At 50.0% G+C, this 63055-nt stretch overlaps 2 protein-coding genes across 4 annotated transcripts; both read right to left on the bottom strand.

The window, feature by feature from the left end:
* Positions 1-8448: 8448 nt before the first annotated feature.
* Positions 8449-11147, bottom strand: FAM170B (family with sequence similarity 170 member B). 2 transcript variants are annotated; one of them, XM_058671909.1, is made up of 2 exons: positions 10861-11147; positions 8449-9649 (listed from the first exon to the last, which is right to left on the bottom strand). In XM_058671909.1, exons 1-2 carry the CDS (start codon positions 11006-11008, stop codon positions 8883-8885), a joined length of 915 nt encoding a protein of 304 aa, XP_058527892.1. In that variant the 5' UTR covers positions 11009-11147; the 3' UTR covers positions 8449-8882. The 2 variants fall into 2 exon arrangements, with proteins under 2 accessions (XP_058527892.1, XP_004583593.2); XM_004583536.2 differs by having other exon boundaries at positions 10897-11146.
* A 16724-nt stretch (positions 11148-27871) lies between these two features.
* On the bottom strand, positions 27872-54152 carry TMEM273 (transmembrane protein 273). Of its 2 annotated transcripts, XM_058671910.1 has the most exons (6): positions 53901-54152; positions 34771-34824; positions 33763-33903; positions 33221-33254; positions 28629-28725; positions 27906-27992 (listed from the first exon to the last, which is right to left on the bottom strand). In XM_058671910.1, the coding sequence occupies exons 1-5, from the start codon at positions 53944-53946 to the stop codon at positions 28671-28673; spliced, it is 330 nt and encodes a 109-aa protein (XP_058527893.1). In that variant the 5' UTR covers positions 53947-54152; the 3' UTR covers positions 27906-27992; positions 28629-28670. The 2 variants fall into 2 exon arrangements, with proteins under 2 accessions (XP_058527894.1, XP_058527893.1); XM_058671911.1 differs by lacking the exon at positions 28629-28725 and having other exon boundaries at positions 27872-27992; positions 53901-54147.
* Between the last annotated feature and the right edge of the window lie 8903 nt (positions 54153-63055).

Here is a 63055-nt window from a genome sequence, read left to right as displayed (position 1 = left end):
CTCTGACCTGAGTTTAATTCGCTGCAGGTCGACTTCCTGTACACACTCTTCAGGCAAGAAAGAATGGGGGGCAGGTATGGGGGCATCGGGGAGACCACCCTGTTTCCTCAGCCCTAAACTTGGGGTGGCCATCCCCACATGAAAGTTCAAAACTTGTGCAGACCAGGAGTATAAGGACCTCACTTGGTCTCCCGCTGCAGGCAGGGCTGAGTGCAAACCAGTCACCCAGTCCTTCCCCTGTGCCATTCATTTTCACCTGCCTCGGCTTCCCTCATTTCTGCAAATGGGGAGATGGACCTATCCCTCCAAGGGTGTTTTAGGGTACCCAGGCAGATACGGAGCATCCCACACCAGACCATCAACCACCCTGCTGCCATGGTTGCAAGAAACTAGGGTCCCATAGCAGGGAAAAGCAGAGTGCCTGGGTTCAACTCCAAGCTCCCCTCCTGCCATTGGTTTCCTGCTACTAACAGAATAAGAATATTCTTGGGGGTTACCTAGAAGACTGGGCTTTTTCCTCCTTCCCTGTACATGAGTTATCGGAATCTGGGTAAGAGGTGGAAGATCAGGATGTGGTATTGTGGACAGCAAATACAGTCCTAACCAGGGAGCACCCGGGATAAGAAAACAGCGCCCATCGAAGGGGGTGGCTGATTTCCAAACATCTATCTCTCAGCCTGTGCGTGCACACAAACATGACCGATTTTGAACATTTCCTCCCTCATGTTGCTCAGGGGCGCTTTCCAACCCGAGAGGTTCCTTATGAGCCGGCATGAATTGCCACCAGCAAAAGGGAGTGACTGGAGCAGTCATTGGCTCAGAGAGACTGTCGGTGGGGAAGAGAGAAGGAAGTAAGGGATGATGTTTGAAGATGATGCGGCCAGCCAATCAGAAGGAAACATCTCGAGCTGCCCCCAAGGCGGAATTGGCAGAAAACCTAAAACAGTGAGAGGTCCGGAGGTTCCCCCTCCCCAAATGCCTGGGGAAAGAGATGCAGGGTGCACTGCTTCTCCCCCAAAAGGTGTGGAAAGAGAAAATTAAGACTGACAGCTCCTCTATCAAGCAGCAGTCTCCCTGGAGCAATACTGTGGCAAGCAGGTTAAGCCACCATCTGCGATGCCAGGATCCTGCTTCAGTTCAAGTCACCGCTGCTCCAGTTCCAATCCTACTCCCTGCTAATGCACCTGGGAGAGCAGGGAAAGATGATCCCAGCGCCTGGGCCTCTGCACCGACACGGGAGGCCCAGGCAGAATCCCAGGCTCAACCTGGCTCAGCCTCAGCGGTCGTGGCCATTCGGGAAATAAACCAGGGGTCGGAAGATCTCTTTCCTTCCCTACTCTCTACCATTACTCTGCCTTTCAAAAACATTTTTTTAATATAGAAATAAGCCATCATTTGTAACAAGTTAAGCAATAACAGCAAAGCTGCAGCCAAGGAGCCTACAAGCTACCTGAATATGATAACTTACGTCCCAGGAAACCAAACATGACTCCTGATTCCTAGACGGCTCCAGATACAAGGGGGTTGGAATAAAAGGGAAAGCTAAAACCTGGACAGGTTATTCATATAACTGACCACAAAGAGAACGTGCCCTGAACCTGATCATGGCACCCAAAACTAGGAATCTCAGGCCATGCCTCTGCTCTCACCAAAGATGTTAGACTCAGGAACCGTACAAGTTAGGTAAAAGACGTATCAAACAAGCGTAATTGTGACCCTGGATCAGACGTGGACTCACTGGCCACACCTGAACATGGATAGACTCTATCGAACACTCAGTGTTCAGCTTCCTGGGCATGGTTATGGAGGGACTTTCCTGGGTACTTATTCTTAGAAGATTCATAAGGCATACGGATGGTAACAGCCAGAAAGGCTGTACATTACTGTTCATTGGCTCAGGAGAAAAAAACAAGAGAGAGAGAGAGACAGAGAGAGAGAGAGAGAAGAGCAAGTATATGTGTGTAAAAAGAAAGGGAGTGGGAACCAAAACGAGAAGAACTGATGAAGCTGGGTCTAGAACAAATAGAGTGTATGTTAGTATTCTAGCAACTTCTGCTAAGTTTTGGTGTTTAAAAATGTAGAGACAGTGTTTAGGAATATTATTTGAAGGCAGTATTGAGTGTGGTACACACGGGTCCTAGCATCGTGTGAGTACGGATAGAAAATTCCCATTTGTCATCTCTTCCAAGGTACCATTGGTTATGACATGCTGCCTTCCCATCTCAGGGATGGTCCAGGGAACTCGAGTTGTGCTCTTCCATAGATCTGAGCAGGAGACTTGGGACAGGGAAGCTCCTCCCGTGGATCCTGATAATCTGGAAAGTCTGGATCAGAAGACATTGAAGTGTTGAAGACGCACAGGTTCTGGGGATTGGAGCAGATGCACGATGAGTCTGTCAAAAACAACGGGTCCTGGGGGTGAGGACCCCAACTCTGCAACCTTCCTCCTGCCGGACCTGTGCTCATGAGTTCCCAACACACCCAGAAAGAGCTTAAGTCCCTTCAAGACCCCAACTCAGTGAGACGGGCTCTCAGCTGTCACGTAAAATGAACATGTTGAGTTTGGTTACCATTGTCATTCAGTGTTTAATTGATACATGCATTCTGTTTTATGGTGGTGAAACAAGTATATGCTTGGATGTTTGGTTCTACACTGTTTAAATTGTTTACAACAACCAAAGTCAACACCGGTTCTGGAGACACCTTGGGCCAGGGTGGCCCTCATGTGTGGCAAACCCTGCCAGGGGGGATTTGGTAATTTGTACCCTCTTCTTCCATGATGGACAGCCCCTTGGTCTCACAATCTCTAGCAGGTGCAGCAGCCCAGCAGCAGAACATCAACCAGCCCTTGCAGTGTGTGCCATCATTGGCTAGCCTGCTGCCCATGGGGTTCTTGTGCTCTGTCCTAAACCAGGTGTCAGCAGGGACCAGCACAGAGGAGTAAGGACCCCATGTGTGCTCACACACACTCGTTCACTTACCCCACTTGTGTACACATGGGATCTGGCTCCTGCTACTCTGACTGTGAGTTGCACGTGTGGCATTGTCCTGAACCTCTCAGTCTTTGCCAGGGCTCAGCACATCCTGGCACACCCCATTCATTTCCCAGCAGGACATTGCAATGAGTCTCACAGTGGGGTCTACCACGCACTCACTCAAAATCCTGTAGCACTCACACCCACAAATCTGAGGGGACAAGACCTTAAGCGTGCCTACCCTCCTGACGCCTCCCTGGGCAGGCCTTCCTGCTCCTTGGAATCTAAGCTGCAAGCTCAGCCTGCCAGAACAAAGTGCCACCAACCCCATAGCTTTCGTAATAAAGATGCACTGTTTAGTAAGGTCAAGGTGCCAATCGTCCCACTTAATAGACAGAATTTGGCTTGTCCTGGGCCTCTCACCTTAGCTTGGAGATGGCTCTGTGTGTGTGTGTGTGTGTGTGTGTGTGTGTGTGTGTGTGTGTGTGTGTTCTTTAACATCAGTCACACCACAATAAGTCCATCTGTGTCTCCTCGCTTTCTCTTAACAATGTTCTTGAAGACACCATCTCCACCTTTGGTCACAGTCTGGAATACACAGTTTTGGAAAGCTCACAGTTCAGCCTGTACCAGCAGCTGCTTCTGAGCAGCGCCGAGACTGGGGACTGCCCTGGGGCAGGGGTCAGGATGCTACCATCTGTGACGGGGGAGGGACTCCACAGCTTTGGGACCCACCGCCACAACTTCTCTGCTTCACCCCCTCTCCCTCCCTCTTCCAGTGTGCCTACCCTTCTCTCCCTCCCCACCCTCCCCCATGCCATCTTGTTCTCTTTTCCACGTTCATCATTCTTCCTCCTCTCAGCCGGGAGTTCCCAGCCTGATTTTCTCTCCCTCCCCACCCTCTTTCAAAGTCCGCAAGAGCCATCACTGTGTTGTTCTGTCATTTAACTGCCTTGCATCAGCTGGATTCTCAACTGATCAAAAAGTGCCTTTAAAATGAAAGCACATTTCATTCTTGAGGAGTAGGAGCTAGCGAACCAGGGATGCTGTTGAGGCGGCCATTAGTGCACAAGCGAGGATGAGGAAGGCCTCCACTGTGACTTCAGACTGAGCTAGTGCTGGGTTGGATGTCTTACTGCCTTTCCAACCTAGAAACTGTGCGAACCACTGGGAAAAAAAATCAACAAGCATCAATTTGAAATAGTTACTTGGACGTTTCATTGTATTTGCCATGTTTCCTCGAATATTTTTTAAACATGGCTTTATTTTTATTGGAAAGGCAGATTTACAGAGAGAAAGATCTTCCATCCACTGGTTCACTTTGCCAATCCAAAGTCAGGAGCCTTCTCCAGGTCTCCCACACAGGTGCAGGGTCCCAAGGCCTTGGGCCATCCTCAACTGCTTTCCCCGGCCACAAGTAGTGAGCTGGATGGGAAGTGGAGCTGCCGGGATATGGGATCCTAGCAGTTGCAAGGTGAGGATTTAACCACTAGGTTTCTGCACCAGGCCCTTCCTGAATATTTTTAATCTAGTAAATGGAATAGTTTCCATGTTATTTCCTAACTAGTTTTATCTGACACACAAGGAAGTTTTTATGTCCTTTATCTCAATATTTCCATTTGTTTTTAATCACTTCAGTCAACTCATTTGAACTTTCAAAATTATATTGTCCTCTTCTGAAATGTGTAATTTTCTGTCCATTATGGATAACATCTGGTTGATGTCTCATGTATAGGCTGTTAACTTCCAAAATAATGTCAAATGAAAATTGTATGACAAGATTACCTAATTTAAACAGGAGCAGCTGTGAATAGTTTATTGTTCAGATTGAGATAGTCTATAGCACTTATTTTTCATTCCTAAGGAATGTATAAATTCGGTTGTGACAATAACATTAGTAAGTATTCCTTTTTTCTTAAAATTGGAAATTCAGATATACATAGAGGAAGAGAGACAGAGAGGAAGATCTTCTATCTATGATTCACTCCCCAAGTGGCTGTAACAGCCAGAGCTGTGCCAATGTGAAGCCAGGAGCCAGGAGCCTCTTCCAGGCTCCCACGTGGGTGCAGGGTCCCAAGGCTTTAGGCCATCTTCTACTGCTTTCCCAGGCCACACGCAGGAAGCTAGATGGGAAACAGGGCCGCCGGGATTAGAACTAGCACCCATATAGGATTTCGGCATGTGTAAGGCAAAAACTTCAGCCACTAGGCTACTGTGCCAAGTCCTAAGTATTCGTTAAATTGAGGTATAATTTGCATACCCTAAAATCTAACTTTTAGCATTTGTAGTTTTGGTGGTTTGTAATATATTCACTAAGTGATGTAACCATCACCACCCTTTACTTCTGGAATGTTTGTCCACCCCATCCACTAACACTTACTTCCCTTCTTAACCTACCACTCTATGTTTTGTCTTTATAAAATAAAGCTTCATGGACATTTCACACCCACGAAAATATACATAATATGGCCTTGAAGGTTCAGCTTCTTTGACTTCCAGTAATATTTTCAAGGTTCATTCTTGTATAACTGAATCAATACTTCAGTCCTTTTATGGTTAAATAATATCCCATTGTAGCAACAGACCATATTTGTTTATGTCCATCACTTGGTGGACATAAAGTTTGTGTAGACATCTTTGTGTCATTTTTTCAAATACTCATTTGCAAGCTTTTAGACGGACATGTGTCAGTAACAGAATCTGAGCTTGTGTTTCCTTCAACAACTGTGTATGTTTGGCCCTTAGATTTAGATCCTTCCCATTTAAAGTTCTATATGTGGTGTGAGGTAGTGATCCAAGGAGTCTCTTTCCAATCCAGCTGCCCCAGCACCCACCCCTTGCCAGAAAGATTTTTCTTTCCCCCCATTGAATGATCATGATGCTCTTGTGAGAAATCAACTACCATAAACTTAGGAGTTTATTTCTGATGTCACATTTTTTAATATCAAATGAGATCATCATGTTTCCTTCAACATGAAGTGCTGCAAAATTTAATCAAAGGTGTGTTTGCTTTTACTTGAAAGGCAGGAGAGAGAGTTTCCATCTGGTGGTTCACGCCCCACATGGCCACAGCAGCCAGAGCTGTGCTGGTCTGATGCTAGGAACAGGGAGCTTCTTCCAGATCCCCTCATTGAGGGCAGAGACCCAAAGTCTTGGATATCTTGTGCTGATTTCCCAGGCGTATTACCAGAGAGCTAGATTGGAAGTGAAGCAGCCAGGACACGAATCAGTGCCCATCTAGGATGCCAGGCACTGATCCGAAGATTCCATCGTCCTGAACTATCTTTACTCATGAGATGATCCACACCCAGTCTTGGTGAGTGTATATGTTTCTAATCTGGACGAGCTGTTATTCTGGATTCATCGGTGGTATTGATTTTAAAATCACCTTTGGCAGGCTCTGTTAGCAGGTTTATGGCAGGTTCATAAAATGAGTTCCATCTTTGGCTATGTATGGGTCTAGAAAGTAGAGGGTATTTGTGGATGCACAACCTAGGTCATCTGGGGTCCCTGGACCCTATGGAGGATTCCGCTTCTCACTCAGATGCTGGTCATGTCTGTGGAGCTTCGAGGACAATGCAGAGTGATCAATTTAATCACGAATGAACACAGAACTGGCAGGTTGCAGAAACAAGTCAGCTACAAAAATTGCAACCCCTACCTCCTCCACATCCATTATTAGCTGAGCTTACCAGCAGAGAGAACGCATCTGATAGGATGGACAACACCCAGTTAGCTGCACAGATGACCTCACGTCCATCTTCATCCAGATACCCATCTTCCTAGTTTCTATTCTTTCCAACCAGCTCTGTTTTGCTGGTTTCTATCTGAAACTGCCTGGTCACAAGGGACATACTGGTGTCCCAGCCAATCTTCTCCTTCTCCAACTTTCCCTTATTTGAAAAATGGCACCAACAGGCACCAGGCACCAGGGAACAAAAGCCCTAGTGGCCCGTGGACATCTTGCTCTTTCTCACCTTTGTCTCACACCAGTCATGCAGGAGGGCTTCCCTTCAGCACCTGCTATGCCAACCTGCTTGTCCCAGCAATACTCACCCTCATCCATTTCCTGGCCTGTTGGACACAGCAATTTTTCACAAACACAGATCTTCCTTAGAGACCCTCTGAGAGGTGTCCATTTGCCACAGCTGTGAAGATGTCATGCAGGAGGCCCTGTATGGCGGGGTGTGCGCATTCGAGCCCCAGCTTTGCTCCCAATTCCAGGTGCCTGCTATTGTACACCCTGGGTGGCAGCAGGGGATGGCTCAATGACTTGGGAGACTGGGATTCAGTACCTGGCTCCTGACTTCAGCCAGGCCCTGTCCTAGCTGTCGCAGCCAGTTGAGGAGAGATCTCTCTTTTTCTCTGCCTTCCAAATAAAATTAACGTGTCAAGCACCCCTTGTGATTGTTCAGGAAGAACAAGCCCAGGCTGGGACATCTGGATTCAGGAGTTTCCACCCTGCCCCCACGTGACCCCAGTGCCCCTCCATGCACAGGGCACATGGACCTGTTTTCTCTCATCTGCTCAGCCCTCCCCTCCTGCTGGGCCTCTCAGCTGTCCCTACCGCCACCACCTTCCTTCTTGTGTTACGGGTCTCTCCCACTACAGAATCATCTCAACCGGTACAGAAATGGGCTCGCTCCCATCTCTGCCTCTTTCATTAGTGTCCTGGGCTCCACTATGATCTCTCCTGCTCTCTTTAGCCCATCTTGCCAGCCAACATGCCCCATGCTTGTCACCTGGCGTTCCCTATGGACTGGTCTAACCTTGGTTCTGCTCAGCTGTTGAGTCTGTTCCATCAGAGCCATCAGCAACCTCCATGCACCCAAGGAAATGACCCCATGTTATCTTCAGCTTCCTCCAGGTCCTCTTAGCATTTAGCGCTGCAAACCAGCCCTGAAAGCCATCAGCCCCAAATTCAGTTAGCTTTGAAGAAAAGCCCTACAAAATTTCTCCCACTCCACTTCTTATATCCCAGCCCACACTCTGGCCAACCCCGGCCAGGATCCCTGTTGGTTTCATCCATGCACTGCAGTGGTTTTAAGCATGATAGCATCCATGTGCCATTAATGGCATCGTTTTCCAATCTAGACTTGTGCCCTGAGTTCCAAACCATTAACCCCTTTCCCCTCAGCCTCTATGCGTGGACAGTGCGCTAACTAGCTCCTAGCATCTTCTCATAGCACCTAGGCCTGAGTGTCCACAAGCACACACACACATGCATAAGCACACATGATGGCCATACCTGTTCATGCACACGTGCACAGTCGTACATGCACACATTCACACGTCTGGTCTCCAGTCAGCTCCAGGTGCAGCCAGCCTTCAGGTGTTCACTTCAGAACCTGGGACTCCATCTTGAGACATCTGTCTCCCCGCCCTACCCAGAAAGCTGTCTGTCTTTCAGGTGTCTGTGCTCGGGGTACAGCGCTTTCCTCTGGGGTCTCTCAGTTACATATGAGTTTGCATATGAGTTATTCAGGTTTAATCCCAATAATACAAGACATAGAATTGGGGCATATGACGGATTCCTAATAGTGAAAAAAATAGGGCCGAAACTTTCCTGGTTCAAGTGTGGGCCTACTTGATCCATCGGCAAAAAATAGAAATCCCTGTGGTCACGTGCTCGGCTTGGGGAGAGGGTCTCAGATCTTGCACCCACCCCGGGAAACACCTGAAGCCCTCTCCTTCGCATTCAGACTTTGAGGTGGACTGTGGGCCAAGCGCTGTGACCTTGAGAAGGGTGCCTGACCTCCCATCTTGCTCCTCCAGTCTCCACTCACATTCTTCTCCCGTGTTGCCTGCTGACTGCCCACCCCGAGGCGCTGATCCTGCTGGTTGGGGAAGGAAAGAGCGGTCCCAGGTTGTGGAGGTGAGGGCAAGGCTGGGCTCTGCTGGCTGCTGCTACTGCTGCGGCTCCCGGCCCTGGGGGCGGGACGACTCACTCTTGTCAGAAGGATTCTGTTCCTCCTCCTCCTCTTCCTCCTCGTCCAGCTGCTGATCTTGGGCTTGGTCCCGGGCCCGCCTCCTCTCCAGCATTTCCTCATAGAAGATCTGGCAGCTGAAGCCCTCGCGGATGCCGAACTGAGCGTGCGCCAGCAGCTCCTCCAGCGAGGGGAAGACGCGGCAGCAGGCCACGCAGCGCAGGCCATAGTTGGTGGTGACCAGCCAGTCGGGGGGCCGCAGCTCCTGCAGGCAGCACTCCAGCGACTGCAGCTGCTCCTCGTCGTCTTCGTCGCCATCGGCCGGATCCGGGCCGCGGCTGTCCTGGCAGGCCTCCAGGTCCCAGTGCAGGTCCGTGTTGGACGCCATCTCGAAGGACGACCCTTTCCTCCTCTGCCTCTTGATGAACTCGGCCTCGTGGATGCGGGGCTTCCTGTTGACCGGCTGGAAGCCTTCCTCTGTCTCCCAGGCCACGGCCACTCCTCGCACGGTCTGCACGTGCGTGTAGAGGGCGCACACGCTCTGGGGCGGGGCGTCCTCATCTCCACACAGGCAGGAACAACAGGACTGGTACTGCGAGTAGGAGTGGTACTCCGAGGAGGACTGTGAGGACGACGGAGAGCTGCTCCAGCCCAGCAGCCTGCGGGGCCTGGCCAAGAAGCAGGTGTCCTCATTGAGGGGGATGACAGGCGCCAGCCGCGGGGAGCGTTTGTCCTTCTTCAGGATCTCTGAGAAACACAAGGACAAGTATGTTAGCAACCCCCAACGGTTCATGTCTACAGCTTCTCTTCAGAAGCTTCAGGCTCCAGGACTGCTGGCTCCCGGGAACACAGAGCAGGTGCCCTCGTAATCCCCCTGCTTCTGTTTCCCCTAAAGTGGGGATGAGGAGGAAGTCCACCTCCTAGGGTGATGCTGAGGAGGGACCAGTTCACCAAGGCTTGGATAAACCCCAACGTTGGCGGCACACCCACGGGATGCCATGCTGTCAATGAATTAACTGCTGATGTGCAGCAAGATTGATGAGTCCCCAATGCATTGTACCACATTTAGAAGGCCAAGTGGGATAAGCCAACATTTCAAAGGACTTCTAGAAAAGGTGATGCTACAGGGACAAAATGGAGCAGGTGGCCAGGAGGCAGGGACGATGGGGTGGCGGTGGGACAGGGAGGGGGCCCAAGGGAACTTTAGGGGTCATATCCTAAACCTTGCTTATGGGGGAGGTCACCTAAAGCTTCACACACAGGACTCTCCAACTGGGAGATATCTTCTAAAAAAGTCATTACTTATATGACCGTTTGAAAGCAAGAGGAACAGCAGTTAAACGAAAGCCTCTTTCAAAAATATATTTTTAGAAATATATTGATTATTTATTAGATAAGGAGAAACAGAGAGAAATCTTCCATCTGCCGGTTCACTTCCCAAATGGCTATAATGGCCAGAGTTGAGCCAATCCAAAGCTGGAAGCCAGGAGCTCCTTCTAGGTCTCCCCAATGGGTGACAGGGCACTTGAGCCATCTTCTGCAGCTTTCCCAAATTCCTTAACAGGGAGCTGACTCGGAAGTGGAGCAGCCAAGACTTGAACTGGCACCCGCCTGAACTTGAAATGAGGTTGTGGCTCTGTAGATGGAGACTCAACCCGCTATGCCACAATGACAGCTCCAACCCATCCCCCATAAATCAATTTTTATACTGCTGCCTTAATACCAGGATGGACACATGGATTCTACTGAGTTTTGGTAGACGCTGAAATAAACACAGTGATAACCATTTAGCGAGCCCATCTGCTCATCTCCTGGAGACATCTCACAGGTCCTCCCCAGTCTGGGTCACGCCCCTCCTCCCAGAAGTACCAACGGCCTCCCTCCACACCCATGCTTCAGCAGCATAGAGGAACCACCAGGTCCGCTCCTCCCCATCCCCTCCCTCCCAGCAAGCACACCTGGCTGTCCTAAACCCTCTGTTTCGTTGGCCCCACCTGACCAACACACTTCCCCACTCTCCTCCGTGGACTCAGGCGTGGGCAGGCTGAGCGTGGCTCCATCCGTCGGTGACTGATCTCCCCTGAGGTCCGAAAAGTGACGTTGCATGACTTGAGAGCAGAGCCTGGGGTCTGCTTGCTGCAGCTGTTGGCTGAGCCGTTGGCTTGAGCTGTGCTGACTCCTTCAGAGGACCTCAGCCCATGTGGCTGGCCGCTGGGCTCTTGTGGGGGCAGTCACCAGGATGCTGGCTGTGTTTTGTGACCTCATCAATGACACTGTGACCCACAGCAGGCACAAAGACCTGGCCTGGGTGGCTGGAGACACTCCCCCTTCCCTTGTATGATGTCATTTTCCCTTGCAACCTGTCTGTCTTGTGCATTCTTGGGGGACGCCACACATATACACCCAGCCCAGACACAGACTGTAAACAGATATACACACGTGACAATACAAGCACACAAACACACACAGGGAAACAGGTACATGCACGATCACTCAGATGCGAGCTCGCTGGGTCATGCATGAACATGCTTGGTAGCATAAACATATGTGCATGTTTACACACAGCCACATACATCAACACAGGAGACTCGCATTCACTTAACCATCCACACATCTGTGTGTGCGCAAACTCAACGCCAGCTCCACAGACCCACGGGTGCACTCACAGCCATCACATGCCGTCAGCCTGAGCCTGCTTCCCTTCCACCCCCACAAACATTTCCAAGTCCCCACTCCAGCCTCGTCGCACCAGCTGTTTGGTCCTGTACGTCCCATCCTCCCCTCCACATACACCTCTGCTCTGGCCTGGAGCAGTGTCGAACCCATCAATGAGCACCCAGAAAATAAATGCCAATGAAACAGGTGCGTGGTGCTCCCTGGGACTTGGGTTCAAGTCCCAGCTCCAATCCCAGTGCCAGTTCCCTGCTGATGAGCACATTGGGAGGCACCAGCTGGTGCCTTAGCTACTTAGATTCTGCCATGCACTTGGGAGACCCAGACAGAGTTCCAAGGCTCCTGGTATCAGCCTGGATCCACCCTGGCTGTTGCAGGCACATGGGGGAAGCTGTCTATTGGTCTATATCTCTCTATCAAAATGCAAATACATGGAAACAAAAATAACTGTTGAAGCAGTACAGAAACAATGAACATGCATGCATTGAGCTCACAAGGGAGTCGCCTCTCATGCCAAGCTGCCTGTCTACACCTCAGGTCTCTGCCGCTCCCAGGGGGGCTGTTTTTCTCACCAGAACGCTAAATCTCCTCTCCTCCACCTGCACAAGCCACTCACTCCCCAGCCAGTTCAGCCGGGTGCACCTGCCGCCTGCCATCTGCTTCTGCCCCAGAACGTCGCGGCTGGTGGCACACACAGCGATCATTCCACTTCCGGTCCAGCTTTCTGCTAGTGCACCTGGGAAGGCAGCAGAGGATGACCCAAAGTGTTTGGGCCTCCCATAGATGTGTGACAGACAAGCATGGGACCCCTGGCTTCTGACTTCAGCCTCCTAGCTGTTGGAGCCATTTGGAGTGTAACAGCCGATACAAGATGCTCTCTCTCTCTCTTCCTGTCTCTCTCTGCTCCCCACCTACTTCCTTTCTCTTTCCCTCCTGATTTTCTGCCTTTCATATAAATAAATAAATAAATAATTTTAAGAAGGTAACAATACAGAGAATAATCATGAACAATAGCAGGCAGTTCAGAAACAGATGACTTTGGGCCCGCTGCAATGGCCTAATGGCTAAAGTCCTCACCTCGTATGCACCGGGAACGCATGTGGGTGCCAGTTTGTGTCCTGGATGCTCCATTTCCCATACAGCTCCCCACTGTGGCCTGGGAAAACAGTCAAGGACGGCCCAAGGCCTTGGGACGATGTACCTGTGTGGGAGACCCAGAGGAGGATCCTGGCTCCTGGCTCCTGGCTTCAGATCAGCTCAGCTCAGCTCCAGCCATGTGGTTACTTGGGAAGTGAGCCGGCACACGGAAGATCTTTCTCTCCATCTCTCCTTCTCTCTGTAAGTCTGTCTTTCCAACAAAAGTAAAATGACTTTAAAAAAAAGCTTCAAAGAATGAGAAAACGTTTAAAAAAAAAAAAAAAGAAAGAAAAAGAAGTAGATGAACTTGTGTTTTAGAATTCTTAAAGGAGCCAGAACAATAGAGAGCAGGGGAGATGAGACTCGGTTAGCAGGCAACACGGAAGCATTTTATCCACTGTTATAAAAAAAAGTCAACATTGGCCCATTCATCCGAAACATCCATGAATATCTTCACAAAAGAGGTTATGTTCCAATTCAAAGGGCATCAGAAGGAAAATAGCATTGAGAGTTGTAGCGTGGCTTTCCTTGACTTCAACAAGTCTTCACAAGCATGGAGGGTCTTGATCCTTTTCTTCCCTCTGTCTTCCGAAAGAAAAGCTCACTGTATCCGATTCTGCTTCTCTGCTTCCTCGTGAAACTGAACGTGAACATGAGTAAAGGAAATGAGGAGGGAAGCTCTGGGAGAAGCCGGCTGACACACATTTTGAAAAGATGTTCTTTCAGTTGGACTGCGATCAGGGAAAACTACAACCAAAAACCCTCAGCAGAGAGCTCATGGCTGGCCACCTAGACGCTAGACAAGAGTTAAAAGGGGGCCCAGCGCGATAGTGTAATGGTTAAAGTCCTCGCCTTGAACGCGCTGGGATCCCATATGGGCGCCCCACTTCCCATCCAGCTCCCTGCTGGTGGCTTGAGAAAGCAATCAAGGACGGCCCGAAGCCTTGGGATACTGCACCCACATGGGAGACCCGGAAAGAAGTTCCTGGCTCCTGGCTTCAAACTGGAGCAGCACCAGCCATTGCGGCCACTTGGGGAGTGAATCAGTGGATGGAAGATCTTCCTCTCTGTCTCTCCTCTCTGTACATCTGCCTTTCCAATAAAAATAAATAAAATCTTTTTTAAAAAAGAGTTAAAAGGATTTAACGCCAAGTGTTGATGAAGAATAGAATAATCTGTTTTCTTTTTCATCCAAGAGACAGATAAACAAAAAAAAATTTTTTTTTAATCTATTGGTTCACTCCTCAAACAACCAGCCAGGGCTGGGTCCAGCTGAAGCCCGGAACCACAAACTCAGTCCAGGTATTGCAGGTGAATGGCAGGAAATTAACAGCTTGAGCCATCACCAGGTGAATGGCTAACACTGTCACGGTCACTCCTCTAGCCCCCTCTATAGACCTTATAGCTTCAGTCCCCCAAGGTCCACCCTGGTCCAGAAATACTAAATTGAAAATTCCAGAAATAGACAATCCATCCACTGATGTATTTATTTCATCTGCAGCTTAATTCCTCATCTATCTGTAACGGACAGGGTTGGGACAGCCACCAGGGCCTCAACCCAAGTTTCCCAACTGCCTGAGCCATCACCCACTGCCTCCCAGGCTGTGCCTGAGCAGGGAGCTGGAGTCAGGAATCTGGAACACTCCAACCCGGAGCAGTCATCCCAAACAGCATCCTACTTCCTGGGTCAAACACCCAGCCGAACACCTATGTTTCAAATGGCTCACTGTCAGGAGCGGTTTGCTGGAATCTCAGGCCAGCTGGCTTCATGACCTCATCCCTTTGTCCTTTGTGCTCTTGCTTTATACACCACGCATCCAGGAGTCACTGGGCAGCTGTCTCAGTTCCCATATTGCCTGCTCCAGTAGCACAGGTCATGTGTTCAAGTCCCCCTCATTTTCCCTAAGAGTTGCCCCCAAGGTGTAGTTGTCATGCTGGCACTTTTACTACACTACATTGTTCTAATTCTTCTATTTTAAGATTGATTGCTAATCTCTGTTTTAAGGTTTATTTGCAAGACAGAGTTGTGAGAGAGTGAGGGAGAGCGAGAGATCTTCCGCCTTCTGGTTTACTCCTTAAATGGGTGCAGCAATCCAGGCTGGGCCACACCAAAGCCAGGAGCTTCATCCAGGTCTCCCATGTGGGTGCAGGGAACCAAGGACATGAGCCATCTTCTGCTGCCTTTCTAGGCATATTAGCAGGGAGCTAGATTGGAAGTGGACCAGCTGGGACTTGTACTGGTACCCTGAGGGATGCTGGAATTGCATGAAGTGACTTCATCCACTGTGCCACAACACCAGTCTTTCTTGTTCATCTCTTACTGTGCCTCTTCGCACATTTTTTAATTACTATAGCAAAAATACCAGAGGCAAGATAGCCTGATAAAGAAAAGGCTTATTTAAGCTCATGGCTTTGAAGGCTGAAAGTCTGGGACTGCACTTCAGGTTGGCCTCTGCTGAGGGACACTTAGTGGCAGTTCTTGTTGGGACATGAAATCTGTGATGCAAAACAGGAAGTTAGGGGGGCCAGCACGGTGGAATAGCAAGCTAATCCTCAGCCTATAGCACCAGCATGCCATAAAGACACCGGTTCCTATCCCGGCTGTTTCACTTCCCATCCAGCTTCCTGCTTATGGCCTGGGAAAACAGCCGAGGATGGCTCAAGACCTTGGCCCTCTGCACCAATGCAGGAGACCCGCAAGAAGTTCCTGGCTCCTAGCTTTGTACCAGCTCCAGCCACTGTGGCCACTTGGGGAGTGAACCAGCAGACAGAAGACGCCTCTCTCTGACCCCCGCCCCCCCCCCCCCCCCCCCCGTCTCTGTGAAATCGGCCATACAGATAAGAATAAATAAATCCTAAAAGACCTGGACGTCAGAGAGGTGAGTGGGATCTCACAAGCCCCACCCCCCTTGAGTGAGCCCCACCCCTTAAAGGCACAAGCACTCACATGTAAGCCGCAGCAGTGCCCTGGTTACAGATAAAACCTCACTGGGGGGTGTGTAAGCACCCAGAAAAAAAAAAACCACTGGATGGAGGGATAAACACTCCCTGTGACTTTGGGAATCCACGGAGCGTTGACTCCAGTCTTTCTCCGGTGTGTGTGTGGGGGGGGGTTCCAACTGCCAACACAGGGGGCTGAGAGCGCACCCTTCTCCCAGGACTCCTGGGGAGGCTGGCTCCCCGCCCTACCCTCCACCACCAGCATCCATGTCCCCATTTCTTCTATCAGGATATCCAGCGACAGCAACCCCGGAACCCTGCCTCCTGTGGAGAGATCGCTTCAGCATCTAGATCGGGCTTAGCCTCATAGCCTCTGAGTAGACCACTCCCCCAAGTCCCTTGCCCTTAGGGAGGTTCAGAATTTCATGGGGGGGGCTTCTTTCTCAAGTAGGGGGACGGGGCTGCTTTGCAGGGAGGCCCAGACTCAGGTCCTAGACCCTGCCAATGCAGAGTGATTGGGCTCCAGGCTGATCTTCAGTGCAGACCACCCATGCAGGACTCCAGCCCAGCCTCCCTGCAGTTTTCCAGCTGGTTCCTCCAGCTTTGCCAGGAAGCTCCAAGTTTCCCGACTGGACCACAGCCAGCAGGGTGGCTGTGCGGAAACCCCAAAAGAGCTAGCACAGCACTTTCTCGCAGCTCTGAGTGCTGGCCAACCCACTGCACTGTACATGAGCTCTAAACCACCCCCTCCCTCTCATGTACTCCCTCCCCTGCCCCAGAGGGCTTGGCGGCTTTTCCTTCTGGAAACCTCTCTTCCCAGTGGCCTCTGTTTTGCTCAGCTGGGAAGGCTAGGGGGGAAACAGAGCAGCCACGGCCAGGAAGCTAAGTGGCCCGCTGTCTCAATGGATTCCCTTGGCTTCCTGTGCCACCGCTGGGGCCATGACCATCCACAGCCCAGGGTTGTGGGCACCCACCTGCCTAGCCCAGGAACCTGCTCCTACTCAGGTGCATCGGCTACTCTCGTGACATTAGTGTGGCTGAACCACTGCATAAAGGTTTTCAAAAGGGTTTTGCTCCTCCCTAGACACTGAATGTGGGTTTCCTTGAGCGACCCTACCGTTCCTCTAAGGAGGGCAACTCTAGCACCCAGTGTTGGAGTGCGGGCTGCTCCACTTCCGATCCAGCCCGCTGCCCATGGCCTGGAATAGCAGCGGAAGACAGCCCAAAGCCCTGGGCCCCAGCATCCACATGAGAGGTACAGAGGAGGAGTGGGAGAGAAACCAGTGGGGGCTCTTCCCACCGCAGATCAAGCCCCTGGAATCAAGGAAGATCCCCACCCTTGCGCTCAGCCTGCGGAGGAGGTGCCAGGAGTCATTAGGACTAAGAGGGCATTATCTTTTAAATAGAAGCTGCTGCTTCTATTTAAGAAGGGGTGATTCAGAAGATGCCATAAGGGGAGACGCAGCCGCAGAGGAACGAGTGGGAGGAGCCGCACCCTGCCCGGCCCACCGCAGGGAAGGGAGTAGGGCTTTGTTTGCCTTCAGCCCTATAATCACAGGCTTCAGTTTCCGCACGGTCTGCTTGGCGCTGTCTGGGGCTTTTGACCTCCGCCTCGAGGCGACCACACAAATAGCCCAGGCCTCCCAGCCCCTCAGGGAGCTGGGAGGGATGGGCCCTTGGGCATGTCAAGCCCCTGTCCGGACCTGCCTCTCTCCTGCTCTGCTCAGCTCTGGCTGGCTGCTTCCAACACAGCTTCCCCGGAAGGGTGATGTCAGGAGGAGGGGCAGCCAGCTGGACACCAAGCATGTGAGCCGGCTGTTCCCAGATCCCGGCTATTGGGCCCCTCCGTGTTCGTGTTCACTGTGGCTTGTGCAACTGGCCCCTTCCTTGGCAGCCTAGCCATGGGCTCCGACTTGGAGGACGATATCCTGGGACAGCCGGAGGCCACTTCTATTACCAAGTGAGCTGTGTTCGGGTCGCCCACAGCCTAAGCTTAGACATCCGGAGGGTGGGGGACGAGGGGAGGTGCTTGCGATTGAAAAATAGCACAGGCATCCACAAGTGACCCCTGTGCAGAACTGGGACCTTCTGTTCTTATCCCGACCATTGGATTGGCTATTGCAACAACTGGAGCAAGAGCTGGCTTCCGCCCAGCCCATCCTTCGGAGGGAGTGAAGATGCAGCTGCCTGACCTAGGGTCATGGGGTCCCCCAGGGAGCCAGCCTACAGTCCCTGCCTGAGCACATCCCAAGGACCTTGAGCAGATCCCACGCTCCCTAGCAAGGATGTAGCAGGGGCAGGGCTCAGTGTGTGAAATGGTTCATTCAGTCACCCCTATGGCTGCCAGCTGTGTTCCTTGCAGTGTAGCAGGACTGGCCAGACACAAGCCCTTAGCGCCCCATCTGTCCCCAAGTGCTAGACCCACCTGAAAGACCTGGCTTTCCCTTCATCCCTCCTGGAGGGATTTATGGGGGAGAAGGACTTCAGCAGGGTGGGGGGGGCAGAATTGGGCTCTCGACACCCACCAGTGCAACAGAGGATGGGCAAAGGTGGCCACAGCCGTGTGCCCACCCCCCCCACACACACCTGCACCCCACAGCACTGGACACCCTATGTGCTCCTCTAGCAAAAAGACCACCGGCCGGATCCTTGATAAACAAGGGAAGCCGAGTGAGCTTTTAATTCGGCTGGCTGCATGGTCCTAGCTGCATGGTTCTGGCTGCACAGTGGTGGTGTGAATTTTTCTTTCTGCCGACTTTGTAGAAACATTACAGCTCAGGCGGGTGCAGTAGTCTAGCAGCTGAAATCCTCGTCTTGCATGCACTGGAATCTCATAAGGGTGCCAGTTCGTATCCCGGCTGCTCCACTTCCCATCCAGTTCCCTGTTTGTGGCCTGGGAAAGCAGTGGAGGACGGCCCGAAGCCTTGGGACCCTGCACCTGCGTGGGAGACCCGGAAGAGGTTCCTGGTTCCCGGCTTCGGATCCAGCGCAGCACCAGCCGTTGCGGTCACCCGGGGAGTGAATCATCAGACGGAAGATCCTCCTCTCTGTATATCTGACTTTCTAGTAAAATAAGTAAATCTTAAAAAAAAAAAAAAAAAGAAAGAGTGAGCATGGGTGCAGGGCCCAATCTGTCAGCGGGGGGTGGGGTTCAGAGGGGAGGGTTATAATTTGGAGTCTTGGGGAAGGAAGAATGCCAAGAAAGTGGGGAAGTGGGTAGAGACCAGGTCAAACTGTCCTTGGGCATTCCAACTTAATAGGTCTTGCTTCTTGCGGACAAGTGATGTAGGGGTGGAGATGGGGATGAGGGAATATAGGCTGGACACGTCTTTTGAAGTTCAGTGCAAGCGTCCCTGGTAGAAGGTTCTGTACCTACTATCCCTAAGGCATAAGGCTAAACACAAACCCTAGCACCTTCTGTGTCAGGAGCTGTGGAAACCCCACTCCATCTGTCAGAAATTCTGCAAAGTCAGGGAGATGGAGTAGGACCAGACTGGAAGTATTGCCTATTAAGACAAGACCATGCACATTCGGCTATTACGTAAACTCCAAGCTACCATTTAACAAGGAGTCTCCGTAAACTTGAAGGTGATGCTGAAATGGACTATTATAACACTACATAGATCAGGTGATTTAGATGGCTCAAATTCATAGTTCAGGATGTAGTACAGGCAAATCCCACTGAACAGGCCAAAGACATACCTTTAAAAATATATATTATTAATTTGCCTTGGTGAACAGCAGGCACGAACAGCCCATATTTGAGCCACAGTGGAGACACCAAACTGAAATTTCATTCTGGACCAATTACAGGACACAAACATCATTGTTACAACCAGAAGTCCTATTGCTGGCTTCACCCCTCACCCTCCACAGCTGGTTACACTGATGGCCAGAAAGCACAGCGAAGATCCTTCGCAGGCAAGAGCAAGCAGCAGTGGGGCGGGGGGTCTCAGGACCCCCCAGAGACGAGGTTCTGGGCACAGGAACAGCAGGAGCTGGCTGCGTGGCCTGTAGGTGCCTCCATGGGCCTGACCACACAAGCCCAATACTGCACCTGCACAGCCCAACACTGGATGGGCTCTGAAGTGTAATGGGCAAACTTTCTGGATAAAATAGCTCTGAGTACCAAGGTATCCTCAACAGTTGCACAAAGTGGACATTCATGGAACTATTGCCCTGTGACCATGGACAATCATTTGTATTTCTAGTGGGTTCACAGCCAGCAGGTGCATCCTGCTGGCCTTAGCTTGGCCTGGCTGATGAGAACCACTTGTTAAATCTTTCAAGAACTTTGCAAAGCCAGTTGGTTAAGCATAGTTGTTATCGGAGTCAAAATCCTATAAACTTACAATTAAGGAAATTACATTAAACGCAAAAATAGTAGATACTCGAAAATTCTCCTCTCTCTAATGGTTATACTACATTTTACCCTCCACCCCAAGTGGCAACTTGAAAGAGGGATTAGCAGGGGTTTTTACATCACAGGACTCAGCAAAAGGCTGAAATCAGCTCCTTCCTCACCTAGCATGATGATAAATACTTCTTTGGAAGCAAGTGGGGAAACATTTGTCATGCCAATGGTTCTAGAAGGTTCCACACCAGCTCTGGGGGCAGGTCCCAGTAATCTGGAGCCCCAGACTCCAGTCAGGGAGCAGGATTGTGGTCACTGTCTGCACACAGCCGGGATGAGCAGCTGAAACTGCCCCCTGCGCACACAGGGTTAAACCTCACAGGCCAGGAGGAGGCTGCGTGGGAAAGATATGACATTTGTTTGCAAGAGAACATAAACAAGGACAAATGAAGACAGTGAGATGTGGCGGGCTCAGAGAGCGCCTGATCAAAGCCAGCTGGGGAATCGCGGGCTGCAGGGGCTGGCTTGGCCAGCGGGCTGGGGGATGGGGATGGCCCGCAGAAGGAAGTGTGGCAAGGATAGGAAGTTGGCCTGCGGGAGCTGGGGGCTTCACTGGAGACCTGAGTTAGGTTAGCTGCCCCAGCTGCGGGGAGGAGGGCTTGCCCTATGTGTCTTCTCCACTCCATAATTGTAGCACAGGAAAGAACTGGTGTTTATTTGCCAGTGAACACATGCCAAATGCTGAGCAGAGAGTTTTATTCCATCGTGGAATTCTCGTGATAGTCCTGGAGTAGGTCGGCGTGGGAAGGGGGCAGGAAGGGTTCTCCTGCTCTCCGCCAGCTCTACGTGATCCACAGTGTGCACGTCTGGAGCAACGGCTCAATTGGCTAATGCCTTGTAAGCATGATGGGCATTCTGTATGAGCCCTGGGTTATATCCAGGCTGCTTCGCTTCCCATCCAGCTTGCTGCATGGCCTGGGAAATGCAGTTAGAGGATGGCCCAAACCCTTGTGGGAGACCCAGAAGAAGCTCCTGGCTCCTGGCTTTGGGATCAGCTCAGCTCCAGCCATTGCAGCCACTTGGGGAGAGAACAAGCAGATGAAAGGGCTTTCTGTCTCTCCTTCTCTCACTAAATTTGTCCTTCTAAGTAAATAAATAAATAAATAAATCTTAAAAAAAAGGAAAAAGAAAAAAAGATGCATAGTGAGGACTCCTGTCAAGAGAACATCTTTAAGTATCCTTTGTAGGGCAGGTTTGGCAGAGGCATATACTTTCAGCTTTTCTTTACTGTGGAAGAATTTTATTTCATTTTCAAAGACAAAGAAAAGCTTTACTGGGTATGATATTCTTTTTTGCTTTTAGAATCTGGAATATATTGCTCCATTCTCTTCTGGCATTCAGAGTTTCCTGTGAGAGATCTCCTCTGAGTTTAATTAGCATTCCTCTATATCTCAATTGATTTTTTTCTCATGTACACATTTAAGGATCTTTTCTTTATGTTCAGTTGAAGAGAGCTTGACCATTATGTATCATGGTGAAGATTGCTTTTGGTCAAGCCTGTTGGGAGTTCTGTGCCCCTCCTGGATGCTGTTTCCCAATTCTTTCTCCAGATTAAGGAAATTTTCCTTAATTATTTCATTAAATACATGTTAAAACCCTGCTTCTCTTTCTGTACCTTCTGGAACTCCCGTAACTCTTACATTTGGCCTTTTAATAGTGTTTCTTAATTCTTGAAAAAAAAATTTTTTTTAGCTTGACCCAGGTCTACTTCCAGCCTTTCTTTGTGGTAAGAAATATCTTCCAAATCTGAGATTCTTTCTTCTGCCTCACTCATGCTATGACTGAAATTTTCCACTGAATTTTTAATTTGCTCTATTGCATCCTTCATTTCCAATGATTTGGCTTGATTTTGTTTCAGTGTTGCTGTTTCCTGTGTGACAAACTTCTTAAATTCCTGGAACTCCTGTATGTGCCTCTCATTGTTGATCAGAAGCTTTATAATGAGTTTTCTGAATTCTGTATTCCGCATTTTCTCAATGTATTCCTCAGTGAACTCTGAGGTTGGCAAGGACTTTTGCTCCTTTGCAGGGGAGTCTTCAGTAATCTTCACTGTGCCTGTCTCTTCTTTTGCTCGTGGTCATTGTACTTCTGGTTAGCGGAGTCTTCTCCTTGGGGAAGCGTTCTAAGCTGTGTCACCCACAGGTGTACAATTCCATTTTACTTATTGTATTTGGTACCCGGTTCTTTGTTCGCAGTCACGTGTGCCACTCCCTCCGGCGAGTTTCAGATCTGGGCTCTCGTGTTAGATTTTTCACTGCAGTCTCCGTAGCCCCAGCTCCTGGCTCACCACTCTCCACCTCCTGTGATCCTGCGCTGAGGCTGCACTGTTATCTGTACAACCTTTCTCCCACTGTACTGTGTGTCTAGAAAAATCAGGCCTGCAGGTGTTGACATAATTGAAATGAACCAAGCATCCACAGGTAATGAGGATGGTAGCAGGTGCCCTGCCCTCCAACTGGGAATAGCCCTTCCTTCTCGGACATCAACCGCAGGGACTCCCAGGCTAAAGAAACTTGGCTAAGGCCTGACAGAGGAACAGGAGCAGCCAACGCAACCAGCTGTCCATTGGTTAGAGAAGCTAAGATGGGCTCTGTCTATCACACAGTGTGAAGGTGTGGGTTGGAGACCAAACAACATCCCGCTTTGCTGTGAGTCCCCTGGTGACAGGAATAAAACGCCCCAGGGGAACCCATCAGAGCTGGTCCTTGGACGAGGCTGCCATTGTTTTCAGCTCTGAGAGAGAGAACAGCAGCCGGAACCACAGTGCAAAGTCTCCTTTGCTTTTGGCCCAAGGAAACAAGAGGGCAGCTTGAACTTCCCCAGGGAGCTGGCCGTAGCTCTCAGAGCCTGTGCCGTCCGCAGAGTGGGCAGAGAGCCTCTCTCGCTTCAGTGAGGGTGAGAGCAGTGTGCGCTCTGCCCTTGTTGACCATGGGTGGGGGTGGGGGCACACACTCTCTTGTCGCCACAGCAGCTTCCTCGAGCTCCCGGGACAGTCACGTGCTGCTAATACAGCAGCCTGTTTGGCACACGTGGGAGGCAGCCCCTGGCTCAGCGCATGTGCGTGCAGTAGCAAAGGTTGGTGGACAATGGGCTTTGTAGGATAGCACAGATGTGTTATCCTTAATGTAAAAGAATTGTATCTTCTCCATTATATATATATTTTTAAGATTTATTTATTTTACTAGAAAGTCAGATATACAGAGAGGAGGAGAGACAGAGAGGAAGATCTTCCGTCTGATGATTCACTCCCCAAGTGAGCGCAACGGCCAGTATGCGCTGGATCCAAAGCCAGGAACCAGGAACCTCTTCCGGGTCTCCCATGCAGGTGCAGTGTCCCAAGGCTTTGGGCCATCCTCGACTGCTTTCCCAGGCCGCAAGCAGGGAGCTGGATGGGAAGTGGAGCTTCCGGGATTAGAACCGGTGGCCATATGGGATCCTGGCACGTTCAAGGCGAGGACTTTTAGCCACTAGGCCACGCTGCCGGGCCCTCTATTATATTTTTTAATTAAAGATAACTCAAAGAAAGAATGCCTGAGTGTACCAGTTTTTTGCTGCCAATTCACTCTTTTGTCCGACTTTCTACCTTTGTCTAGCACATTGGTAGGGCTTATATACTACGTAGTTGCCATGCAATTGTTGCTATTTTAAAATGTATGCGAGTAACGTTAGACATATTCTCATGTAATCATTGTGTGTAACTCTTGTCCATTTTCTGTCTGAGTGTGATTTTAGTTTTTGTTTATTGAGCTCTTCATTTAGTGGAGCCATTAAGCCTTTGGGTGGATTTAAGATCCGCTATCTTAAAACAAATAGGTAAAATATTATGTTAAAAAAAACACATATCTTCAGGAGAAGGATATCAGACAGATTCCATGCCAATGTCAGTCCTCAAAATCCCTGACCGGGGCTCTTCAAAACTGCCAAGGCGATCGAGCCACAAGGAAAGTTCGAGAAGCCATCACAGCCAAGGGCACTGTAAGGAGACATGACAGCTATGTGTCTGGTGATCTCCCGGCAGGGTCATGAATCAAAAAGAAGGACCTCAGGGAAGCATCAAGAAAACTCAAATAATGCATGGACTTTAGTCACTTTGGATGTGTCAATACTGGCTCATGCACCGTGAGCACTGTACCACCCAGTATAAGGTGTTTATAATAAGACTGCACCATCTCCCAACTTTTAGGCAAATCTAAAACTTCGAGAATGAAAGCCTAATTTTAAACTATACAAAGAAATTGACTTCTGAGAATAAGAATCTCTGAACTTTGGTATGGGGTCAAGGTTGACTCTAACCGAGTAAAAATATTAACTTACACCCCCCGAGTGTCGACAGCACGTCAGTGTGCCAAGTGCTCTGTTCGCAGGACTCCACAGAGCTCCCATGCTGATCTGATGCTGTAGATGTGACTACCAAGCCACTGTGCAACTGAGGCCAGCAAGCCTGGTTCAATATCTTGTCCGAGCAGCTGTAGGCCAAGGGATCCACATCGTCTACCACAGCTCTGAGGACCATCAGGTACCCCAAGACAGGGAATGTGGTGACTACTATCACTTCAAGCCTGCAATGATGACAGATGACCTCATGGGAAGGATCTGTGAGCAGTCTGTGCCCTGAACAGTCTGTCCCGTTTTTGCTTTTTGTCCCTGACCCCTAGCCCTCTGCCTCCAGCTCCCCTCCCAGTTCTGTCTGCCCACCCCAGCCACAGATCTTGTAGGCCACAGATCTTGTACCTGGTCTAGAGCCATCTTGCCAACTTGCGTCTTCCCCCCCTCTCCCCCGCCAATATGCAGCCTGGAACTGGGACTGAGGGCTCAAGGTCCTGGGGTGGCTCTCCTAGGCATGCCATCCCTGCCTCCCCTAGAGTCAGTGTAGGGGGGAGGCCCTCCCCTAGGAAAGCACTCCTCCCTTGCTTGTTGGAATCAGCACCTCCTAAATCGGGCTGGATATCCCTCCCGCTCTCCACCCAGACCTGATCCTCAGGGAATCCTGGGTGGCCTCCACAGGGCCCATTGAATCCAATGCTCCGGCCTGGCCGTCATCCACCAGGCTGTGCTTTGTTTCAAAATCGCACCTGCTGTGCTTGAACCTTTGTCCACTTCCCCACTCTTGCCAGACTCTGAGGATAAGAAAGAACAGCCTTCATGAACTCCTTCCATCTCTGTATATTTCTTGGAATTGTACAGTGGATGTCTTTGCAGCACACTTATAGGAATGTATACTCACACACGGACATTTATTTCATTTTTATGCAGAGAAGCTAGCGTTTCCATTTTTGTTGATTGGTTTTAAGAGACAGCCAGAGATATTTTCTGTCGACTGGTTCACTCCTCCAAATATGTGTAACGGCCAGGGTTGGGCCAGGCTGGCAGCCAGGAGCTGGACACGCAATATGAGCCTTCCAGTTGGGTAGCAGGAACCCAACAACTTGAGTCACCGTTTGTTGCTTTTTTTGGGTCTGCATCAGCAGAAACCGGTATCAAAGCCAGCAACTCCAATAAGGGATACCAGCATCTCACCGGGTATCTTTTTTTTATTATTATTAAATTTATTCATTAATTACATTGTGTTGTAATTTCACAGGAACTGGGATTGTCCCCCCACTTCCCCACACCCTCCCCCCATGACTCACCGGGTATCTTAAGCACCAGGCCAAATGCCTGTCCTTGGGTTTTATGTACAGGCCTTAAGATTCAACGTAAGCATATTTGTACCTTATAGGTATGAACACGGATATCCCTATAGGTGATTTTTACTGTACTGACTTGGTCAAATAACCTTTTCCCATCTCCCCTGCTGACCCTCCAGTTCATCCTGGAGGAGGCCCCAAAACATAAGGACAGTTAGACCCTGGCTCACTGCTGCCATCTAGAGCCCGCTTGCTCCACTGAGGGCTGGCTCCCCTGCCTGGTCTGTCACAGGCATTGGTCTTCTTCCCCTTAGCCATGCAGTTTTGTATTCTTGGAATTGCATTGGCTTTGGGGGATCCCAAGGTCTACTGGGCTGGATAGGCAGGTTTTATACCAGCCCCTGGCCTCTGCTAGCACTCTCCCAGACCACATATGGATGCAACCACTTTGCAACAACCTCCATTCAAGACTTTGTAGCTGCATCATCAGACCAGCGACTTGCTATGTGCTTATTTGCAGAGTTTGCGCTTTGGAACCACCTTCCCCTGAAGCTGATCTCTTGGGAGGGATTATCAACAGGGGCTTCACAGTTTCCAGAAGGAAGTCACTGAGTTTATGTCTGGGGTGAAAGCCAAGGAGACCTCACTGCCAAGGACCCCCATGGGTGACGTAAGTCTTCAGAACTGGAGAAGGTGCTGGCCTGCAGAGGATTTCTCTCCTCTTTGCACAGAGCACCTTGTGTGGGGCTCCGCCCAGAAGCCACATGTGCAGAGGGGATTGGGTCAGGGAGAGGAGCCCCTGGTTCCGCGGTGTGTGAGAACCTGCTGCAGGACAGCAATGCCAGGAGCTCTCACCTTCGGTGCCCAAGTGTGTCTGCCGCTCACACATCAGATGTCTTAATTAAAACGCTGCTAAAAGAAGCAAATCAATTAACAAATTCCTTATAAGAACGTTTATTTCGTCGTAGGTGGGGAAAATTGCTTCTGAGCATCATGTTTCCGCCATTGGTTACCGTTAACAAAGGCTGCTAATGAACACTGCTGTTATCAAGTCAGATAAAGGACACCAAGGGAAATCCAGAGGCGTTAGGAGAATGCAACACATTGTTTTGAAACACAGCTCGGCTTTCAGCACACACCAGGAGGAAGAACCCGTTCACAGCTGCACCTGACATCTGCGTGCTTGGTAGTGTACCCCCGCCCCAAAACTGCAGGCCCCACAACAGAAGGCAGAGCAGTGTTTTGGGAGGCTGGATCACAGGACCTTAGATGGGCAGCAATTCATAGAATGGCGTGAGCTTGCAAGCCCCTTGCCTATCATGTCTTGCCTGTGTTAAGCGCACACCCATTGTGATAATGACCACAACGGGATTGTGTCAAGATAACAGCGAGTGCTTGCATTCCCACAGCTCTCTACAAGACCTTGTAGCTGCTCTCTCCTTTCCCCCTAGAAGACTGCAGAGATGCAGACCTGACCTGTGGCTCTCCCAGGCTCCTCCTCTTGCTGCCTTCTCCATGGTCCTCTCTTTAAGAAAGTCAGCTGTTGTTGACGGCACTGGGAACTGGCCTCTGTATCTGCCCTTGATGTTGGATTCTCCCAGCAGCTCTGAAGGGGAGGCAAAGTTCTAGAAAATGCTGCGTGATTGCTGATAGAATGTGATGCCAAGCCAATCAGGTGGATGGTTTCTTTTATTTCATTCTTTTTGAGAGAGAGAGAGAAAGAAAAAGAAAAAGAGCAAGCAAGCACTTCTAGCCCATAGTTCATTCCCCAAGTGCCCACAACAGCTGGGGCTTGGCCAAGGCCAAAGCTGGGAGCCAGGAACTCAATCCAGGTCTCCCACTTGGATGGCAAGACCTTAATTGTTTAAGCCATCATCGTTGTCTCCCAGGGTCTTTCTGTGGGCAGGCAGCGGGACTCAGGCAACGTGGGATGCAGGCGTGATAGCAGCCAGGTGGATTTGATGCCCCTGACATTGACACGGTACTAGTGCAGCCGCGTGAGCAGCTCCAGCCCGGGGGCGGGGTGTCAGGCTGAGAGGAAATTGCTCCTCACCTTTTTTTAGTGTTGGCTGAGGTGCTCACACTTCCCCGAGAAGTGTGAAGATGGGGCAGCACTTCCCTTCAGCAGAGCCCTCTCCTTTCTCATCCATTATTTGCACCCCCGCCCCCGTATTGAATCCACTGCCAACCTTGGCTGCTTGAATTCAAAATATCTGACGATGGTGACCACGAGCAGGTGTCAAGATTGCTGTATCCTTCCCGACAGCTGCTTGCTCACAACTCAATCACTTGTGCATTTCTGGAAAGGAAAAGAATTACCTGCAAGTCTTAACAGACAGGGCAACCACGCAGTGACACATCACCACAGGTACTTGGGCTAGTGTCCCACAACTAAGCGACACAAAGAAATTCACCGACAGATCCCAGTCGGGCAGGGCGCTTCCTGGTGCTTCCTGCTAGCCACTGAACCCCAAATCTTCATCCACCTGAATGACACGAGGGGAAGCAGTTCGTCCTTGAGGGGGATGGGCACACAGGGAGGAGGTCCGGGGTAGAAGGGTCCCTTTCTGTAGTTGAAAAGTTTGCACAGATTGGGCAACTGCCACAGGGTTGGTCCATGTGGCAGATGACATGTAACCGGGTAAGTCAACCTTGTATGTTACAGAGAGAAGCCTGTGCCATACTTCATGCCCGAGCTTTGATGCTAGGGAGGAGCAGCATGGATGCATTTTTAAAAGAGGAAACACAGAAGAAAAGGATGAAACTAGACCCCTACATGCAGAAACTGGGACCGGAAGCTGGGGAGAGAGTGACTGTTTTCAGCACAGAGCCTCAACAACAGTGGTGGATATGAGACCACGTTCGTTCACGTGGACACTGCAGCAACACAGCAACATCATGTGTGGGTATGATCAGCCCTGCTTTGTCAACTCACAATGGAGGCTGTAGAATTGTTCTTGCCATTCCTGGAGTACAGTCAGCCAGGAGCCCCAGGTGTCTGCCATCTCCCCAGGACAGACAGGAAGCAACAGCTGAGCGATGGGACAAGAGAAGCGTCCATGAGAAAAGCTGAGGCCAGCTGGTCTCAGGGAAGAGTGAGTTTTGAACACTATCTGAATATGGCAGCTGAGATGTTTAAATCTTTTGCCACATCTTGTGAAAATTACATAGATTAGCAAGGACACATGGAAAAGGAGAAAAACAAACCGAAACAAATAGCAAGGGTGCCTATGTACTCTGGTTAACCTAGGACAACTCCAGGATGAATTAACGCCTGCTATTGCAGAAAAGACTTCTGACCAAATTCTGCACTCTTCCCAGTGTTTGAAACGCACTGTAGAGGGGCCCAATGTTATGGCTCAATTGGTTAGTCATCCACCTTGTAAGCAGTGCTATCCTATATAGGTGCTGATTCGAGTCCCAGCTGCTCCGCTTTCCATCCAGCTCCCTGCTTGTGGCCTGGGAAAGCAGTCGAGAACGGCCCAAAGCCTTGGGACCCTGCACCCGTGTGGGAGACCTGAAGAAGCTCCTGGTTCCTGGCTTTGGAGTGAACCAGCTTCAGCTGGGGTATGAATCAGTGGATGGAAGACCTCTCTGTCCCTCCGTCTCTGTGAAAATCTGCTTTCAAAAAATTTAAGAGTGCTAATAACTGAATAAGGACCAAAGAAATGAGATCCCTGTAAGAGTAAAAGCTGGAAATTCTCCTTAAATATACAAAAAATAAGCTTGCAAAAAAAAAGTCCTGTCTTCTTGGAAGATCACTTAGCATCATAAAGATGCCGATCATCTTCGATTTCCTATGTGAAGGTAAGGCAGCCTATAAAAATACCACATTTGTTTCCATAGAAAGGTTCTGAGGTTGGTGCTGAAATGCATGTGGAAAAATAGATATGCACAAACAGTTGGGCGAGAAGAGCAGGAATGCAGTCCCAGAGGGAAGCTCAGTGTGGGTATGTGGACCGGGGCACCTGTCCCCAGAGGCTAGAGCACGGAACCCACACGCAGACACTCGCAGGCAGCCCACAGACACTCCAGCTACGCATAAAACATGAAATCACACAAACACTAGAAAATCTATATACAGGCATGCTTGGATACATATATATACACATATAAATATATAAACACACATATATACGTACAAATATATAAACGTTCTTAATTTTATAAAAAATTGTTAATATGCAAGAGAAGTTGTCATTCAGGGGCCAGCATGGCAGGCTAATCCTCCCAACTCCAAGTATCAGGATCCCATATGGGCACCAGTTTGTGTCCCAGCTGCTCCACTTCCCATCCAGCTCCCTGCTTATGGTTTGGGAAAGCAGAGGAAGACGGCTCAGGTCTTTGGGCCCCTGCACCCATGTCAGAGACCTGGAAGAAGCTGCTGGCTCCTGGCTTCAGTTGGCCAGCCCTATTATTATTATTTTTTCCTGCAGAAGAACCCAGCTAAGAGGTGCAGAATGAATGCTAGGATTAAGAACTCGATATTTTGTAGTCACCAATGGAAATACATGATTTCAACAGTGATGGCAAATGGCTGTGGAAGCACTGAGTGAGAAATTGCTGAGGATCGGGCTAGTGCCACGGTTCCCCAGAGCCTGCCCTTGAATTATTTGCTAATTTAAAAGTGGTGGTCATGGAGGAGAAAGTTTGACTCTCTACAAAATAAAGAGCTGACAGCAGCATCTTTCAGCAAGCCAACAAATAAAATGGCTCCATCAGTGAGCTGGCCTGGCCAATTATGTCTCAGGATACAATGAAAGAAAAAGCATACACTGTCACCACTGCATTAGCCAATCAGGCAGATCCGGAGCACGGAACGGGCTTGTTCAGGTGCTTCAGCTCTGACCACAGGAACAAGAACAGAGGGGCTGTACCTCGGAGGGACGGGACGTAACTGTGAGACCTACACTGGCTTACAAGGCCATAGGCCTCCCAAAACTAGACAGGGAGAAAGTAAAGGAGACCAGAGCCCAGTGTAGCCTGGGAGAAGGACACACACACAACACGCATGCACACACATGCTCATAGACTCACACAAACACACAAACACACTACAGCACTGCTCCCACATTCTTTCTGTGTATTTGCCGAGTGTTTCCCAAAGGAAAGAGAGAAGGCAGGAGACTGCCTGAGCCTGGGTGGGGAAGCCATCGGGGAGAGGAGGATCTTCATGGCTTGGCCGGAGGGCTGCCGCCCTGGATTCAGCATGGGCTAAGAGACTCAAGAGCTATGGAGTGGACGGTGGTGCTGTGATTGCCACGAACTCAATGGACAGAACGTCTTTCCTAGCAATGCGGTTGATCCAGCTGTGGGGTCCAAGACGCCATCCACCTCTACAGCCCCCAGCTGTAGATAAGCTTTGCCCACTCTGAGCCCCCAACACCTTAACAAGCAGCTAGTCTGAAGACAGAGATGCTTGGGATTCTACTTCTTCTTCTTCTTCTTTTTTTTTTTTTTTTTAAATCAAACGGATCACAATGCCTAAGGGTCAGATCAGCCATTGAAAAAAAAAATCTGAGTAAACAAACAAATTGAACGCTCGCTCCTTCGATTAAAACCCCATCCCCCCCCCCCCCCGCCATAATCCCTGTAAATCCAGCCACAGTTCTCTTAGTGGCCCTGGCGCAGGTTCTGGTTAGCCAAGGTTTAGCAATTCCTGCTGTCCTGCACTGCCAGGGTGAGGAGGGAAGCTATGCCAGAGAACCCTGGCTGTACAGAGCAGCCACTGCCTCCTCTCCTTTTGCTACAAGTGAGCCCACGCAGCCCCGCACTCCTAGAGAAGCTAAGGTTCAGCCCGCGGGACAACAGGGCGCCCATGGAGCCATGGAGGGGATGCTGAGCTCTGCTCCAGGAGAGCGGTGGCTCACACTTAGCCTTTTCCTCTGGGCCTGACTTCCTCTCCACTCCATTTGGTGCTAATTTTGGAAACTTGAACTGCGCTTCCCTTCTCGTAAGGGTCCCCCATTTATAGAGGGGCTCTGGCAGGACATCTCCTAAGAGCAGCTGTTGGCACCCTGGGGTAGGTGCCTTCTCCCACCCAGCCCTGGCCTCCCAGGCACTCACCTCTCTCCCCCATCCTTCACTTCTTTTCCCTTCCTCTCTTCAGCTGCCAGTCTTCTGCAGCTCTTCCCATCCCTGCACTAAACTTTCAAGTGTTTACTGTGGAAGAGCCAACCTAGCCAACCCAGGGTCCTGTATTATGCACATGGCCCCTTAAAGCCTTGAGGTTTCCAAACAGTCCAGAAGCGTCCATATTTGGCCATCTCTGACTCAGCAGAGCCTTCCAGCAGGTCTGTTTGTGTCCCTGTATCCACACCTGGGCTTTTTTCTGCCTGTGCCTACAGTGAAAAAAAAAAAAAAAAAAAAAAAAGAGGTCCCTCCATCCCTGCCTGGACTTTGTCAATGGTTGATCAGATGTTTCAGGAAAGGATTATTCGGGTTCTTGGAAACTACCCAGTAGAACTGAGTCTGCTCCCACTCTGCTCTCCACACACTCGCATAAAGCATTTGCACCTGCCACATAGCCAACCTGTTGGATGAATGGTTCTGCAATTTCCCATGCTTTCTTATAGGCCCCAAGGTTCCCTCTGCCTGTGTCAGCATTTGCACCAGCTTGCACACACATCCCAGACCCAGGCTCACCCACGATCAGACACCTCCTGCTTCCCAGCTGGCAAAGCTCCTCTCTGCACCCCCAAGGCACAAGTTCCTGCCATAGCCCTCCTGGGACGTGGCTTCCGCATGCAGCCACTGCCTGTGACCTGCGTGTAGAGCGAGAGAGCCTGTCCTCGCTCTTCGGCACCTAGCCCACATCCTCACACCCACTCATTCACTGACTCCCCTCTTCCCATCATGAGTAGCTGCCCTGACCCTGGCTAACTGGGACAAGAAGAAAGATTCAGCCCCCAAGGGGTTAAGATTGTTAAGGGTGGCAGAGGTCACGGGGAGCGCTCAGAAATGAAGCTGACGAATCAGTTAGGAATGCCGAAGAGCAGAATGGACTCGGAAAAAAACAAATGCTGGTAAGGAGATGAGAATGATGGCTGGTGGGGGGAGGTGGACAGGCCAAGGGACATGAAATGGCGGCCTGGAAACTGATGTGAAGGAAACGAGGGGCAAGGCTTGCAGCCAACTGGGCAAAGAGCATTCCACAGGCTTGAAAGCAGCAGGTGCAGAAAGTTGGTGGCAGGCTGCCCATGCAGAATAGCCTGGGGCAGACCGGGTGCAGCCGCACGAATGGGTTGTGGCCGGAGCTTTGGGGTCTGCACTGAAAGGCTCAAGATGGGAGTGGCTCCAACCCAGGGTCCGAGGAGGCCGGCTCCAACCCTCGATGACTGTAACCTGCAACACTCACTCTTGCGACACCTGCTGACAGCGCGAGGAAGGGGAAACAGGGAGGACAGGGCTGAGGGGTGCGTTCGAGTCCCCCGGAAATGGGAAGGCCCCAGAGGACAGACAATAGAGTCAATGGCAAAGACAGAGGAAGACGCACCCCTTTTACGAACCAGGCTGCAGCAACCTTACCTCGCTGTTCTCCTCTTCTTCCATGCGGCCGTGTCTGAACAGAAAGAGCAGGGTGTTAGGAAGGAGGGTATGTGATCATGCTGCTGCCCACCCCATGCCCTGGCAAGACAAGTGGGAGATGGCTAGAGCCACCCACCTCGGGCATTGCTCTGCCCCCTTCCTTTGAAGCTTCCAAGTCCCACCCTGAGCCTACTTATTAACCCCAAACATGAGCAGGGCTGGGTACTCGCTAGAGTGACCTCTGGCATCCTCCAGCTGTACCCCCACTTCCTGATGCCCTCGAGACAGCAGGGTCTAGCAGCCATGCGCTCAGAGACCTGTATTTGTGGCCATGCCAAGTGTGAAGGGAGAAATTCCTGTGCATAGTGGAGCCTCCATGCGCATCGGGGCCCCTGCGCTGCTTCTCAGTCTCCAGCTCACCGGTCTTGAACTTGTGAGTTCACTATCTCTGCAGCCAGTGCTGTGGGGTTTGCCCAGTGGGGCTACCCAGCACACAACTAGGTTCCACTCATCCCCAGTCGGTGGCCCTTGGAGGCCCATACCACTGCTGCCCAAGGGTGCACTTCTGCCATCCGAGGAGTCGCTCTCCAACAGTTGTTTCCTGATGACACAGATCTTCAGGGCCAGGAAGGCAGCTGAGATGGCCACACCCACGGCGGTCCCAATGATGGCATACTTGAAGTCTGCAGTACGAAGTGGAGTTGAACACCTGACTTCAACACCGTCCCATCCCTTTCCCCGTGCAAGTCTGCTACAACTCCTTCTATGCAACCCAAGTCACACATGGGGGTCTTATGTCCTTCACTGCCACCTGCCAAGGGCTACTCTTCTGGGAACCTCTGTGTGCTCCAAAGCCCTTTGTCCCTATCCTGCCCTTGTCTTTCTAGAATGCCAGACTTGGTGCCCTGAGGCATGGGAACTCTACCCAGAGAGGATCCGACCACTCCAGGCCTGGGTGGTGAGTGACCCACTTCTCCAGCATCCCTTTATTTAGCTGTTTATTGTGCATTTGTCCATGGCCTGTTTTTTGGTGAGTCCCAAGGCAAAGACAGAAGACTCTCTCATCTTGGAGGAACTGGTCTGCAGCCATATGGGGAAAAAAGAAATGGACAAAGACCACACCCTGATACCCCCTCAGGAATTCAGGGCTGGGCTGATGTGGGAGTCCTGGGGGAACAGGACCTTCTCAGAGGAGGGGACAGACTGTACCTTGCTGGTGAGATAAGCCCCAGGTGAGGAGGAGCTGGCACTGCAGGGGGCTGGAGGCACAGGCAAGAGGCATGGGAGCACTGCAGTGCCTGCTAACCAGGGTCTCCCAGCTGCAGTAGGTCCCATGGGCGCTGGAGCTGTCCAGCTGGGCCCAGAGGCCAGGAAAGGATGGCTCTGATGTCTCATGTTCCCGTTGAGGACACCCTGTTTCCAAGATACTGTTGGGAGCCACTCAGGCAGGGCTGGAGGTGAGCCTGGCCCTCAGGGTGCCTGCATCCAACTCCGCCTCCCCACCACACTCTCCCCCCCAACCACATACACCTGCCTGTGCAGTCACCTACCGATTTCAGTTCCCGCGGACTTGCCTGCTGTCAGCACTTGAGCATTTCCGACATCTACAAAGACACAATGCCCGGGACCTGGTAAGACACGTACACGTCTGGCCCCACTGAGCTGGACAGAGCTGCCCAGGGCTGGGAGGGAGGCCACTGGCCAAACCCAAATGCCAAGAAGTCTACTAGGAGCTTATTAGTTTTTTGGTTGCTGGATGCATCTTCTTTCTGGTTTTGCTTTTTAAAAAAGATGTATTTATTTATTTGTTTTGCAAGAGTTACAGAGAGAAAGAATCTTCCATTCGTTGATTTACTTGCCAGATAGTGGCAACAACTAGTACTGGGCCACATGGCAGCCAGGAGCCAGGAGTTTCATCCAGGTCTCCCATGCGGATTCAGGGACCCATACACTTAGACCATCTTCTGCTGCCTCCCCAGGTGCGTTAGGAGGGAGGTGGCTCAGAAGTGGAGCATCTGAGACTCGAACTGGCACCCCATGGGATGGCAGCATTACAGGTGGCAGCTTTACCCACTGCGTCACAGTATCCAATGCTGGCCCCTAGGTATGTCTTGTTGTTGAACTCCCCTGCAAGAGTTGTCAGCACCCGGGACAGATCCTGGAGCATACAAGGTGTCAAGCACCTGCTGAATGAATGGTTGGCAGTGGTACTGCAGCCTGGTTACACAGGGTTCTCACACCTCCATCTGGAGCTTGGACACCAGTGGTAAACTAGCTTTGAGCCTGGAAGAGGAAGGTATGTGCCGATCAGCCACCACCTTTGTGCGACATCGCCAGCAGGTGCAGTCCTGGCATTCACATGTTTGGCATTCACAGCCACAACTCAGAGAGGCAGGCACTGCCATTGTCACCAGTGGATAAATGAGGAGCTGGAAGAGTGAGGAAGAGGACAGTGTGTCCTGCAGAGCCAGGGACATAGGACACAGCAGGGCTAGAGCGTGAGCCCAGGTGCCTGCTGCTACAGCCCTGGAAACCCACCTGTACAAACACGACCTAACCAGGCTGACACATGCCGTGTCCTGCTGCCAGCTCCACCATGTCTGCAGGAGCTGGGACCCAAGACCCCCAGTGGGTGCCTAGAGTCTGAAATAGCATCAATGCTTTTGCCTACATATACACACATAGACAAGTTTAGGGATTGACATTGTGTTACTGCAGTCTAATCTACTTGCAACGTTAGCTCCCAATGTGCCTGTGAAGGCAATGAAAGATGGCCCAAGTACTCAGGCCCCTGTCACCCATGTGGGAAGCCAGAATGGAGATCTTGGATCCCGACTTCAGCTTGGTCCAGACTTCCTCGCTCTCTCTCACACACACAACCTCTTTTTGTCTTTCGAATAAATCAATACATACCATCTTTTTAAAAAGTTTAGAAGCAACATTGTGGCATGTCATGTTAAGCAACTGTCTGAAATGCTGGCATCCCATACAAGCACCAGTTCAAGTCCTGTCTGCTCCACTGCTGACCCAGCTCCCTGCTCATGCACCTGGGAAAACCTTGGAAGTGGCCTAAGTGCTTAGGCCACCCGCAGGGAGACCTGGATAAAGTTCCTGGCTCCTGGTTTCTGCTTGATCAGCCGCAGCTGTTGCAGTCATTTGGGAAACAAACCAGCAGCGCTCTCTCTCTCTCTCTCTCTCTCTCTCTCTCTCTCAGAAGCAACAGAGAAATAGCCAATAAAAGGGGCACAAGTATGACACCCATACCTTCATACCAAGGGCTGGGCAGGCAAGGAGAGGGGTCCGTGATGGCATCTCCCCTCCACACTTCTGGGCCAAGGCAGAAACAGGAAGTCCCACAAGTCTGATTGTGATAAAAACCAGGGGCCACTTGACCAAGAGTGGCCAGCTGTGCCCGACTGAGGCACAGCAGGTGTCTGACCTCCCAAGTGGTGAGTGTTAGATTTGCTGACCACCAGGGAAAGAATAACTCAGCTGAATATATAAAAAGAATTTAGATGGCCTTTAATTGAGGGAGCCACGGTCGCGGGCTTCCCTTCCCCGTGCAGCAGAAAAGACAGACGTGAAGGAGTGAGCTACAGAGAAACACCTAGCGCTGAAGAGACATGCAGGGGCCTTTTAAACTCCCCTTGACATGGAAGTCGAAACGGGGGTCGCCTTGGCCCTTCTTTGGTGGGGGGATGTGGGTTTGTGCCTCTCATGGGTGCACCGGTCGTTTCACAGCCTGAGGAGTCCACCAGAATTTCACTGTCCTTTCTGGGTTGGGTTGGAAGCAAACTCTGCCCATTTCTGGTTACCGTGGTAACCATCAGTGAGCATCCTTGTGGCTGTCCTCCCCACAGCCATGGAGGCCTCTGGCGATGGGCATGGTCGGTAGAGGCCAACTTTTCTCCTGGTGTGTGTGTGTTTCTGATGGTAGAGCAGGATCATGCTAACAGAGTTCTAGAATTTTCTGGTGGCCTACCTAGGGAAGGAGGGGGCGTGTTGATCAAAAACATTTACAAGTCTTAGTTTTATCATGGGTCCTTCCCAGAATTCAGCCTCTCTTCTCCTTCCCCTCTCACATAAACGTGGTTCACTCTTGTCTGTGGCCCAATCTGGAAGCTTCCTCATTTGAACTTTTATGATATCTTGGCATGTTAGGCTCCTGCAGGCAGGAGGAAGGGATCCAGAGATGGGGATGGGCATGGACAAGAGCCAGATTCCAGCTGGGGCTGACCCCCAGGTCTGAGTCATGTACTACATCCTCGCCCTGCCCTGAGCCCTTTCTGCAGCTCTCTGTATCACCAGGTGGAGACAGGGGTTGGGGTGGGGACCAGGACTAGGACCAGACTGCTCCCCAGAGTCAGCTGCCCCATTCATATGTGGGCATCTTGCTTGATCCCCATCAGGGCTCCGGCCCCTCACTGACCAGGGCTGTGCACGTGGAGTTGACCGCGTGCGAACTTTGTGCTCACTGAAATGAAACCAGAAGAGAGGAAGGAGGGAGATGAGAGAGAGAGACAGAGAGAGACAGAGAGAGACAGAGAGAGACAGAGAGACAGAAATCACAGAGACCAACACGCAAACTACTGGTATAAGAGAGGAGAAAGAAAGAGGAGGAAGGCTCCCTCCCTCCTCCCTCCCCAGCAAGAGCCCCCTGGTTCTGGCCCACCTCACCCCTGCTGTCCTTCCTCATCAATCCAGCCCTCCACGAATGCTCTCCCAGGCTCTCAGTTCAGCCTGTCCCTCCCTGTTGCCCCAGTCCATGGGGAGGAGGCTATGTTCCTCTGAGGCCCTGCCTGCTCTGGGACACCGCCCCCCCCCCCCCCCCCCCCGTATTTAGCCCTGAATGAGATCTATTGTCCAGGAGACAAACCTGGGCCTACCACCAAGCCGTGCAGGGCAGCAGGCAATGTCCCTGTGATCCAGCTGACAGCCACTCGGGGGCAGCCTTTCCCCTCCTCGGGGAGGGAAGTCCACAGTGCCCCAGAGTCTGAGCTCTGGTCAGGATCATGGCCATGGCCACAGCTCAGGCGCCCCTGGCTGAGAATCCATCCCCAGCAGAGCAACTCTGTTTACCCTGCCCCTACCTCCTCATGGGGGTTCACGAGTCCCTGGTGGGCTGTAGACATCCCCCAGGGGGTTGCTCTGCAAAGTCGGAACTAGATGGTTGGCCCGAGCACATCTCAGCATGGCCAGAGGAATCCAGCGTGCCCCCGTCACTCACCCTGTATTCCGGTGGGTATGAGACCCCCGTGCTAGATGAGGTAACAGCAGCCACCACCTCTTTGGGCTTTGTGGGCTGACATTCTCTCGTGCAAAAAGGAACACACACTTGGGAAGAGTGTGAAGTGGCTGCGCAGGGACCCGCAGCCTCGCCGAGGCCATCGTCGGCTTGGGGCTTAGCCTAGTGTGGGGACTCTCCAAGCTGACTCAGGAGCCAGGAGCTAGAGAGAACCTGCGCTTCACTGCTGGCCAGGGCCGAGAGCAAGGGGCCTACCTGCTAGGGCTGTGGATGTTCCAAGGTTTCCACAGCCTCCACTGGCTAAATCGAGCCCCAAACACGGAAGCTGGTGACGGGCACCAGAGCACTCACAATTGGTGCTTTTTCTCCAGGCCCGGTTTGGACCTGGTGCTGCCAGGGAAAGAACCTCCTGCGAGAATGAGTGGCCTGTAGGAAGCCAAGGAAGGTGGCAACACTATTTCCTATGAACCCAGGGGATTTGAAGCAAGCTAAGTTTTCAACACTTTCAGCACAGCCTCACTCCTCTGTGTCTGTTGGAATGCAACTGATGGAGAGCCTACCGAGCTCCCTATGAAGTCCACCTGTTGGGTCAGCCCTTGTGGGTGTGGGTGGGGGCTGGCACTCTCGGCCACCCATCCTTATTTGGGCAGAATCAGGCTGTGTGGCTCCCAGTTGTGGCCCTGTAGGCATGCGTGTGCTCACATGTTGTTCTATAAGTATCCAAGCTAAAAATAGGCCCAAGGCCACCATAAGTGCTTATCAATGGTGGGAGGCCTGGCCACATTCAGCGCAGAACTCGGCAACACTGCAGAGCTGCTCTGAACTTGGGCCTCGCAGACTACAATGCTGTTGGCTAGAGGAAGGGGTTTCGCCAGCCATTCCCATCTTGGGCAGTGAGCATTAGAGAACCAAGTCCCAGGGGACACACCAGGGAACCTCAAACCCGCATCGTCCTCCGCGTCCTCCATGCAGGAATGTACAGGAGGTGACGAGAGGCAAGACTCAAAGCGGGGACCACAGGAGCAGCGTAGCACGGGGCCTGGGGCTGCCCACTGACCTGCAGACCCCAGGACTCAGCCAACAGGAGGGCATCTGAACAGGCACCTGTGGCATGGGGGACAGCCCTGCCATGGCTCGCTCTTCCTCTGGGGAAGTACCTCTGCATGCCTCCATGGACTGACACCAGGATGCCAGTGGGAACCTCATTGTTCAATTAACATATTTCTTCTTCCTGTCCACAGTGATTGGTGGAGAGGGTTGGGAAGATAGGGTTTGGGAGGAGGGAGTGAGTGCTTCAATCCTGGCCATTAAGACTCAGTCCTGGGACTTGGGGAACAGCTGAGAGTCTGAGGGGACTTGCTGCAACCAAGACTTACAAAGGTGGGCTTTGGGCTCCTGAATCCAGCGGTGCCTGCAAGCACCCTCTCTCTTGCTTCTGGTGAGAAGCCGGCTTCATTCTCTCCCTCTTGCCTGAGCTAAGCAGCTGTTATCAGCACTCGGGGGAATCCCAGTAGCTCAGGTGACAGGTGCTGGCATCAGGTGGGTGAGGCAGGAATAAGTGCCCAGTTGTCGGGCTCAAATGAGGAGCTACACAGCACAGCCTCGAATACCCCAGAGTGGGATCTACAAGTCAGGCAATGCTGCGTTCCCCCTGGCCTTAGGACATGCTGTTGTTGTTCATGCAGTCCCTGTGGAAAGTTCTTCCTCATCCTTCCAGACTCCCCTGGGAGTCCCTCCTGCCCTCTGCCAGACCAGGATCACCCTGGCCACGTGGTCCTACTTGGGAGACATCAGTCATTCAGGATGACCCGGGAGAGGCCTCGAGGCTTGGAGATGCAGCGGAAAGGTGGAAGAAGAGGATCCAGAATAGGCAGTCGTTGCCTGAGAGCTCCTCGTGCAACCAGGAGGCGGGGAGCGGCAAGATCAAGTTGATAGCACTGAGTCATAGGAAGCTCAGGAGCCAAGTCAAGCTGAGCCACAGAGGAACAAACCCAGGGACAGCGCTGCACAGAGGGACCTGGCTGGCCTCTCTCTGCCTTCCCCAGGAGGCCCACAGCATGCAGTCCCAGTACAGCCCCCAGCCTGTGAAAGGCTGAGAAAGAAAACGGGACACTGTTAACTCTCTCTGAATAAGGGGGTGAAGACCCCGAGGCATAGCGAGGACTCCCTGGAGCTCCTGGCTTCTGGCAGATTATCCTGAGCCTCGTGCAGTGTCAGCCGCCCTCAAAGTCAAGGTGGAAGCCAAGGGCGTTTGTTCCCAACTGGGGCTGCTGTGGGTGCCGGCAGAGCCTGTGCAGAGCTCAAAAGCAGGTCTGCTTCCTGGGTGCTGAGCTTGCAGCCCTCCCTGGGGCTGCAAGGAGCTGAATTGAAGCTGTGGACTCCCAGACCTTGGGAACTCTTCCCTCCTTCTTGGGGGAGGGAGTGTGGAGAAAAAAATGAACACTTGAGTGAAGGATGCCATCCACAGGACGCCCCCTACTGGCAAGGAAAGTCCACAGACACCACTGACCAGGAGAGCTAAGGCTAATGGGAGCGTGAGGTCTCCTTTCCAGCGCAAGGCTTCTTTTGCGGGGCAGGGAATCTGAATTAAATTACAAGCAAAGGAACCAGAGGGAGCCAATGGATACGGGGCAGAGGGGAGGGAGGGAGCGATGTGGTAGACAGGGAAAGGCACACGCAAAAAGTCAGGAGGTCTGTTGGGGCGAGGGGTGGGGAATGGGGAAACCAAGGCTCATCAGGGTTGGGACACCCAGGGAACGGTGCAAGACACATCCAGCATGGTGGCAGGCAAGCAGGCCAGGCCAGCCAAAGGGAGAGTCCCAAGACACGCCCTTGGTGTGGTAGCCAAGCCTGGCCGGCCCACAGTTCCTTGGGGTTGGAAGGATCTGCTTTGGTTCCCAATCTATCTGCTTACAGGTGCCGCTGCATCCCGTCCTTCACTCCCAGGTCACCTTGGGCACAATCTGAGGCCTTCAGGGCTCTGAAGAGGCAGTGACGGGCACTGATATACAGTCAGGTCACGGCCACCTCTGGCAGGAACTGGAAAGCAGGAGGCCACAGAAGGCCAACTGGACAGGGGGAGAGGCCGGTGGAGCTTGTGGGGGTCCCCCTGGGTGAGGGCTTCTGGCTTCCAGAAATAGAAGCATAATTAAGAGGAGAGCAATAATGATGGGGGAAGGGAGAGGAGGGGGTGACCAGACGGTAGCCAAGCTTGTGCCCACTTTGTTTTCCTGAGCAATCTTTGCTAATTAATTCTTAAAGATTCACACACTGGGATTAAAACACTCAGCTCACAGAAGCCAAACTGATCAATAGCTCTTCAGGCTAATGGAGGGGGCTGGAGGCTGGGAGCCAGCTTGGGCCCCCGGGGTGGCACCAGGGCAGGGGCTCTGAGCCTTGGGAGTTTTTCCAAAGGCGGCAAGTGGGAGGGTGGGGGAGTGGTGTGCTTCCCAGCGGTCCTAGGTGCATCGGGACCAGCAGGGGGTACCCTAAGCTGCATGTGTCAAGGAGCAAGAGACACAGGGGTGCTGGTCTTGGGGCTGTCTTGCAGGGGGACGGGGTGGAAGGGCTGTCCAGGGAGGGCCAGATATGAAACTAGATGTTGGAAAGAAAGGTGAGTCTGAAACATCCCTGTGGCCCCACCTGGTGGCTGGAAGGGAAGGATATTGAAGAGGGACAAAGGTTTCCATTCTGCTAACCCATTGCCCATGGGCAGGTGGCCTTGGGCCTGGTATGGTCCTACCCCCCACCCCCAGTAGGCACAGAGCAAGGACAGCTGGAGACCACCTTCTCCAAGAAAGTCGGCCCCTCCCAGAGGCAATGGGGAGCCTCTGGGAGACATGGGGAGCAGAGAACACCAGGAAGGGATGCCGGATGAGGAACGTTCAGGTCACAGAGAGGTGCAGCCTCCATTGCTTCCAGTCCTGCTTGGAGACACCCCCGCCCCCAGGTCATGGCCACCAGTGCTCAGACCAAGCAGGTATATTTTCAAGGGTGTATCTCGGTCTGCCTTGGCAGGGAGCAGCGGAGAGCTAGGAGCAGTGCAGAATAACTAATGAATGATGGTAAAGTATCGTGCAAGAGGAAAGCGTTGCATAACCGCTAAGTGGTGGGGTTATTATTATTCATGCAATATTCATACACGGCCCTTCAATCTCTGTGAAGCTTTGCTCTGGGATCTCAGGGGACCCGGCTGAGGGGCTGCGGGGCGCGGCGAGGGAGGGAACGTGTTCCCAGGGAGCAGGGCGGGGCTGGGGGATGGCAGCTGGCCTGGCCATGCGCCTTCAGAGGACACAGCAACACCACCACGCCTCCCCAGAGTCCCTGAGCTGACCCAGAAGCCAGCTGTTTCTGTTTGCCCTAGGGCACCTGCTGTCTGCATAACCCAGGACACACTGAGTGCTCCACAAAGACTGGGGTTTCAGAACTAAGGTCAATATTTTCATCCTACAAACAAACTTACCTTTTCATTCTCTTTTCTACACCATGGCTCTGCACCCATCCCCCTGAAGTCCCTGTAGTCCCCACACCAAGGGTTTCCTTACACAGTGGCAAGCTCAGTCCTAAACACTGCCCACCCATCCCCAACTAGCCCTGCCCAGGGGTGCCGAGATCTTGTGGTGGACAGAGCAGGAGAGAGCCAGATCTGGCCCAGGCCACCTTCAGGCCCTGGATCCTCCAAGACTGGGGCTGGGGCTTGGCCCAGGAGTATGCCCCACCCCTTGCCATTGCCCCAAGTCCTCACTTTCCTTTCTAGTAGAAACACCAAACTGAGGAAGGAAGCATCTCTGATGACTGAAATAAAGCCACGCCCCTATGAATGAGCCCTGAGTGCAGCAGTTAAAATTCTGTTTGGGACACCCATACCTCATATTGAGTGCCTGGGCTGGGGTTCTGGCTGCACCCCCAAATTCAGCATCCTGCTGTGGAGTGCACAAAGAGATGATGACTCAGGTTGCTGGGTTCTTGCTCTGACCCCATCCAGCTCCTTGCTGCTACTTGACCAGGGGAAGGCAGTTGAGGACGGCTCAAGCACTTGGGCCTGCCACTCACGTGGCCGATACAGATGGAGCTGCAGGCTCCTGGCTTTGGCCTGGCCCAGCCCCACCTCCAGCTGGGCCAACAAACGGATTTCAGTCTATCTCTGTTTCCTCCCCAGGTCTCCAGTGGCCACCAGTCTGTAACTTCACTGCTGTGGTCTTCGCTTGCAGCAGCAGAGGCCCAGGTCAGAGGGTGCTGAGCCCATTCGTGATTCTGGAACTTTCCAAATGTCTTTGCATTTGGAGATATGTGGGCATGTGGGGCCTGGAGCCAGGATCCTGGCCAGGGCTTCCCTTGCGGTGCACGGTGACCCTCTTCTGGAATGAGACTCACATGGTGAAGTATGAGACCTGGGGCTAGAGCCTGGGTCAGTCCAGTGCTGACCAAGCATCTCAATAGGAGCCATTGTGGCTTACTTACTGGGGTTCATCTGCAGCGTGCCTAGCACCCCATAATCAATTCAGGGGCCCTCTGTGAATTTCTACGGAGGCCCCTATGGCTCCACTGAGCTGGCCAAGGTTGCTGTCACACACATGCTGTGTCCAGTGTTGTCAGGTGGTGGAGCTGGGCACGGGCTGGCCAGCAGCTACAAGGGAACCACCCACGCAGTCACACACGTAGCCGGAAGCTGCTCCCTCTGGGAAAGTGGACACAACGAGTGTGTCACAGCCTGGAGCCTTCTCCTGGGCCATCTCCCTAGCCCCAGCCAGCTGGGACATAGCTTCAGGGCCCTTTCTCCAAGGTCGATCAGACTGTGCAGGAGATTCACTGTCCTCTTTGGGGTTTCCACACCCTCCTCCTCCAAGATCCCACATCCATAGGTCAGCCTCATCTTGCATACACACGCCCTGCACTCCATGCTACCTTCACCCCGGCCCCAGCAGGGACAGCAGGGAACTGGAGCATCTTCATGACCCCTGGAGGAGGATACAGGTGATATGTAAGGAGTCTCCAGGCTGGACAAGGAGACAGTGGGTGTTCTGTGGAGCTGGGGAGCAGGAGCCAAGACGGAGCCCATGACAGAACAGAGAGCACCTGGTGACACAGTAGATGCTTTGGTCCCCGCTGCAAAAGGGTTTTGGCCAGGCAGCAGCAGCATCAGAACGCACTCAGTATGACTCCTCCAGGACAGCCCTGTTTGCGTCTGTGGGGCATCTCCTCCTTTTCCCTTGGTACTTTCTTCATCTCATTGAACACTCAGCATTGCAGCTAGCCTCCCTCTCTGTCACTTCCTCAAGCAGAACCTGACTCATTTATCTTCTGTCCCAGCAGAGTTTAGGGGGAAATTTCGTATTTGCTGGATCAAAACCAAAGCTCTGGATGTGCATTTGTCATGGTGCTCTGGGGTAACCTGTGGGTCTCAGGCACTTCACCCCAACCCCTGTGCAATGGCCCTTAGACTACATGACCAGAGAGTTTGCCCAGCATGGTGATCAATGCATCTGGGTTCCTGGCAGAGGGTACCAGCTGCTCGTCTGTTTTCATGCCCCTCAGTAGGAGAGAGTACGTCTGATTCCTCCTACCAGCAGCATGGGCAGGTGGTTTAATCACTGCCATTCAAGCAGTGCCAGCACATAAGTGAAGGATTGGTATGGTATAGCTTGGGAACTGATGGAAGTTGGCTGGTCTGTGGGACGGGTGGGCTTGGCTTCAAGACCAGACACTGCCCCCCGCACTGCCCCTGGGGCAGGCTCTTTTCCTTAGGTGTCTAAAGGATATTTGTAGCCCAGGCTTTCTCACCTCTGGGAGCAATACCCCAACTCAATTCATGGCAGACTTCCATTCCTGGCAAGACGGAACTGTCTTACTGTTCCTTGTTCCTCTCATGAAGCAAAAGGAAAGCTCCTAGCTAATACAGTCACAGTGGAAAGTAAATACAAGAGGCAGATGTTGTGACACACCAAGTCACACTGCCACTTGTAAAAGCCACCACATCCCAGTATCAGAATGCTCTTTTGACTCCTAGCTACTAGGCTTCTGAGCCAGCTTCCTGCTAATGCACCTGGGAAAGCAGGAAGATGATGGCTCAAGTGCTGGGAGCCCTGCCATTCATGGGGGTGGGGGAGCCAAATGACCCAGATATTAGAATTATTAGACAGAGATGTTGAAGCAGCTAATGCAAACAGTGCTTCCGTGAGCAATTATGAAGATACTGGAAAATCAGAAAAATCTCAGCAAAGACATAAAAAGTCTAGATAAAATAATAGAAGCAAGGGAAAGCTTGGAAATAAAAAGCACTATAACTAAGAGGAAAACTTCATTGATGCACCCAAAAGCAAAATGGTGGAACAAAGAAAAACAAATTGAAGCCAAAAAAAAAAAAACAAAAGTAAAAATGGTCCAAACCGAATAACCGAGAGAAAATGGAATTTCCAAAAGAATAGTAATTTCAGAATCCTGTGGAATTATAACAATGCAACACTTTGAGTTGCAGAAGAGATGAAAGAACACGCGACAGAAACAAATTTTTCTGAATGTCTGAAAAATTTCCAACTTGAACCAAAGGTCTGAATTTACACATTCAGAAAACGGATCAAACCCTAAACAGGATCAGCTCAGATGAATCTACACCAGTAGGCATCATCTTCAAACTTGTGAGAGTCACAGCACATTTACCATCACCGTCCCTATGGAGCGCAGCCCCACCTGGCCTAAGGCAGCAGGTGACGGCTCAGGTGCTTGGGTCTTTGCATCCACATGGCAGACCCAGATGGAGTTGTTGAACTTGGCATTGTTCCGGTTCAGCTCCAGCCTTTGCAGCCATCGAGTAGTGAATCCGTAGATGAAATAAGTCTTTTTGTGTGTATCTGTCCCTCTCTCTCTCTCTCTCTCTCTCATTGCCCCTTCTGTAGCTTTGCTTTTCAAATTAATATTTCAGAAAAAGAAAAATGTTAAGTACAATGGAATTTGACATCATATACTTAAATACTTAGTTTCAGATTATATATATGCAGCTGTCATATACAAAAAGGCCACAGCATTGAACAGAGATCAAAAATATCCTAATTACCGAAAATATCTGTGAAATTCACAGGAAATGCAACATGTTAAAGATATCACATCTTCCCCACTTGATCTCTATATTTAACTTAAAACCCAGTGAGAGTTTCTTTGTTGACAGGCAGGAGATTATTCTAACATTTATATGGAAAGATGAAGAGATGAGGACAGCTAAAGAGTTTTTTTTTTTTTAAGACTAAACAGGAAGGGACACTTCACCGTCTCAAAAGATAAAATAGCCACAGGAACCCAGGCTGCATGTTATCAGCCGAGGGACTAGACACACATCATTGGAAAAGAAACGAGAATCCAGCGCCAGCGTAATAGCGTAGCTGGCTAATCCTCCACCTATAAACACCAGTGTCCCATACAGTCACTGGTTCATGTCCCAGCTGCCCCACTTCCAATCCAGCTCCCTGCTGATGGCCTGGGACAGTAGTGGAGGATGGCTTAAGTCCTTGAGTCCCTGTACCCTTGTGGGGGACCAGGAAGAAGCTCCGGCTCCAGATCAACTCGGCTCTCACTGTTGCACCCATCTGGGATGGAAGGTCTCTCTGTTCTCTGTAAATATGCTGTTTGAATACAAATAAATAAATCTTTAAAAAAAAAAAGCCCACAAAAACAAAAACAAATGAGAACCCAAAGTGGAACATGATCACGGGATTCTTAAAAAGAGAGCAATATCAGTTCAATAAAGGCTGGCCAGTTTGTTTGTTTGCTTTTGCTGTCAATAATAGTGCCAGAGCCAGCGGCTCCCTATGGAATCTGGGCAGGGTGGGGGAAACGTAGAACTGAATGCATGTTTTAAACACAAATGAACTCAATCTGAGCCTGAACTCCAGGCTTAAACCACAAATCCACAGGAATTTTAGAAGAAGACTCTTAGGGAGTTAGGACTTGGGACAGAAAAATGATTCAGGAAAGAAAAAAAAAACCAGTAAACTCTTCTTTATTAAAAGAAAACGTTTTGGGCCTGTGGGAAATCCTGTGACGAGGAGCTAAGTGCCCAAGACCAGGAGCAGATACTTGTAGCTGGTATATTTCAGACCAGGGGAGTGGGTGGAAGTGAAGCAACAACCCCCTGCCCTGTCCAGCAGTTTCTCCCACCTGCCCAGGGTCCCAACGTGTGACTTGCCCAGAGAGCCTGGGACATCAGTCCTGCTTTGTGTTCATTAGATTTGTGATGCCTAGGGCCAGCACAGTGGTGCAGAGTTGGTTAATCCTCTACCCTGTAGTGCTGGCATCCCAAATGGGCACCTGTTCTAATCACGGCTGCTTCACTTCCCATCCAACTCTTTATTTGTGTCCTGGGAAAGTAGTAGAGGACAGCCCAAGTCATTAGGACCCTGTACCCACATGGGAGACTCAGAAGAATGTCCTGGCTCCTGGTTTCAGATCAGCTCAGCTCAGCTCCAGCCATGGCGACCATCTGGGGAGTGAACCCAGTGGAAAGAAATCCTTCTACCTCCATGTCTCCTTTTGTCTGTAAAATCTGCCTTTCTAATAAAAATAAATAAACTCTTTAAAATTTTGGGGGGATGCTTTCCTGTGTGGCAGAAGAAAAACAATGTAAGAGCACCTCAGAAAGTTCACGAAAGAAAAAGTTAAAAGACCAGTTCATTTTGGTGCAAACACATTCCAATCTATGTGGAGTGTGGTCTTCAAAAAGTCCACACACACACACACACAAAAAAAAAAAACACACCAGAGATCAAAAACAACAAGCAGACACGCCTTCCAGGATTTTTTTTCCCCAAAATGAACTTGTGCTTTAACTACGCTGTCCACGGACTTTTGGAAAGTCGCTCGTGCACCCCACTGCTCGTTCACAGCGAGAAAGAGAATTTCTCACTGTTGTTGTTCCAGTACCGCAGGATGTTAACGCTTCGTCTTGGCAGAGACTTGGAGCAGGGGGGAAGCTGTCAGGAAAGATTTTTAAAAAGATCTCGGGGACGGAGAGCCAAGGAATAAAGTGATGACTTTGACTTGTAAGATAAAAACGAATTTAATTCTCTTTACCCAGGCCTCTGCCATCTTTTCATTATAAATTGAGGGAGGGGGGTTTCTCTGCTCTCTTCCATAACTCTGGCGCCTTCTGTGAAGAATGTTTTAGGCGGTGGAATGTAATTAAAGTGATATTGTATTTCTTTTATTATCGTGATTATAATAATACATAGATTTCAATGGATGCTTTCCAACAGCATTAAAGCGGAGACAGATGGCTGAGACTCAGGCTGAAATGAGAGTCTGCAGGAATATTTTATACCGCAGACTTTTTTTTTCTGATGGAAGAGGCATACCTCTCTGGAAATTTCCAGGAATGTTCCATATTTAAGTAAAATTGCAACATTGATGGTGGGTTGGTACTGACATAGCAAACAAATTCTTTGAGATGATAAGAGGCACATAGTCTAACAGGTAGTTTTAAGTTTTGCTTCATCATTGTTAACAGGCCGTCAGACTTTCTCGCACATTCCAAGGGCGAGTGCCTGAGGAAGACAGCCACAAGGTAGGTGTCAGATAGATAACCTGGTCATTAGGCAAACCCCTAGTTGAGGGTGGTTTTGTGTGGCAAAGGGAGCCGTAGAACAGGAAGTTACAGACAGGAAGTTGCAAGACAAAGGCTTGGCAGGTGTTCCAGATTACAGAGGTGGCAACTTGGTAAGTAACCCTGTGCCAGACCTGCCCTAGACCGGGTTGTGTCCTGGAGGCACAGCGAAAGCCGTGGAGCATGACATGGGGTCTACCGAAGGTACCAGAAGGTCCTCAGTAGAGATTCTAAAAAGTACTTGGTCAATGCTGAATTTCCCCTAGGTGATGACGATACTACGATCATCTGAAGAAAATAAGCTTATAACAGAAGATTAGATATGCACACTGAGGGCCAGCATCATGGTACAAAGGGTTAAGCCAGTGCCTGGGAAGCTAGGATCTCAGATCTGTGTGCCCGTGCTGGCAGCTCTGTTTCTCATCCTGGGCCCAGCTAAGGCCTCTGGGAAAGCAGCAAACGATGGCCCGCGTGCTTGCACTCACGTCACCTATGTAGAAGACCAGACGGTGATGCTGGCTCCTGGCTTCGGCCTGGCCCAGCTCCGTGGCTATTGTCTGCATTTGCAGAGTGACAAGCAGTTGAAGATCTCTCTCACTCTGCTTTTCAAGTACATAAATAAATAAATCTTTTAAAAAAAGATTAAAATTAGATTCTTTTTCGAGGCCACACACAAAACTATATTTCAAACAAACTCAATACAACCATTTTTAAGTTAAAAAAAAAACAAAAAACTGTTTCTTGGACACGGCAGGAGAACCAAATACACCAAAAACAAAAGACGGATCACATTTGACGATGTTTTAGACTTGTAGCAAACAAAAGACAGAAAAACAAAGATGAAAGATAAACAGCATCCTGAGACAGGATGTTTTAACACACAGACACATAATTAACGTTCAGAAAATAGGCACTAAAGATCAATAATCAAATTAAATTTGGGAAAGTGACCAGTGAAGGGAAATTTATCAGAAACTGGTTATCTGGTTAATATTGGGAAAATGATGATTCTTGGCACGGGATTAGGCGCACACGACCTGGAAGCTTCCAGGGGGTGCCTTGTACCGTTTCAATAAGCAAAAATTGAGACACATGACAGTTATTAAAAAAAAAAAAAAGGCTTACTGAGCATGTAGGGAGACGGATGGAGCCACACCCTGGTGCTGAGCCAATTCAGCAATGTCAAGGAATCTCGGAAAGTTTGTTGAAAAGGAGAATTAGAATTCAGTTTACTTTTGATGCAAGCAAAAAAAAAAAAATTTTTTTTGGAATCCACACGGTCTGAGGGGCTTCAAAGGGTTCATGAAAAATGTACAATTTGGGAAACTGTGCCTATATTTCAAAACCTTCTCCTACCCAAGTCAGCATCTTGGAACTCCACGTTTCCAGGGACTTTTGGAAGTTCCATTCATATACAGGAGAAGGAGAACTATGTACAGCCGCCTGACACAGCCTCTGCCTTCTAGGGCATGAGCTAATAGAGCAGCCAGCGTGGGTGCTGCGAGGCAGGAGGGGGTGCAGGATGGCTCATCCCAACACAGGCAGGCAGGTCTGAGGCGAGAACAGCCCCATCAGGTGGGCAGTGCAGGCACCAATGGGTAAGTGATGGTGTTTCTTTAGCAATCTCTAAGTGGTTGAGAGCCGTGTTGGGTCAGAGGGAGAGGCGCTATGGTGGGTTTGTTCATGCCCGTCAGAGATGGAGCAGACCCCAAACCTGCCTGCCTTCCTGGGGAGACAAGACAGAGGCAGCAAACACCTCCGCGGCCGGCATGCCATCTCCCTGGTGGGTACAGCCATCAAGCTTCTGATCGTCAAATAAGAGAACATTCACATTTTAATCTTCATCGGTTCGGAGTGTAAGAGCCAAGAACGTCACACTAGGTTTCTCAAGTATGCGTTTATAGCATTTAAATAGCTCCCTCTGACGGTTCTCCATTGTGGGGAACCGGGGACCCTGGATCTGGGTCACCTGCTCATGCCTGTGAGCCTTGGAAGCCGCAGGGCTGTCCCCATGTCCCCTCCAGCTTCTCCAGCAGTTCCCACACCCTCTGTGTGGGAGACCGTCCTGGTCTCCCTACCTCCCAGGCAGTCTGCTTAATTCTTAACGTGCCTTGCACCAGCTAGTTAAGGGAAAGATACACTCTGTACTAACTTTCAACAAGTTTCCATACTATTATTTGTGCGCACACGTGTGTGTACAGAAATTTATTTATTGGGATTATCATTCTATGATGATCATTAAAAATAAAACTCAATATGGAGACAGTGGAAGATGCCCCATTTGCTACAAATAGAAGGTGCCCGGAGCTGTTGAATGGGTCTCCTGCCAGTCCATCTTTCAATGGGCAGGCAGCTACAGATATAATCACAGTTAGCATATGGCCACTTTCTGTTCCTGCCACTTCCTGGAAAGCAGTGTTCTTCATCAATGTGTATTGCGGTGTGTGTGAAATGTTAGTTTCTTCCCCTGTGGTTGTAGCTGCACTAACATCTTATGAAGTATGGGGGTGAATTAGCTTCCCTCTGTTAGTTCCTCGAGGTGGGGTTTCTGTGTATGGTGTCCAACTACCCCCCTGAGAAGACTGGCTCCAAAACAGTCCCCCAAAATCCAGCAGTAATGGGACACCACATGTGTCAGACACCACATCAAGTGCTACTAAGGCACCAACAGGTGGAATTTTCTCGCTAGCATCTGGACTAAGTCTATCTGTGACTCCCGTCCGGCAGGTGGAAGCACTGAGTTCAGAGTAGGTGAGAATGTGGCTCGTGTCCTCCAGGGCTGATGAGTGGAGGGCAAGGATTGGCACTAGCTCTCACACGGAGCCACCGCCGGGCCAGCCGTGCCCTTGGCCAAGGAAGCAAACGTGAACACAGACAATGCCATCCACTGCTTATGAGGACGCATGAGCCAACATCAGTTTTAGCAGAGCCGTCTGCACCACAGAAACAATTGAGCCGCTTGAGAAGTTGCTATTTCTTTTACTGGTTGCAAACTGGAGCACTTTGTAGATTTAATGTTCGGAATGCTTCATGAACTACCTGTACGTAAAATGGACACATTTGGGATCTATGCTGAGGCGTAGTCGGTTAAGCCACAACTAAAGATGCCAGCAACCAACTCGGGTGCCAGTTTGAGTCCTGGTTGCTCTAATTCCAATTCAGCTCCCTGCTCATGGCCTGGGAAAAGCAGCGGAGGACAGCCCAAGTCCTGGGACTTCCACACCTATGTGGGAGACCTGGAAGAAACTCCTAGCTCCTGGCTTCAACCTGGCCCAACGCTGACCATTGCAGCTAGATGGGGAGTCCACTAGTGTAAGAAGTATCTCTCTCTTTCTATCTCCCCCCATCCTATAACTCTGTCTTTCAAACAAATAGAATAAATCTTTAAAAAGAAAAACCAAAATGTGCACATTTGGCATTGGGGTTCAACTTACTTGCTTTTTCTGGTCCATTGGCACATATGTCCAAATGTCCAGCAGCCAGAGCAGGGCCATGCAGAAGCCAAACGCCAAGAGCTTCACCTGTGTCTCCACACATGGGTGACAAGGACCCATTTCCTTCTTTCCCAGGCACATAGGCAGGGAGCTGGATGGGCAACAGAACAGCCGGAACTTGAACCAACGCCCATATGAGATGCTAGTGTGGCAAGTGGTAGTTTAACTCATTGTGTCGCAATGCTGGACCCTCTCAACAAGATTATCTTTCTTCTGCCACTCCCCTGGGCAGGCTCGCCTTGTCTCTGCTCTGCCTTCTCTCTGTCACTGCTTGCTGGTCTCCGCCCTCCCCTCCTGGCCATTTGCAGCAACTCAATTCCACGTATACACTGATGGGAATCGACCTCATGGCAAGCTCCCCGAAACAAAGGTTTCCGTTATTCCCCAGACAGCCTTCCTGCCCACCAGAGTAACTTTGCCTGTGTCCATGGTACAGGCTGTTAAGCCCACCGTGTTCCACACTGCTTTCCTTTGAGGGTTGGCCGAGGGCATGCCATGAGAAGGTGCAGCTGTGTGTGGTTGGGGCACATCTTTTACCTTATTCAGAAAGCACGGTTGCTTTTGCAAGGGTTTTTTGCAAAGTTCTTATCAGCGTCTCCATCTCGGTTTACCCGGATCTTCAGACCTCTCCCTGAGCCTTGTTCTCTACAAAGGTGAGGGAAAGTTTGCAGCTGAGCTTCTGCAGGCACCAAAGAATGTAGAGGCCTTGGCGAGGCAATGTGTCCAATATGCATTTCTACAAACTTTTGGAAGACCCCTCTTAGGCATGGGATTCAAAACTTTTTGCACCCAACTAATCCTTGAATTCCATGAGCCCATGAACTGAAGGTAGCTGTGTATCTCTCGGTTTCTTTGCCTCCCGTCCACCTCTCTGACCTCTGCTTTCTGCTAGCCCTGGCTGTGCCTCCTTCCTTCAGTGCTGCAGCCTGGAGCCTATTTTTAAAAATGGGAGGGGCGGGCAGACATTTTAGGACCACACTGTACATGGCACAAGCACCCTCATTATCCTTTACCAGTACAGTGACCACCCCAAGACAACATGTCCTCATTCTATATCCCTGACCATCCACTGGGACCCAGGAGACGGATATCCAGAAAATTCAGGATACTGACCCTCATTTTTTTTTGTCGGCCACAGAGCCATGTTCTAGATATTTCTAGATCCCAAGCCCGAAGCTCGTTCTGACTATGAGTCTATCTGACATGAAACAAGCCAGAGCACTGCTCACTACTGATCCTAGCTAGAGAAGTCAATCACCCTGTGCCTTTTGTAAGGACGAGCCTCTCTGAGCTGATGGTCCCCACCAGGTTTCTGCTCCAGCCCAGAGAACAGCCACCCTGTGCCTCACTTACCCAGCAAGAAGAGGAGGGTCGTGAGCATCGGACTCCCTGTGCCCATGCTGCTGCTTTGTTCCTGGCTCTGGGCAGGGCTGGCAGAGGAAGCTGTGGGCCCCCGGGCTCGGGGCACAGGAGCCAGCCTGCCCCACGTGACCACGAGGAAGGAAGCCACAGCCTGGAGCTGCTAGTTCCTTTCAGCCTTCTGTCAGGGTAGGGCCTCAGGGCCAAGTGCTGGAAGGGAGCTGGTGTGGCCTCAGGGCCCACACTCCCGGTGTCTCCTGCCCGACAGAGCATAGAGACCCCAGCATGCTTGGGGTGTGAATGCTGCTGGTGTGTCTCAGAGGAGAAGGAGGTGCAGGTGCGGCCCAAACCGGTCTTCCTAAATGCGCTCCAGCCCCTCCCTGGAGCAGAAGCAGAGAGTAACCCCCCACCCAGCTCATTGTCCCACCCTGTCACTCTTCCTGTGCCATGCACCCCTCCTAGTCCTAGGGCAGCAGGGACTTGCTGTCTCTCAGAGTAATGCTTTAAATGTCGCCAATGAAGCACATAGGAATTATCAAAGAAATCACTAGAATTGCAACAGCTACCACAATAGATTTGTGAAGCAAACTTGTGGCATAGAAGTATCAGGGGACTTGCAAAGAATTCATGGGGAAAATGGACTTCAAAAATATGCTACTTTTGGTGCAGAAAAAAAATTTTTTTAATGTATGCATTTTTTTGTGTGTGTTCATGTTTTTACCTAATGCACATTTTCCATGACTCTTGTTTGGATGCATGGATTTGAATCATTTTTGGTGTAAAAGAAACTCACCTTTGGGTTCCATTTTCTGAGAGTGTTTTTGAAGTGGTTTCATGTGCATGCTTTTTAGCAAGATCTGGACATGGTAACACAGGTAAACATGAGGTAGGGATTGCCGAAGGAGATGGAATGATTCTTACTTCCCAAAAAAAAAAAAAAAAGCCACCATGAATTTGCTGCACTCTGCACTTTGCCAGGAGGAAATGCTGAGTTTCCGGTAGAGAAAGCAGAGACAAGGTTGTTTTCCCATCCAAGTCAAGCTTTCTACTGGGGAGGAATGTTGGTTATCCACTGGCTTGGCTGCTGGACTCGGAGCCTCGTGTGATCCTGAGTTTCTCCCCTGGGACTCTCCTGGGACAAGTCATAGCACTCACTTGTCAAGCCACCAACTTGAGTGCGTAAAGAATGTCACTCTTCAAAATTCAAACCAAGTCAGTGGCAAGTCTTGTGCCCCATTCCACGGAGTGCATGGGAAGTGAACCCTTTCCACCCCTGACCCTGGCAGGCAAAACACAGAGCCCTTCTCCCAGTGCCTGGTTCTCTCTTTCAAGTGGGCAGTCGCTGAGATCCATCCCAATCCTCTGAGTGCATCATCAACACAGCAGGCCCTCACCCCAGGTAGACAGGACATTGAACCACAGGAGGTATGTGGCACGCCCAGGGTCCCTGTGGGTGCTGGGCTTTGAACCCAGGCCCTTGGCTAGTGGCCTGTGCCCCTCATATTTTGGTGCCCTCTGCCCACTGGCAGCTTGGTTTCAGGCACGTAAGGTCAGCTGAGATCCAAAAATACTCAGTAGGAAATCCCAGAAGCAAGTAACCTGTTCTTTCTGGAGCCTGTTCTGAGCAGCATCATAAGACTGATACTCCGTCCCACTCGCCCAGCCCCCACACGAATGTGAATCACACTTTGGTCCAGTGTATCTGCTTTGTATGCCCTGCCTGCCCGTGAGCGGATCAACACACTGCCTGTCAAGGTACCCCAGCGCTCAAGGACCACACTCCACTGGTCACGCTGCCATCACCTCCCAAGTCCAGAAAACCTTTGCTGAAATGGAGAAGGAATAAATGCAGGGGCTCAGGGGACTCCCCCTCCCCAAGTCCCCACAAGATGCCAGATACTGACCTCAGGCACCTGAGTATGTCTTCCCAGCATGGCCTGGTGCCCCAGGATCCCAGGTCTTACCCCAATGCAGGTATGCAGATGGCTTCTGCCACAGGGGGAGTCTCTGGGCCCAGTACCTTGGAGACTCTAGGCAAACAAGGAGAACCATGGTGGGTCATTGCTTGCTGCCCACCTGTCCAACAGTGTGGCCTTGGGCCACAGTTAGCAGAACCAACAAGATAAAAGTGGCCCATGTATGCATGTAGGGGCAGCCTTGGAGGAATTCTATCCCTAAATATCATCTAGCGTTAACACAAAGACTTACATACATGCTGTTATCTTAACACTATTTCTGACTTAGAAAAGAGGCACCAATGCCTTCACATATACACGCCTAAACTACTTTTCCCATCTCCGTGTGGCCAAGCTCCCTTGGCTTGCTAATCCTAGAATAATACTGTGATGCTCAATTTCCTCAAATGTGGCTAGGTCATGATAAAAATATAAGTCCACCAAGGAATCAATGAACATTCTATTATTAACATAATCAATCTGCACATAATGAAGACTCCAAAACCCCAAAGCATTTCCATTCTCAATTTTTCTCTGGCGAGAGCTGATAAGCAGTTCACCCGTTGGCATCACTGGGGAAGCTATGGACCAAATCCGTGCTTCAAGCCTAGCAGACAAGGCTCAGGAAACTCAGGCAGCATTTACTGTGGGCCTGGTACGAAGGGATTTCAGAGGACAGAGTGAATTCCTTGTGCCAGAGACCTGATCTCATCAAAACAGAGGCATCTGAAGGCAACCAGTGAGTGTGAAGGAGACTGTGAGGTGGGCATTCGGCACAGTGGCCGACACACCCCTTGAGTTGCCCATGTCCCATGCTGGAACATCTTGTCAGAATCCTACCTCCTGCACCTGTGATCCGGCTTGCTGCAATTGTACACCCTGAGAGGTGTATGGACCTTGGCTGCCCTCATGGGAGACCTGGATTAAGCTCCAGGGTCTTGATTTCAGCTTGGCTCAGTCCTGCCTATTGTGGACACTTGGGGATGAATAAACAGCAGGTAAAACAGAATTCCTTTCTCTCTCTCCCCACCACTCTTTCAAATGGAATAGAAATGAATCAATAGAAAAAAAAGTTTTTAATGGATGATGAAACCAGGGCTGGCATTGGGTACAGTGGGTTAAGTCACTGCGTGACACTGTCATGCCAGGTAAGTGCTGGTTTGAGCCCCAGCTGCTCTGTTTCTAATGCTGCTCCCAGGTAAAGTGCAGAGGAAATCAAAGGAAGGTGGCTTAAGTCCTTGGGCCCTTGCCACTCATGTGGGAGACTCAGATGGAGTCCCAGCATTTCAGCTTCAGTCCAGACAAGCCCTGGCCGTTGTGACCATTTTTGGAGGGAGATGAAGGGCTTGCAAGGTGTTGAGAATGCATGGGGACTTGATACCGGGACATTTTTTTTTTTTTTTTTTTTTTGGTGAAAAATTACTCCCGCTGCATGCTCCCTGTGTGAGCCTTCTCTGCGTGTGCACTGATCTTCAATTAAAAAATGAGAAGATAGAAATGGGAATAGCTCACTAATTGTAAACCAGAAACAGCACTGGATTTGGGGAAATGTCCCAGGATGTTGTTGAACAAACACATAGTTTACAAAGACACTGGTAAACGTTGAAAACAAGAAGACAGCAAATACAAAAAAAAAAAAAAAATAGGGTAGCAAGTTTAATATGAAATCAAACCCAATGTAAAGAGGGAATCACATGAGGAGGGAAAGATAGTTCTTTAAAAATAAGGCAACAGGAAGTGGGCATTTAGCTTAGTGGGGAAGAGGCCCCTTTCATACAATGGGGTGTCCGGATTAGGTTCTTTTTTTTATTCAAATATATATATATTTTAATTATATATGGGTTAGGTTCTTGGCTCCACTCTGCAGGCGGTGCGGATGCTGTGGAGGAGCAAGTAACTGGGTTCAAGCCACTGACGAGGGACACCTGGGCTGCATCCCGGGCTCCTGGCTTTAGCCTCAGCCCAGCCCTGGCTGCTACAAATACGTGGGAAATGAACCAGCAGGTGAGAGCTCTCTTTCTATTTGTCTCTCTGCCTCTTAAACACATACACATTCTTTTTAAAAACTACTTATTTTTATTAGAAAGATTTTACAGAGAGAAGGTCTTGTACCTGCTGGTTCAGTCCCAGAGACCAGAGCTGAGTTGTTCCAGAGCCAGGAGCCAGGGGATTCTTCCCTGTGTGTCCCATACAGGTGCAGGATCTCAAGGCTTTGGCCCATCCCTCTTCACCCTTCCAGGTCACAGGCAGGGAACTGCATCAGAAGTGGAGCAGTCGGGATCTGAACCAGAGCCCGTATTCCATGCCTGTACCACAGATTGGAGGATTAGTTTGCTGTGCCATCACGCCAGCCCTGACACAGATACTTTAAAAAAAAAGAAGAAATGCAACTGTCATGCACATGTAGGCACCCAAAAATACAGTCTCAAAATATATAAAGCAACAACTGAGAAAACAGGAAGAAATGAACAGTTATAGCTTGCAGAATGTCGTACAACTATTTCTGAAATGGAAAGATCCAGAAGATAAAAATAAGCAGGAAGTGAACAACTTTAACAACATTATAAATAGGATCAGGCTAATGTATGCAACAAGGAAAGAATTCAGATACTATGACGCACTGTTTCCTCAGGCTTTTCATTTCACGTCTTCCCAGGACCATGACTCACTGCAAACGGGCTGGGAAGTGCCGTGCTTCACCCGTGCACCTCACTTCCCAGGAGCAGACACTTGCAACTAAAGGAAAAAGAGTAGCAGGTGTCCAGGAGACACTTGGATATTTACAAGGTGGAAGCAACGACGCTGTAGTGACACCTACCAAGAGGGAAAGGAGAAAAGACACTTAAGTAAACACGCCATTATGACAAAACCAAGATCGTTTTGCTTGCTTTTGGTTGGCTTGTTTGTTTTTATCCGACTTTAGAAAGTTCTACATCAGCAGCTGGTATTGTAGCACAGGGGCTTTAAGCCACGGCTTGTGACAGCAGCAGCCCATATCGAACCACAGGTTCAAATGCTGGTTGCTCCACTTCCAATCCAGCTTCCTGCTAATGTGCCTGGGAAGGCAGCACAGGATGACCCAAGTACTTAGATACCTACCATCCAATGGAAGACCTTGGATAGAGTTCCTGGCTCCAGGCTTTGGCCTGGCACAGACCACGCTGCCGTAGCTATCTGGGGAGTGAACCAGCCTCTTTCTCTGTATACATCTCTGTATCTTCCTCTCCTTCTGTCACTCTGCCTTTCAAATAAATTAACTCATTCTTTTTTTTTTTTTAAGATTTATTCATTTTATTACAGCCGGATATACAGAGAGGAGGAGAGACAGAGAGGATGATCTTCCGTCCAATGATTCACTCCCCAAGTGAGCCGCAACGGGCGGGTGTGCACCGATCTGATGCCGGGAACCTGGAACCTCTTCCTGGTCTCCTACGCGGGTACAGGGTCTCAATGCATTGGGCCGTCCTCAACTGCTTTCCCAGGCCACAAGCAGGGAGCTGGATGGGAAGTGGAGCTGCCGGGATTAGAACCAGCACCCATATGGGATCCCGGGGCGTTCAAGGCAAGGACTTTAGCCGCTAGGCCACGCCGCCGGGCCCAATTAACTCATTCTTACAAAAATATTTATTTTTTTATCAGAAAGACTAATCAGATTTACAGAGAGAAGGAGAGATAAAGATCTTTCATCTGTAGGTTCTCTCCCCAAGTGGCTGTAATAGTAGAGGATTAACCAATTGAGCCTTAGCACCAGGCCCCAATTAACTCTTAAAAAAAAAACTGTGCCAATAAAATTTGTCAAAGAAATACACAAAATTTGATAAAAATATAAAATGTCAAAGTTAGGAAAAGAAGAAATAAGCAATTTAAAAGTACAACAGCTATCAAAAAGTAAAATAGACAATAAAAAACATTTTTCCTAAAAAAGTCCATATTTGTATGGTCTAATCAGTTCTGCCTGGGGCTGGCACCATGACGAGGCATGCTGATCTTGCCATCTGGGTGCCAGTTCATGTCCTGGCTGCTCCAATTCCTATCCAGCGCTCTGCTTGTGGCACGGGAACACAATCGAAGATGGCCCAAGTCCTTAGGCCCCTGAACCTATGTCAGAGACCTGGAGGAGGGCCCTGGCTCCTGGCTTCTGACTGGCTCAGTTCCAGCCATTGTGGCCATTCAGAGTGAACCAGCAGGTGGAAGATCTCTCTCTGTGTCTCGCTTTCTCTCTGTAACTCTGCCTTTCAAATAAAAATAAAGCAACAAATCTTTAAAAAAAAATTAAGTTAGATCTACCAAATGTTACAGGAATGATTCTTGAAGAACTATTATAATTTAAAATAATATGGACTGAAGCTTATAGCATTCATTTTAATAAAGTTTATATCAGATAAGGGAAATGTAAGAAAAAATCATATATAAATGTACACACGTAACACGTATGTAAAATATTTAAAATACATTGCACTACTTCTTTTTAAAACAGCAAGCTGTATTGAATGTAGTTTATTCAGGAAATTCAAGGATGGTGTGAAATCAGAAAGTCCTTTGAATAATTGGCTATTTTTGTGGATCAAAGGAGGAAAGTATATGATTATTTGCCTACACAGAGAAATGTGCAAGTTTTCTACACATGTTTCTGGGTTTTAAAAATGAAAAACTTCTTGATATTGAAAAAGAGGAAACCAAATTGTCACTACTTCCAGATTAAATGATTACATCACTGAAATCTCAACAGAATTAATATACAATTAAGGAAATTAATAAGGAAGCTAAGCCAGAAACAGAAGCACAAAGCAATAGCCTTGTTTTATAGCAGTACGAACAAACTCAAAAACATATTCAAATATTAAGCTATGATTCACAATAACATCAAGTGCGTAGGATCTAGAAGTGTACTTAATGCAGAATACACAAATCATTTATGAAGATACGAAACTCCCTGGTTCTTGCATTCAGAAAAATTTGAACAACAGCAGAGAAGCCCTGTGATCTATGAGATCTATGAGATGGCTTCCTAGTATAGAAGACCTTGTCTTTACGATGTCCAATGAGCTTTCAGGTGATTCTCATGCTGCATTTTAAACCTAGCGTAGAGAGAAACAGCAGCTTTCCGACAACAAAGCAAATTTTAAAGAAATAAGATTTATTTATTTTTATTGCAAAGTCAGATATACAGAGAGGAGGAGAGACAGAAAGGAAGATCTTCTGTCCGATGATTCACTCCCCAAGTGAGCGCAACGGCTGGTGCTGAGCCGATCCAAAACCAGGAGCCAGGAGCTTCCTCCAGGTCTCCCACGCAGGTGCAGGGTCCCAAGGCTTTGGGCCGTCCTTGACTGCTTTCCCAGGCCACAAGCAGGGAGCTGGATGGGAAGTGGAACAGCCAGGATTAGAACTGGTATTCATATGGGATCTCGGTAAGTTCAAGGAGAGGACTTTAGCCACTAGGCCACCATGCCAGATGCAACAAAGCAGATTGTTTAGAAAGAAGCCCATGAGGAGAAATGGCGTTGGTGCAGGGGAGTTTGTCCCACCCACTATGAACGCCACGTGATAGAGTAGTGAGATGATGATGTCATCATTGTGGTAAATATACGAATGCTCTTGTTGCTCTTTATTCCTTCCTACATCTCTGAAGATGCCATCTGGGATTTTGTTTTTCTTTTCTTAAAACTTTCCTTGTAGGGGCAGACACAGTGGCATAACAATTTAGGCCTCCACGTACAGCACCAGCGTTCCACATAGTTAAGAGTCCCGGCTGCTCCACTTCCAGTCCAGCTCCCTGATGGTGGCCTGGGAAGGCAGCAGAGCTTGACTCAAGGGCTTAGGCTCCTGCACCCACAAGGGAGATCTGGAAGAAACTGCTGACTCGCAGCATCCGACTGGCCCAGCTCTGGCCATTGTGGCCATTTGGGGAGTGAACCAGTGGATGAAAGATCTCTCTCTCTCACTTTCTCTTTCACCTTGTGTCTCTGTAACTCTGGCCCTTCAAATAAAAATAAGTGAATCTTCAAAAAAATCAAACTTTACATATTTGTTGATGGCAAGTTCTCTAATTTTTTCAGGTCTTTATTTTGCTTGCATCTGTGTAATATGGTTTTACAGGAAATAGCTAGAATCAAGCAGAAATAATTTTATTTACTGTTTAAAGAATGTTATTTATTGATCTTTATTATTTTTCTATGCTTCTCTCTCTCCCTTCTCTCTCTTTGCTTTCACTCCCTTGCTCTCTCTCTCATCTTGTCTAGCTTTTCTAATCATTCATCCTGGAAAGAATTGGAAGTGTAACAGCCCCAACACCCAATGCACACTCCTGGAGGCCCAGATCCCCGCAGCCCAATGTGTCACCGTGTCTTACGATGCATGTAACTATGGTGACACTCTAAGCTCTTCGTGGAAATTAAAGACCTCAGGTGCATGGACTCCAGGAAATGGCTCATCAACTGAGAAACACTCAGAGACAGATTCTGTAGAGAAGTACCGCTCGGTGTTAGATCAGATAGAATGCAGGCCACTGTCTCTAAGTCGTCTTCTCCCGGGAAGTCCTTCTCCAACCTACAGAAAAAGGAGAGAAGGGTTCGGCTTGGAATACATTTCCCACCTCCATGCTTCAGTTGAAGCTTAGTGTGCACAACGCCCACATCCCAGACACCTGCCCTGGCAGGAGCCCAAGCCATACCCATCCATCCCAGATGTCCTGGCACAAGGCGATCCCAGCCCACTCGTTTTGCCCCCCGCGTCTGAGCTTCCTTCCCATCCATCCGTTACAGCTCGCGATATATACATTTAATTAATTCAGCTTTACCTCCAACCTGTAGGTGATGGGAGAAGTGTCAGATTTATATGGTGGAGAAATAACAAGGGTTTTCCCAGGAGACTCTGTCCCAGTGAAAGAGGGTAAGTGTAATTTTCAGTCATGAGTAATTGTACATAATATAATCCTAAATGATTTTTCTCCTGTAATTTCATTAGAGTTTAGAAATTTAATTAGATTTTGAATCACTCTGAAATAAAGTAGCAAAACACTGAGCGAAGGAGAGCAGTGGTTATTTTGTCCTTGGAGGCCACATTCTTGGTCTCAAATTGGCACGTCTTCATTAGGAGGAAGTTTGCAAAACTTCGCGATGCATTATTTTCTTTCGGAATGGACTTGGAATAGGTCTTCGGAGAGCATTAGGAGAGTACACAGTTATTACGCACACT

Source organism: Ochotona princeps, chromosome 13 (genome assembly GCF_030435755.1).
Source record: "Ochotona princeps isolate mOchPri1 chromosome 13, mOchPri1.hap1, whole genome shotgun sequence".
NCBI classification, from domain to species: Eukaryota; Metazoa; Chordata; class Mammalia; order Lagomorpha; family Ochotonidae; genus Ochotona; species Ochotona princeps.
The sequence above is the reverse complement of the archived record's forward strand: the minus strand, read 5'-3'. Positions and strand labels throughout refer to the sequence as shown.

Bases quoted from the DNA above. Each gene is read 5' to 3' on its own strand.
- FAM170B (XM_058671909.1), bottom strand. From the start codon at position 11,008: ATGCAACGTCACTTTTCGGACCTCAGGGGAGATCAGTCACCGACGGAT. The intron at 9,650-10,860 runs GTGTGCTTGCTG...TGTGTTTCTCAG, and splicing joins AGAGGGTTTAGGACAGCCAG to AGATCCTGAAGAAGGACAAA.
- TMEM273 (XM_058671910.1), bottom strand. From the start codon at position 53,946: ATGGGCACAGGGAGTCCGATGCTCACGACCCTCCTCTTCTTGCTGG. The intron at 33,904-34,770 runs GTAGGTGACTGC...TTCGTACTGCAG, and splicing joins GTCCGCGGGAACTGAAATCG to ACTTCAAGTATGCCATCATT. The intron at 28,726-33,220 runs GTAAGGTTGCTG...CCCATCGCTCAG, and splicing joins AAGAAGAGGAGAACAGCGAG to CTGTTGCTTCCTGTCTGTCC.